At 44.8% G+C, this 60,597-nt stretch overlaps 2 protein-coding genes, 1 long non-coding RNA gene and 1 other non-coding gene across 6 annotated transcripts; 2 read left to right on the top strand and 2 right to left on the bottom strand.

The window, feature by feature from the left end:
- Positions 1 to 313: 313 nt before the first annotated feature.
- ENTPD3 (ectonucleoside triphosphate diphosphohydrolase 3) lies at positions 314 to 37,120 on the top strand. 3 transcript variants are annotated; one of them, XM_042840678.2, is made up of 11 exons: positions 317 to 638; positions 1,855 to 1,905; positions 6,346 to 6,473; positions 13,763 to 13,880; positions 19,511 to 19,661; positions 21,920 to 22,079; positions 27,418 to 27,648; positions 28,666 to 28,941; positions 29,046 to 29,156; positions 33,311 to 33,448; positions 36,087 to 37,120. In XM_042840678.2, the coding sequence occupies exons 2-11, from the start codon at positions 1,866 to 1,868 to the stop codon at positions 36,318 to 36,320; spliced, it is 1,587 nt and encodes a 528-aa protein (XP_042696612.2). In that variant the 5' UTR covers positions 317 to 638; positions 1,855 to 1,865; the 3' UTR covers positions 36,321 to 37,120. The 3 variants fall into 3 exon arrangements, with proteins under 3 accessions (XP_042696614.2, XP_042696612.2, XP_005278735.2); XM_005278678.4 differs by having other exon boundaries at positions 480 to 1,004; XM_042840680.2 differs by lacking the exon at positions 6,346 to 6,473 and having other exon boundaries at positions 314 to 638.
- Positions 35,804 to 35,874, bottom strand: TRNAG-GCC (transfer RNA glycine (anticodon GCC)). The gene has a single exon. It is a non-coding gene; the product is annotated as a tRNA-Gly (tRNA).
- Positions 37,121 to 46,344: 9,224 nt separating the features above from the next.
- LOC101952604 (uncharacterized) lies at positions 46,345 to 50,033 on the bottom strand. Its single transcript, XR_006172290.2, has 3 exons — positions 49,894 to 50,033; positions 49,640 to 49,785; positions 46,345 to 49,552 (listed from the first exon to the last, which is right to left on the bottom strand). It is a non-coding gene; the product is annotated as an uncharacterized LOC101952604 (long non-coding RNA).
- A 328-nt stretch (positions 50,034 to 50,361) lies between these two features.
- On the top strand, positions 50,362 to 55,978 carry RPL14 (ribosomal protein L14). The gene is made up of 6 exons (XM_005278680.4): positions 50,362 to 50,494; positions 51,502 to 51,603; positions 53,529 to 53,623; positions 54,486 to 54,585; positions 55,033 to 55,086; positions 55,877 to 55,978. The coding sequence occupies exons 1-6, from the start codon at positions 50,492 to 50,494 to the stop codon at positions 55,937 to 55,939; spliced, it is 417 nt and encodes a 138-aa protein (XP_005278737.1). The 5' UTR covers positions 50,362 to 50,491; the 3' UTR covers positions 55,940 to 55,978.
- The last annotated feature ends 4,619 nt before the right edge of the window (positions 55,979 to 60,597 follow it).

Raw genomic sequence — 60,597 nt, 5'->3', positions numbered from 1 at the left:
GGGTTGTTTTCTTCTCTTGCCTTCCTCAGACACATCCTGGTTGGGCCAGGGCTGCAGGCTGGATACAGGACTTGTGGAGCCACTGATGGGCATGGAATGTTCTTGGTGTTGCTGAACTGGCACAACAGGACCAGCATCGAACCAGTTTTAGTAACTAGTAATAACATCCAGGGGTGTGGGAAGCACCCGCTCATTCACCCTGTGGTTGGGCTTTGGAGGGGGCGGGTCAGGGGAGGAGGTTTGGGGATGACAGCTGGCTGCTCATGACAGCTGGCTGAAGTAGGTTCCTTGTTCCTAGGGAATTGGGAACCGGCGGAATTCGGAGCCACCTCTTGGCTCAGCCCGTGCGTGCAGGGCACAGCCCCACCGCGGTCACAGTCCCGAAATTACAAGGCGGCGGAGTGGGTGGGAGCCCGCAGAGGGCGGGAGAGGGTTCCCCTGCCGGGAGGGTGCCGCATCTCTCGAAGCCTCAATTAACCTCGCTGCAGTGTGTGAGCAAAACAAAAGGGAGAGGGCGCGGCGGGAGAGCTGTGCCGCTCGGCGGCCAGCAACCAGCCCCTGCGGGGCACCCGCCAGGCCGGGGCGTGATGCTGGCTGCGCCGCCCAGCAGCTTCCAGCCTGCAAGGGGCAGGGCTCAGGTGAGCCGATCCGCGGCTGATCGGTGGGAGTAGGACGAGGATCCCCCTCCCGGCTCTGTCTTGCGCAAGGGAGGGCAACGTGCGAGCCACCCCGAGGCTCCCGGCTGTGGCAGCTCCTCAGGGGAGGAGCCAGCCGGCACCCCTGGCTTTATAGCGCCGGCTGCCGCCTCTCCACTGAGCTCCTCTGCGCCGCGCGCGGGCAGTGCGCTCGCCTTTCCCCGTTCCCAGCCGCTGCCCGCGCTCCGAGCGGGCCGGGGTGTTTCCCAGGGTCCAGACCCTGCCGGCAAAGCCACCAGGGAGCCTGAGCTGTGCAACGGGAGCCTGCCTGCCCCGGCCACACTGTCACCCCAGCAGCTGCGGGGAACGGTAAGGGGCGGTGGGAGATGTGGGGTGGCCGTGTTCTCACGGGACAGGTGCGTGTGTGTGAGAGAGCGCGCTCCCGGGGACAGGTGTGTGTGTGTGTGTTGGCTCCCACATTGTAGTTGGGGGGAAGAGACTTTTTGGACCATTAGATAGTGTGTGTTTATAAGGTGCAGAGTGCGTAGGCATGGGAGAACAGAGGTTATGGCAGAGCAAGGGGCCGGCCAAGGAGTGGGAAACCATCTCAGAAAGGTTCTGGTAGGTAGGTTTATTAAAGAAAAGCTCCATTTATGATCTTGGCTAATGATGCTGTGGGTGTCATTACAAACATAGGTGCATCGTTATGAGAGCTGCTTATTGTGTTCAGTGATCACAGCTGGAGATAAGCTGGCAGAATCAAAAGTGTGTGTGTGGCGAGAGAGATGCTCATATGCTTGGAATATTTTTTTTTTTTTAGCTTCCTCATTTTTGGTTGAATGACACTTGCGCACTTTAACTGTTTGTTTGTTTTACATGACTTATACACTTGAACCTTTCCTAATAAGGTTCTAGCCAGTAATGCTGTATTTAGGGATGGGTGAACCTGGAGAAGGTCTAAAGATTCAGCCACAAGTATATGGCCTGTGGATTTTTTCCCCCCTGGGAAACTATTTTCTTTTTACCTGCTGTCCTACCCTAAATGGAATACAGGCCTATAAAACGTTCTGCAAACAAAAGCTAAGGCATTCTAAAATTCTGTATCCTAATGTTATTGGTAGTCCCATCCCTGCATCTTGTGACTAAACTTTCATCTTGAGATCACATGTTCTTATTTTTTTAAATGATAAAAATATGTATATTTCTCCCCATTATGCAGTTTGCAAAAAGATGTTTACAGTACTTTCCCGCCAGCCCTGTCAGCAAACAGGTCAGTACCTAAAATAGGTTGGCAATAGCTGTTTCAAGTCAATTATAGAAATGCATCTCAACCTATAATATATGTTTACATTTATATAGATGTATATTTAACCTTCATATTTCAGTAGCATGAAGAGGTTTAGTCACTGAGCCAACTTTCCTTTGCAGAAAGTGATTATTTTTATCTACAGTAAGCTATAGGAAATGAGAAAGTGTTCTTTCTTTCAAATGTGTTCCTGTGTGGTCCATTATATTTAATTTAGGAGGGACTGAAAGTTGCCAGTATTTATTTTATCACTTGTGCCAGAATGTTATTGTTTTTAGTAATGAACAATGGCACTTTAATATTTCATCAACATCTTTTTAAATGATGTTGTTGGCTCTTTGCCTAAAATCCACTAGAGTGAGCCAAATTCTGCTCTCTCTTACATTTGTGCAGTCCTGTGGAAGTAAACAGGCCAAGTTAATCCCTCTTGCAACTTCAGTAATTGGGATGAATTTTGTTCTCTTGCTGTGTGTGTGTGTGTGTGTGTGTGTGTATAATATCACGGGGGTTTCCTGGCTGTAACAGCGAGCAGAATATGGCCTTGTGCATCTGTTCCACTGACATGAAGTCTTCTAGAATCTTGCACAGTCCAGCTACCATATAATTAAAATGTTTAGCTAACTGCACCGGGGCATGAAATGTAAGGTGCACTTCTAACAAATGTGCCTAGATTTATAAATTATGCTCTAATTAAATTGTCTTATCTGGGAGTGACGCTAGATTAAAAGAGGAATGTCACAAATGATGTTAATTCGCATAATACTCTTCCCATTGAAGAGATTTCTGAAAAATGAAATCCTTTCAGATAGGGTCAAATCTTGGTACCAGGAAAGTCATTGAAATTTTTACTATTGACTTCAATAGGACCAGGATTTGGCCCATAGAAATTTGTGATTCCCTGAAATATATAGGCATTAGAGTGCATTGCTCCCTGCTGAAAAGTCTATAGCAGAACAACAATATTTCAACAGTCATAGTAGGGGCTCTGAAGTAATAAGAATAATAATTAAATATTGATTTGCACTTTTTAATAGGGTTTGACACCTTCAGAGTTCTGTACAAATATTGACTAATTTGTCTTGTCATTATCAAAGAGTAAATGCTCTTAGTCTCTTCCACTTCTACAGGTCAATCCTTTGATCCATGAAGAAAATATATTTATTGAGGAGTAAATAGAAATCTAGGGCCTTGGCTACACTTACCCGCTAGTTTGGCGGCTGGCAATCGAACTTCTGGGTTCGACTTATCGCGTCTAGTCTGGACGCGATAAGTCGAACCCGGAAGTGCTCGCCGTCGACTGCGGTACTCCAGCTCGGCGAGAGGAGTACCGCGGAGTCGACGGGGGAGCCTGCCTGCCGAGTGTGGACCAAGGTAAGTTCGAACTAAGGTACTTCGAACTTCAGCTACGTTATTCACGTAGCTGAAGTTGCGTACCTTAGTTCGAATTAGGGGGGTAGTGTAGACCTGGCCTAACTCTCACCCAACTTTCAATTGCAGGGCTGGCTCCAGGCACCAGCGGAGGAAGCACGTGCCTTCGGCGGCACATGCTAAGGGGCGGCATTCCGTCCATTCTTGGGGCGGCACAGTCCGAGCAGCTTTTATTTATTTTTGCTTGGGGCAGCAAAAATAAATAAACAAATAAATAAATTGTATGCTATTTTGTGATCATGGAAAGCTTACAAATCTGCAAAATACACAAGGAGAAGGATTTGTTACAAAGGCAAATGTCTTATCCCAGCAGCTCTCAGTCCCAGATGGATTGTTAGAACTGGCTTTTTTTAATGGCTCTTAAGCATAGGTTCTAAAGTAACTGACCTTTAGGTAATAACAGATATTTTAGATATAAAAATAGGGTTTTGTCCTGTCACTCCCATGTTTCCCATACAGTACTCTTTCTTGAATTTCAGAATCCCTCAGGACAATAAAGCAATATACAGTACCGTCTGGAAATCCACTATTATTGTAATTGGTGGTAGCTTAATGATTTTCATGCAGAAATCTCATTATGATTAGTACTAGTGAAAATTAACTGGGGTGTTGACGTGAGAGGCTAACCCTTAAAATATAGAGGTTGTAAGAGTGTCATTCTAAAGAAACTTCAGAACTTAGATGAGTGCACAAGACATTGAGCATGTTAGTTTCCATTCACTGACATGCCTCTGAGTGAGTGCTTGGTGTGGGGAATAGGGTCTAAGGAGACTTCTCTATCATTTGCATGTACCGTGCGGGGCTTGTAAGTATGCTATCCCTGCAATCAGGGGGCTTACAGGGACTGCTCCCTGTATGCACCCCTAGAGCGCAGATTGTCCCAAAGGGGGTGTGAGAAGACAGTGCTGTGGTCCTGGCCACGGTCCACACTGTGTTGTGGCAGTGGACCCTGCGTAATAGCAGGAGTAGACTGTATTTCCTGAAGGACTGAAGTGGCAGGTGTGCTCTCCTGGGGATGGTGCTGCTCCCAGCGCCTGGCTGTACCTACATGGCGTGACAGAATCCTAAAGACGTTTCTCTTGATAAGTCACTGGCAGACAGAACACGGACACAGGAAAACATACAAATATCGGAAATTCAAAAGCAGAATCTGCCCTTCTCACATGCCATTTCAATTTGCCATAGCTGCAATATTCCCCTAAATTCTTGTCTTCCTTAGACCCTTTTGACCTCTAAGTATCCTTCAACTCTCCACCCTTTCCCCCCGTCTATCATGTCGCACCAGAAGATTTTAGAGCTCCAGAATTGCTTGTCTGGCCATGCTAACAACACTGCTGTAGCCAAGCCTGTTTCCCTGTGCAGCCCTTGCAGCCAAAATCTTGTTTGTATTACTTGGGTGAGCAGTCCCACTTAAGTCCATGAGCAGGACCCGGCTGTATAATACTTCTAACATTTGCGATATAGTAGTACATAATTGCTAAGATCTTTCCTTTGAGCAGAGCCCCTTCAAACTTGCATGATCTAACATGCACGACGGGCTGCACCTACTGCTTATGTAAAGGTGTTTTCAAGAAAAAAAAATCAAGGGGGAAAAACTAGCACACAAGTTTCCCAGAGTTTTAATTCTCTGTCTTCGGTGTTGAGACAAGTGTTTGTTTATTTTGTAATGAGCGCAACAGGAGTATATGTTCTCAGGAAGGAGGAATATTGGTTGGGGTCAGTGTGAGACGCTTGGGCAGCATGGGAAGCTTGCACTGTTGCTGTGTCTGAGTTGTACCTGTTTTGTGGTTAGAGAACTTTAGTGTCCAGGGCCCTTTCACAGGGTCGAATTGTACCCCTACATGGTGATACTCTTTTTTTTCCACCTCACCCCATGGAGTTTCCTTTGCTTTCTTCCATTAGTAGTTGGGGGTGGGAATTCCTTTCCCCCACCCTGCAGAAGAAAGTGAGGTTCTGGCCATCAAGCTCCATGGATGTCCTGGGATCAATTGGGCACATGGCCATCCACGCGAAGGCCTTCTATCTCTACACCAGCTCAGGGTCTCCTGTGGCTGCCTGCCTCTGGGAGCCACCTCTTTAAGGGAGTTCCCCACCACAGAGTGGGCTCCTAGAAGAAGTGAACCTCCCAGCTTTCCTTCCTGATCTCTTTTGTGCAGGGAGAACGATGCAGCTTCCTTACCACCCCCAGCCCTGTTTGTAGTCTGCCCACTCCCTTCCAGCCTGCCCTTTCCACTCCTTCATCCCATATGGATCCCTGGTTCTGCAAGAGCCTTCCACAGGAGAAGGATGAGGTTGCTGCCTCATGGCACTGAAATGGGTGAGGGTTGCCCAGCGAGGGCCGCCTCTGCACGCAGAGTTAAAGGGTTAGTAGAGATTAAAATGAAAAACCAGAACAAATCCTCCTCCTTGAACTCCTTAGTGAACATTTCCAATGGAGCCTGGAAAGAGCATTGCCTTCAATGCACAAAACAGCTACACTTAACTTTAGGGTTAATTTGCATATATACGCTTAGGTTTGGTTCGTAAACTCTTCAGGGCAGAGACCTTGTCTTTTTACTAGTGTGTAAAGCATCCAGCATAACTTTGGGCACCACACAATGATAATACTTTCTGTATTTACATGCACATACACATACCCTGTGTTTCACTGACACATCAGCACCTAGTTAGAAAATGTCTGTTATACAATGCTTAACTCGTTTCTGGCTTGTTTTAAACAGTGCGACATGTGATACTCACCTACTGCAGTGAGACTTTCTGTTACAGGGATGGATTAATGGTGGCAAAATACATCTTCCAGCCAGGTCCTGAATGGAGTAGACTCGCCTAGTGGCAAATCCTGCAGCTCGTACTTACGCAGAACTCCCATTGTGATTTTACTGGGAGTTTTGCCCGAGTATGGGCTGCAGGGTGTGACCTTTTGACTTAGCGATGATCCATGCACTCCTTTACATGCATTTTCCCTTTTCACTTTAGGTTTCAAGGTGCTCTCCAAAACGTCAACCATTATCACTTTGGTATTTCTGCTTCTAAGCATAGTTGTTGTTATTGCTGTTACACTTGTTCAGATCAACCACAAAGAGGTCCTTTCTCCAGGACTGAAGGTAAGTTTTAACGGGTATAAGGAAACAGAACAATAGACTAAAATGTTCTATCAAATAATAATACTGTGCGTTCTACAGTGCATTTCACCTGATAATCTCAAAATGCTTTACAGGCAAGTGTTAGTTAAAGTCTCCCAATGCCCCTGTAAGCTAAGCATTATGGTCTCTATTTTATAGATGGGGGAACTGAAGCTGAGAGAATAAGTGAATTGCTCAAGGTGATACACCAAGCCAGAGGCAAAGGTGGCATAAGGATTCTTTATGCCTAACCTTGTACTCTAGACAATGCTTCTCTAAGTCTGAATTGCAAGTAAGAAGAAAAAGTTCTCTTTGTCAGTCCAGATTGATGTTTTATAGTAATTATTATAAAATGGCTTTGATTCAAGAAATGATCTGCATTTGAATCACATTCCTAGGGGCTGAATTCTGCCCTCAGATATGATCCCTGTGAGGTGCACACGTGTATCTAAAGGCAGAATTTTGGCCCTAAGTGTGTAATTACATATCCATCACACTGGTTAGAACTTGTTAGCTCCATTATCCTTCCTTCTATTAATACCTACATAGATTCATAGATTCCTAGATTCATAGATTCTAGGACTGGAAGGGACCTCGAGAGGTCATCGAGTCCAGTCCCCTGCCCGCATGGCAGGACCAAATACTGTCTAGACCATCCCTGATAGACATTTATCTAACCTACTCTTAAATATCTCCAGAGATGGAGATTCCACAACCTCCCTAGGCAATTTATTCCAGTGTTTAACCACCCTGACAGTTAGGAACTTTTTCCTAATGTCCAACCTAGACCTCCCTTGCTGCAGTTTAAACCCATTGCTTCTGGTTCTATCCTTAGAGGCTAAGGTGAACAAGTTTTCTCCCTCCTCCTTATGACACCCTTTTAAATACCTGAAAACTGCTATCATGTCCCCTCTCAGTCTTCTCTTTTCCAAACTAAACAAACCCAATTCTTTCAGCCTTCCTTCATAGGTCATGTTCTCAAGACCTTTAATCATTCTTGTTGCTCTTCCCTACATGAAAGAGTAGGGAAAATCTGAAAAGGTGAACTGAAATGCTTTGGGAAATAAGTTGAAAGTCTGTTTTCTGATTCCAGATCATTAAAAGAATGTATGTGCAGACTTCAAAATGCTAGATTCATACATCTTTAAAACAAAATGGAAAATCACCTCCCTGAGAAGTTCTCAGTTCAGGTCCCCTGAGTTCTGTTTCCTCTACTAAAGCTACTAATGGGTTTAAGGAAAACAGCCCCTGTGGTGCTTTAGAGTCCTCACCAGCTGCTCCCTTTGATAGTGGGTACAGGGTGGTAGTTGCAACCCACAGATTCCCTGTCCCGCTCTACTCTCTTTGCGCCACTTCCGAATTCAGCTATGACCCTCATAAGTTGTTTTTGAAATGATGGATTTGCTTCCCGAGTTTTAACAGTCTCAGAGAACCAGCTGTGTGTGTCAGTGGAGTAGCAGTGGCTGTTTCTGTGACAACTGCTATGGGCTTGGATTTCCTTGAGGACCCTAAAGGGTAAGGGTTCAGGGGTTCCCAACCATTAGTCTACACGTCATTAATAGGGTTGCCAGGTGTCCGGTTTTCGACTGGAACGCCCAGTCGAAAAGGGACGCTGGCAGCTCCGGTCAGCATCATTAAAAGTCCGGTCAGTGGCGCAGCAGGGCTAAGTCAGGCTCCCTGCCTGCCTGGCTCTGCATGGCTCCTGGAAGGGGCAGCCAGGGAGGCTCCGTGCACTGCCCCCGCCCCGAGTGCCAGCTCTGCAGTTCCCATTGGCCGCATGTTCAGCTTTCTGCAATCCGAAAGTTGGCAACCCTAGATGTTGTGGGATTCGTTTGGTTTGGAGGAGGCTGTGTCTCTCAGGAAAGAGTCTTGCAGAATTGGGCTCTTTGGTAGAGAAGAGGGACCGTAAACAGTCACAGAAGCCTGCAGTACTTATGTTGATGTGCCAGTGGTTGGAAACCACAGCGTCCTAAAGTTTGGACTTAGGCCGTGGCTACACTTGAAACTCCAAAGTGCTGCCGCGGGAGCGCTCCCGCGGCAGCGCTTTGAAGTGTGAGTGTGGTCGCAGCGCCAGCGCTGGGAGAGAGCTCCCCCAGCGGTGCAGGTACTCCACCTCCCCGAGGGGATTAGCTTACAGCACTGGGAGCACGGCTCCCAGCGCTGGGGCACTGTTTACACTGGCGCTTTACAGCGCTGTAACTTGCTGCGCTCAGGGGGATGTTTTTTCACATCCCTGAGTGAGAAAGTTGCAGCACAGTAAAGCGCCAGTGTAACCAAGGCCTTAGTTATAATAATTAAATATGGAAACAATTGGAGGAAAAATGTTTTCTCCTCAGAAGTGTCTCTTTTCTTTCAAACTACTCTCCATTAAACTAAAACAAGCATTATAATGTGACCCTCTGAAGCCTGTGTGATCGCATAGAGGTATTTCCCCAGTGCATTGACAGCACTCAGCCATCGGCATCATGCTTTTACAATACCTACAGGCAAGTTGTCTTATACAACCTGTGTCCCGTTGTGTTTTTTTGCCCAATTAAGTATTTGTTTCATGCCTGTCAGAAGATCTGAGGCTTTAGTTTTCCGTCCTAGTAGTTCATGAAGGAAGAACTAGTCTATGCACACAGGCTCAGGCACTGAAAAGGCTTGTGACTCATCCAAACATTGTGAAATGACAGTAACGATCAAGGGAGGGACAAATATCCTGCAGTTAAATGACTTGGAAATAAGTTCAGTCATCCGAAGAAGTGGGCTGTAGCCCACGAAAGCTTATGCTCAAATAAATTTGTTAGTCTCTAAGGTGCCACAAGTACTCCTGTTCTTTTTGCGGATACAGACTAACACGGCTGCTACTCTGAAACCTGTAAACAACCCTAGCTTTGACACCTAGCAAGCTCTGGTACTTATAAGAAGCATTTTGCTCAAAGGCTAATGTTTCCTATTCTGTCTCTGGTATCATAATATTTTTTGTTTTCATCTGGCACATGGTTTTCTTTGTGTTCTAAATGTCTTTTGAAAGTGGCAATATAATATAAACAGAGTATTATTATTATTTTTTTTTTATGGGCACAAACTGATTAGTTCCAGAGAGCCTTGTCTATAGTTGCTCTGATTTAACTAATCCATACTGTTAAACTGGAGCAAGCCTCTAATGTGGATGCATTTAAACCTGTTCAACCCTTGCTGTTACCAGTTTAGCTTGCATTGGTAAATTACCAAATTAAGCTAATCCGATTTAAGTAAGGGTTAATTGGTTTAAGTGTGGTCCACTTCAGGGGTTTGCATCTGTTTAACTAGATTGATTTTAAAATTGATTGAGTTAAACCAGTGCAACTTTTTCCAGTTTGACCAGGCCTTTGGCTTTGTCTACACTACCACTTTTGTTGGTAAAACTTTTGTCGGTCAGGGATGTGAAAAAGCACGTCCCTGACTGACATAAGTTTCACTAGCAAAAGTGCTGGTGTGGACAGTGCTATGTTGGCAGAAGTGGCTCTCCTGATAACATAGCTAATGCTACTCGTTGGGGGTGGTTTAATTATGCGGGCAGGAGAGCGGCTACACAGGAGACCTTACAATGGCAGAGCTGGAGTGGTACAGCTGTGCTGCTGTAAGGGCCATAGTGTAGACATAGCATAAGTAAACAGATCAGTCAGCTGTGTTAGGGAGACAGGACCTGGTTCACCAGTTCCTTGAACTTTTTTGTTTTTGTTTTTTTGTTTTGTTTTTGTACACACACACAGTGGGTGTAAAATGGCATCAGATCCAAATGGTAGAGTTTTACACACACTTTGCACAAGAGTAAGTGATTACCCAAGAGATCAGATAGTGGAGTCAGGTCCATAGAATCTGTTACAAGTGTCAGTAAAGAAAAACAAGAGCAATGAACACGAGGGTGCCCCGCTAATAGTAAAAGCTGCGTGATGGAGAAATTACAAATGTAGCAACAAAGGGACAACTTCAGTTTAACTTCAGTACTCGGAAAGATAATAGAGCAAATAATAAAGCAATCAACTTGCAAACACCTAGAGTATAATAAGGTGATAAGTAACAGTCAGCATGGATTAGTTAAGAACAAATCATGTGAAACCGACCTATTGCTTTCTTTGACAGGGTAATAAACCTTGTGGATGGGGAAAGTGGTAGATGTGGTATATCTTGACTTTAGTAAGGCTTTTGGTACTGTCTTAAATGACCTTCTCATAAACAAACTTGGGAAATACAACCTAGATGGAGCTACTATAAGGTGGGTGCATAACAGGTTGGAAACCGTTCCCAGAGAGTAGTTATCAGTGGTTCACAGTCAAGCTGGAAGGCCATACTGAGCGGGGTCCTGCAGGGATCAGTTCTGGTTCTGTTCAATGTCTTCATCAATGATTTAGATAATGGCACAGAGAGCACACTTATAAACTTTGCAGACGATACCAAGCTGGGAGGGATTGCAAGTGCTTTGGAAGATAGGATTAAAATTCCAAATGAACTGGAGAAATGGTCTGAAGTAAATAGGATGAAATTCAATAAGGACAAATGCAAAGAACTCCACTTAGGAAGGAACAATCAGTTGCACATATAAAAAATGGGAAATGGCTGCCTAGGAAGGAATACTGTGGAAAGGGATCTGATGGTCATAGTGGATCACAAGCTAAATATGAGTCAATGGTGTAACACTGTTGCAAAAAAAAAAAAGCAAACATTCTGTGATGTATCAGCAGGAGTGTTGTAAGCAAGACACGAAAAGTAATTCTTCTGCTCTACTCCATGCTGATTAGGCCTCAGTGAAGTATTGTATCCACTTTTGGGGGGCCACATTTCAGGAAAAATGTGGACAAATTGGAGAAAGTCCTGGAGAGAGAAACAAAAATGATTAAAAGTCTAGAAAATATAACTTTACAAAGAAAGATTGGGGGGGGGAATGGGTTTGTTTCTTCTGGAGAAGAGAAGACTGGGGGATGTGGGAGGGACGGACATGATAACAGTTTTCAAGTACATAATAAGTTGTTACAAGGAAAAGGGCAAAAAATTGTTCTTGTTAACCTCTAAGGCTAGGACAAGAAGCAATGGGCTTAAATTGCAGCCAGGGCAATTTAGGTTGGACATTAGGAAAAACTTCCTAACTGTCAGGGTAGTTAAGCACTGGAACAAATTGCCTAGGGAGGTTGGGGAATCTCTCATTGGAGGTTTTTAATAACGGGTTAAACAAACACCTGTCAGGAATGGTATAGTTATTACATAGTCCTGCCTTGAGTGCAGGGGACTGGACCTCCCTTCCAGTTCTACACTTCTGTGATTTTTTTTTTCTTCTTCACGCCATCTCTCTTTTCATCTTTCTCATTTCCACTAGACAGCAGCAGAGTTCCAGCTCCCTTTCATTTGGTTGATTTTTTTCCCCCTGTCCACCCTCTCTTACTAATCCTACAATATAGTCTACTGAATAGATTTTTGCTGAATATTAAAGAAAGGTCATGATTAGAGTTGATGGAAAATTTATGGGTGAAAATGCCAATAAAAAAGAGAGAGGGGAAAAAAACTGATTTTTTTTTTTTTTTTTGGCTGCTCTGGTCTTTTTTGACCTTTGATTCAAAATATGTTGTTCTAGTGATAGGCAATTTTTCCGTAAGAACGACTATACTGGGTCAGACCAAAGGTCCATCTAGCCCAGTATCCTGTCTTCTGATAGTGGCCTATGCCAGGTGACCCAGAGGGAATGAACAGAACAGGTAATCATCAAGTGATCCATCCCCTGTTGCCCATTCCCAGCTTCTGGCAAACAGAGGCTAGGGACACCATCCTTGGCCATCCTTGCTAATAGCCATTGATGGACATATGGGAATGAAGAATGATCTGGTGGTTAAGGCAGCAGACTAGGACAGGGGAAATCTGCGTTCAGTGCCCAGCTCTGCCACAGATTTCATGTATAACCTTGGGCAAGTCACTTAATTTCTCTGCAGTTCAGTGACGTCCTCTGTGAATGGAGTTAATGATACTTCCTCTCTCCCATCTGTCTTGTATAGTTAGACTATGTAAGATCTTTTAGGCAGGGACTGTCTTACTATGAGTGTACATTGTCTGGCACAGTGGGGCCCTAATTTCAGAGGGGGTCTCTAGATAGGACTGTAATATAAGTAAAATAATAATACCTGGCAAAGAGTAACCCCAAGGGAAGGGAAATCCTATTTGCTTAGATATCACTGTGATGCGAGAGATATTCAAATATACATGTTGTGTAACCATTTAAATATGCAATGACACATTCATCCTTAGTGTGATGCTATTGACGTTAGTGGCTTTGCAGCAGGTATGAGTCTGCATCCAGAAGAAGGAATTAATTGGTGTCCTGTGTACATTTGGATTGTATTCTGAAAGAAACCATAATGATTGTGTTCTGTTCGTGATACTGTCAGGCAGGACTTCTCCAGGTTTCTAGTTGCACTGCACAATTATACATTAGCACTTAAAGTCAGACCATGTTCATGCTGATTGCTAAGGCAGTAACATACAGTTGACAAGATACATGAAGCATCTGAGTCTCCTTAAAGAAATCCACACACCAAAGTATGTTATTATATTACCTCTCATAACGGCTGCATTTTTAGAGTAATTTAGATTGAGCGCAAATAGATATATTTCCCCAATTCTGTAACCTGCTTGTGTGAGCAGAGAGGAAGCACATTCCTCATACAGCCTTCTGGTAAACTGGAGCAGTCACCTAATGCTCTCCATTAAAATAATGGGGTTGTGCTAAACAATGGATCTAAAGAAATGCCAGAGGACCATGCTACATTCAAGTTAAATATTCCATTTGCTGTAAATGTTTCCAGTCTACAAATCAAGCAAGGATGACTTTGTCTGCTAGTTAGTCTCCTGGAAGTTGACAATGTTTGGTAAATCAAAAGAGGCGATTTGCGGCTATGATGGCTGCAGGGGAAAGCAGAAGTTTGCCTGATATGGCACTTCGCTTGTCAGCCTCTGTAACATGCTGCTCCTCCTGGAAATTGTAGTTGCAACCAAAATAGCCAAGTTGTGGCATGTTTGTTTGCTATACTATGCGCCAGTTTTTCATTAGGAATCATTCACAGACTGCGGCCTGACTCAGGCAGATTGTCCAAGTACCTGATGTTTTCAGTTAATATCACTCTAGTACATGTCAAAAGCATTCCTTTGGTGTATAAGTAAATGTGCGGCACAATGACCAGTGCCGAAAACCTTGTGTTAGTTTTTTAAAAAAACAAAAGGCTGACAAATTTTGGATTTTAAATTGTAACCCCTTTTTTTTTCAGTATGGGATAGTGCTTGACGCCGGATCATCTCGGACTACAGTCTACATGTATGAATGGCCAGCAGAAAAAGAAAATGATACAGGAGTAGTAAGCCAAACCTTCAAGTGCAGTGTGAAAGGTGAGGCTCAAATGGAGATTTGGAAATAGCAGTTTGATGCCAAAAAAGTTACTGATCCCTTATTCAGAGCCTGCCGGGTCCTGGCGGTAGTTAGTGTAGCCTGTGGGCTGCTTTTACTTATGACAGAGGAGGATCTGTATAGTGAAGCAATGCTCCTTCAGGTATTTTCCGCTCACGTGCTTCCTCCTTCCCCAGCATGACCCTTTCACCATGGTGGGGTGGGACAGCTGGAGCAGGAACTGCTTCCACTGGGCTTACGTCATCAGAGTTCTTGTGAGAAATGTTCTGGAGACTATTTAGGGCCAGAATATAGCCTCTTTGTACTGCCTGAATGGCACAGAGGGACCAGATCATACCAGTCAATCTGACCCTTTAATATCTAGTGCGGGGGTCGGCAACCTTTCAGAAGAGGTGTGCCGAGTCTTCATTTATTCACTCTGATTTAAGGTTTCGTGTGCCAGTAATACATTTTAATGTTTTTAGAAGGTCTCTTTCTATAAGCCTATAATATATAACTAAACTATTTTGTATATAAAATAAATAAGGTTTTTAAAATGTTTAAGAAGCTTCATTTAAAATTAAATTAAAATGCAGAGCCCCCCAGACTGGTGGCCAGGACCCGGGTAGTGTGAGTACCACTGAAAATCAGCTCGTGTGCTGCCTTCGGCACGCGTGCCATAGGTTGGCTACCCCTTGTCTAGTGCTTCTAGTGTCTTGAGCTGTTCTTTGAAAAAGCTGTTTAATGTAAAAATAATTAAAATAAAAATCCTCTGAAAGGATTAGGGGCTCAACTTCTATTGGAGTTTTGCTGTTGATTTCAGTGGGAGCAACATAGGGCCCCAGCTGTGCTAGCAGGTTGGCGCATTATTTGCTTTTCTTTTCTGGAAATCTGGGTTACTTTTTTTTTTTTTTAATGTTTTCTTTACATGTTTGTTATAAGTGACTTCAGTGCTTGTGAATGAGACTAGACTGAGAATCCTGGAGACTAAAGTCCTCTGTCTAAAGAACAGATAGAAGAGCATGGGAAGCATAGGTGCAAACTTTCTCCCGCTTCTGCCCTCCCCCCTGCCCGGCTCCATCAATCTCTTGATTGAAGAGAGCCTCTAGTGACGAGAGGAGAGTTCAGTGTCTATGCTCATGGATTCCTGGGCCTCACTGCTGAAACTGCCAAGGATGGCACCAGTTGTGATTATGGTTTTGTGACATGGAAGTTAATCCACGAGGAACTGGACTGAAATCATTTCACATAGGTCACTGAACAGCCAGCAGATAACTTTCGAACACTGCTAATCTGGGTCAATTTAACATGTGGTCTTGAAGTGAAAAACTCTGTTCTTCACCAGTCACACAAGTCACACATTCCCTTTACTTTTTTCTAGGTTCAAATTTGGCTAGGTGTCTCACCTAGTGGACATTTCTATATATATCACAGAGCCATCAAGTTAAGCATAAAACCAGCATGATGTGTTCAGGAGAGTCCCAGGAGTGGAATAGCAGGGCTGTTGCAGGTTAGCGCTTTGGTGTGTTTGCAGAGCTGCATGAGGAATATTCCTAGATTCCAAGCCCAGAAGAGACCCTGATGATCCTCTAGTCTGACCCCCTGTATAACACACTTCCCCAAAATAATTCCTCAGCATATCTTTGAAATCCAATTTTAATTTAAAAATTGTCCGTGATGGAGAATCCACCATGACCCAAGCTTGGTAATTTGTTCAATGGTTAATTACTCTCACTCTTAAAAATTTATGGCTTATATGCAGTCAGAAAATGTACACCTTATTTCATCTAGCCAGTGCTGTCAGCCACTCGTTAATTAGCCCGGAAATTCATTCAATCATCTGAGAAAAGAAAAGCTCTCCACACGTTCCAAGGCTCTTTAAAGGCCTGATTTTGCCACGTGCTGGGAACCCTCAGCTCCCATTGAGGATACTCTGTACCTCTCAAGAGCAGACCCCAGAGAAAAAGCACTTTTACACCCACTTAAGCTAGTTTTTAATCTGCTTCCAACTGTGTTTTTGTGTTGTCTGTGCATGTGGAGGAGGGAGGATCTGATTTTTTTTTTTAATCGTTTTGTCAGTCTTTAATCCAAGCACATGTTCTAAAGCCCGTGTGCGTGCCTCGGCTATGGCTTGTGTAAAGTCCGATTTCAGCTGTTGGGTATAAACCCATAAACAATTTCTTCACACGCACAAACTCTTCTAGTGCTCTTGCTGTGGTACAGGCAGGTATCCTTCCCAGTCGTATTGTGCTACAGGGATAATACAGAAATAGGAGCAGGAATAGGAGTCCGTGCAAGTGACACGAAGAAAGGAAAATGAGAGAGCTGGAGGAAGATTAGAAAGAAAAGTGACCAGCATCATTCTTTTATTTTTTCCTGGGCTAGATTGCGATCCCTTGGCTTCTGTTCCTCACGTGGATGAACAGTTACTCACACAGATAGTCCCATTGAAGGCCTATTAGTATTAATTCATTAAGGGCCTAAGCTAAAGATCACTGAAGTCAATGGACGTCTTTCCATTGACTTCTTTGAGCTGGGGATCAGACTCTAATACGCTGACTTGTGTGAGTAACTGCTCATTTATGTGAGCAAGGGGACTGCCACAATCTAGCCCAAGGTTAAGGCATAATCAAATGCAGTGTTTCTCTGCCAAACCATTTCAGAGCTCTAATATTCCCACAAATGTTAGGAAACGTCCATAAAAGTATAAACCTTTGAATTTTTTTCATTCAGTCTTATCTGTAAAATGCTTTGTCTGATTACTCCCACAACATTTCAAGGAAATTATCCCCTGGCTCAGGACAACACATGGGATTTTGGGGGAGTATTGGTTTAATTTTAGCAAAGTTAGGTGTACTGGGGAGAGAGGATATTAAAAATCAGTTTTATAACAATGGACAGAAACTAATCATCTCTCCATCAGACATTTGCTGATCCATGATATCAACACTAACCTCCACAGGTGACTTTTCCTTTCCTTCTTTCTCCAGAACATGGGTCAGTGAGGATTATGCAAAATCCTATATCCTGGCTTTTGTCTGGAAATGGATATTTAGGGTGTAGCTGTCTGTAGTGCCTGGTGGATGAATAGAAAGCACTGGTTTCTAGCACTACCAGTCTTTCTATCTTTAACACTATATACACATGCCCCAACAATTAAAAAAAAAATGTAGAGAAATCTAAGCTTACACGAGGAACAAAACATGGAAGAACTGCACCGGGACCTGCCATGTGCTATGTCCTTACATGTGCAGGAGTGGCATGCTGCCGGCACTGCACAGCAGCCGCACGTTGACATCTCATGTCTTGGCTAATTAAGAATGTTGCCCTTAGGGTTTTTGGTGTGAGAAAGCTGCATCGTGAAGCTGAGCCATTCTGCTGCCCTAAAAACACAAGAGGAAGCACTTTTAAAGTTGGTTTTAATTGTTTGGTTTTTTCCCCCAAGAGAGACAAGAGAATTATAGAAACTAAGGGGCCAGGTGACTCTGTACAGGGGTATTGTGTGAATCCATAGAAAGGTGCCTCAAACTACAGTAGCCAAATGTGTGCTAGTCCCTGTGATACTGTGTGTGAAAGGGAGCCAGACAGCATGTCTGTAGGGTGACAGTGTGGAGAGGGAGAGCGGTAACCAGCAGCATGCTTCTCCCTTCTTCCCAATCCTCCACCAGCTGCGCTGCATGCACACTTCTGGGCCAGGGCTCCTCCAGAGGTGGGGAAATAGGAGGAGATCTGCTCTCCACTGCATTCTTCTCCCATCAGCCCTGTGGCAATTGGGCAGCCCACCCTAGAGCTGACCCAGTCCATATTCCTTTATACAGTGGCTCTACTCTGGCTACAACGCAGTGATCACTGCCTTGTATGAGCACCTTCCAGATATTGATGTGCTGCTCACCCATATGCATTCATGTATCCTCCTGAATAGCATGGGGGGCACAGATTTCATTTGGATAGTTGGGAGGGCAGGAGCGGCAGCGCAGTGAGCCCTCTGCTGCTTCACTCTCATGGCCCCGTTCACTTGCTCCCAGCACAGCAGGGCTGCAGAGGGCTCCCTGCGCTGACACGCCTGCCCTTTCAAATGTTGCAGGTGCAAAGTTGCGGGGGCAGGCTGCCTTCCTAGTAAGGGCAGAGCGGAGACCCCTGGCCAGGACTCTGCTCTGCCCCACCAGAACTGCAGCCTCCCCTGCACTTGGCACCTGCAGGAATCGGTTGTCACTGGCCCTCTGGAGCTCCACAGTCACACCCTACTCACTCTCACCCACAACAGCGGGGTGGCAGAGGTCTCCCTCCACTGCCACGGGAGCTGTACAGCGGCAAGGTGGCCTGCCCCGCAGCTGAGGGTCTCTTCTCTCTTGTCCCCCAGCAATGACAAGGAAGGGATTCGGATAATGTGGAGGTTCAGATAACTAGAATAATTTGGAGAATCAGGTGTACACTGTAATAATAATAATAATAATTAATAATAGATGATCTCTCTTCTTGGTCTCCTGTCCACTTCCCCCCACCTCCCAAACATGGGGTCGAGGTTTATTATTTTCTTTGCTTTATGGGCAGTTTTTGTTTTCCTTTTTATTATTCTGATTAATTATTGCTGCTATTGGAAAGCTATCATGAAGAGGCTTGCATTTCATCCCAGAAGCAGTCCGGTCTGTGGTCTTTCTTTACTCTGGTGGGATGGAGTCGCCCAGCTGGGGGCCAGCCACTTAGAAGGCTAAGTCACTTGCTTCTGCTAGTCTCATATTTGTAACTGATAGTTCCATTGCACCTAAGGACCAGAGCTGTAGGGTTACATCCTTATTCCAGATGGTTCCTGAGCTAGCATGTCTACCTTGGGATCTGGATTTGATCATGAGCCTCTCAGGTAATTGAGTGCCAAAATCTATATGTTGCTCTCTTGCAGGCTTTCTCGGGGGAATCGGTTCTCCTGATAATAAGCATTCCCCAAGTGCACTTCAGTTGTGATGCTCAAAGCACTGAATAAAGTAGAATTATTCTCCATTTTACAGATAGGTAGACTGAGGCAAAGAAAGGAAAATGACTTGTCCAAAGTAATTTAGCAGGTCATTGGTAGATATAGGAATAGACCCCTGGTTGCTTGATTCCCAGTCCAGGTCCCTCTCCACTGGACCATGCTGCCACTAAGTCCAGTCAAAGGTCAAATTGCAGCTCACAATTCATTATTTTGCTTCCAGTAGGATGCTACTTCCTGATCTGGTCTGACATATGCCAGTTTGTTAGGTGTAGTCCACATGATTTAGGACACACGGGGATGGAGTTTTCTATAATTTTGGAGATCCAGGAGGTTTTTTTCCACCCAGTAGGTGGATTTTTCTGCAGTGCCTAACACATGTAATATATTTTTCGCATTAATGTGGCACTGTTGTCAATTTGCGCTTATGTACAGTTGAAAGGATGGCAGTGTTGGGGGGCGAGTCATATGTCAAGAGTGCTGCTCTGTATAAAAGACTCCAAGGCATGTTCATTAATATTCTTTTTAATCGTTAAGATTTTTAAATTAAGTCCTTGTTTAAAGGTTAAACATCTTTTCAAAATGGAATATTAAATGGCCAAAAAAGCTGTTTCTTCTGATGCTAGATGGCAAGACAAATGAAATCAGCCACTTGCTCTTTTTTAGGCCCGGGCATATCCAGCTATGGGAATAACCCTCAAGAGATTGTCAAACCCATTGACAACTGCATGAGTAAAGTAAAGGAGAAAATTCCATCTCACTTGCATAAAAATACCCCAACATATCTGGGAGCTACAGCTGGAATGCGACTACTGAGGTATGGCAAAAAAGCCCAGTACATTTAATATATCTAAATAAAACAGCAGCATGTGAAACTGATATGGAAAAATGTGTTAGACAACTCTGTATTCACCAGGAATTCTGATCTGTCTCAAAAGGAAATCCAACTCAGCTAGTAAAATTAAAGGTTTGGAACTTTTGGTCTAATTTTTAAACAGATCTGCTTTTCTTTTACCATATCGTTTTACTGTATTGAAAGGAAGTATTTGCTTGCTTTGCACTACAGCAATGTGAGGTCCTAATTTCTGTCCTCAGCATGTGGGGGTCAATTCCCACTGTGTAAATGAGAACTGTGTGGACTAGGGTTACCATATTTCAACAAGCAAAAAAGAGGACGGGAGGAGTCCCGCCCTAGCCCCGCCCCTGCCCCTCCCACTTCCCGCCCCCCCAGAACCCCCAACCCTCCCCCCGTTCCTTGTCCCCTGACTGCCCCCTCCTGGGACCCCTGCCCCTAACTGCCCCCCGGGACTCCACTCCCTATCTAAGCCTCCTTGCCTCTTGTCCCCTGACTGCCCCAACCCTTATCCACACCCCCACCCCCAGACAGACCCCTGGGACTCCCACGCCCCATCCAACCACTCCCCACCCCCTGACAGCCCCCCCAGAACTCCCAACCCATCTAAACCCCTCTGCTCCCTGTCCCCTGACTGCTCCGATCCCTCTCCCCACTCCTGCCCCCTGACAGCTCCCCCCCAGAACTCCCAGCCCCCTACCCCCCGCTCCTTGTCCCCTGACTGCCCCCTCCTGGGACCCCTGCTCCTAACTGCCCTCCAGAACCCCACCCCCTACCTAAGACTCCCTGTTCCTTGTCCCCTAACTGCCCCCTCCTAAGACCCCCCCCAACTGCCCCCCAGGACCCTACCCCCTACCTGTACCCTGACTGCCCAAAACTTTCTCCACTCCCCTCCAAAAGCCCCCCCCCCGTTTCTTGACTGCCCCCTCCAGAACCTCCCTGTCCCTTCTCCTGCCCCCCCTTACCCTGCTGCTCAGAACAGGGTGTTGGGCTCTGTGCCAGCCGGACACATGGCTGAGCTCCCCTGCACAACACAAAACCCGGTCCCTGGCCCTGCACAGGGCTGCCGGAGCGGGCTGCAGGAGGAGGAGCTGCCGGCCGGCTCAGAATGCAGGGAGGGGGGGGTGGGAGGAGGAAGCTGCTCCGGACTCCAGCCCGGGACTTTCCTGCAGCCCTCCCAGCCGCTCGCTCTGCTCTGCCAGGGGAGGGGGAAATCCCGGACATTGTGAGTGCTTTACAAATTCCCCCCGGATGCTATTTTTAGCACACAAAAGGAGGACATGTCCGGGTAAATCCGGACGAATGGTAACCCTAGTGTGGACATATCTGAGGGTAGGAAGCCCAAATTCATAGTTGGTGTAACTCAGCTGGAGACAAGGAGTTACACGAAGTGTGAGCATGATGCTAAGTGGTTGCTCCATATCTATGCATGGGGCTTTTGAGACAGGCACCAGCTGGCTTTTTTGTTCTCAGTTTCAATTATAGCTTGAATGGGCCTGGAGACTCTACCCTGTTACCACTGGAGATGAGCCCTCCAGCACAGGGCTGAGGCACATTAGCAATACAAATTTCCCCACGAGGTTTCCTGTGCTGCACCTGGCTCTGTGGCTAAAGAGAGGGATAAAGTCTCCGTAACAATTAAGCCAGCACCTTTCACATAAGCACTCAGTTCACTAAATACAATCTTATATGAGGAACAAAATACCTAGGTGCCTGCCGTGTAAACATGGCAACTGTTGGACACAGGATACGTCTACCCTGGAACTGGAAAATGTAATTTCCAGCTCAAGTAGACATACCTGCACCATCTCTGATTGAACTAGTGTGCTAAAAATAGAAGTGTAGCCACAGTGCTGGGAAAGGTTAGCCATCCCAGTAGGTACCTTGGGTCTCAGATGGGATTGTATTTGGGGCAGCTAACCCACTACGGTTACGCTTCTATTTTGAGCAGGCTGGGTTGATCAGAGCTACTGCAGAAATGTCAGCTTAAGACATGCCCACAGCTAATGCTCTACAACCTTCAGAGTTGTTTTAGGCTTGCTAAAGCTGGCTGTACATCTAACTCAGAGGTTCCTTATTAAAGGCTGTCCCTCCAGACCAAAACGGACTCAGATTGTCAGTAGGAAATCCTGGGCATTCCTTTAGTCACTAGGTGGATAAAAGAATAAAGGTCAGCTTGTCTTTCCAGATGCTCAGCATTTTGTGTTTTGTGAATTGCTTAGGTTGAAAAACGAAACGGCAGCCAATGAAGTCCTTGGGAGCATTCAAAACTACTTCAGATCCCAGCCCTTTGAATTTAGGGGTGCTCAAATCATAACTGGGCAAGAGGAAGGGGTGTATGGATGGATTACGGCCAACTATTTAATGGGCAATTTCTTGGAGGTGTGTGGAAAAAATGCATGTTTTATTTTATACTGTTGCTTATGAATCACAAGTTTTGGAGGAGATGCATGTTAAAACAGAGTAGCCATTGGCTCCACATTTCCACCAAAAGTAGATCACTGACAAGCTTTTGCTATAGAAAGAGAATAAAATGAATCGAGTTTTTTATCCTAACTAGGAACAATGGAAATATTTAAAAGGCATGTTGATGGTCAAGGTAGAACTCTTAACAAGATACAGAAATAAGATTCCTGTCTAAATGGAAAATCTAATGCTTAGTCTAAACACAAAAATTGTACTTCTTCTTCTTCCCCATATCCGATCAACTGGGTCTGGATCGTTGTACAAGCATTCTCCAGCTTTGTCTGTCCCAGGCAGCCCTAAGGTCCACCTGCTTATCTTCTTTAATCCAATCCATCTGTCGCTTCCTCAGCTTTCCCAAGGGTCTCTTTCCTGCCACCCTCTCTTGCCAGGCCATCTTCACCAGATCCTCTGTGTATATCCAAATTAGCAAAGTCATGCTGCCTGGATTTTGTCAGCCACATCTTGGATTTTATCTTCCATCCTAATGCTTTTATTTGTACCATTCTATCTATATCGGCACAGCTAAAGTAGTACAACCCCCTTAGTGTGGATGCAGTTATACCACTGTATAGATCAGGGATGGGCAAACTATGGCCCGGGGGCCACATCCGGCCCTCCAGACATTTTAATTCAGCCCTCGAGCTCTCGCCAGGGAGCGGGGTCCGGGGCTTGCCCCGTTCTGGCACTCCAGCTGGGGAGGAGGGTCAGGGGTTTGCCCTATTCTGCGTGGCTCCCAGAAGCAGCAGAATGTCCCCCCTCTGGCTCCTATGTGTAGGGGCAGTCAGGGGGCTCTGCATGCTTCCCCTGCCCCAAGCACTGCCCCTGGAGATCCAATTGGCCGGGAACCACGGCCAATGGGAGCTGCAGGGGCAGCACCTGCAGACAGGGCAGCGTGCTAAGCCACCTGGCCGCGCCTCCACATAGGAGCCAGAGGGGGGACATGCTACTACTTTTGGGAGATGCTTGAGGTAAGCACTGCCCAGAGCCTGCACCCTGACCCCCTCCCGCACCCCAACCTCCTTCCCCAGCCCTGATCCCCCTCCCACCCTCCAAACCCCTCGGTCCCAGCCCAGACCACCCTCCTGCACCCCAAACTCCTCATCCCCAGCCCCACCCCAGAGTCTGCACTCCCAGCTGGAGCCCTCATCTCCCCTCTACACCCCAACCCTCTGCCCCAGCCCGGAGCCCTCTCCCCCACCCTGAACTCCTCATTTCTGCCTCTCCTCCCCCCACAGAGCCCGCACCCCAAGCCAGAGCCTGCACCCTAATCTAGGGTTACCATCCGTCCGTATTTCCCCGGACATGTCCGGCTTTTGCGTCTCTAAATAGCCGTCCGGGAGGAATTGGTAACAAGGTTAAAATGTCCGGGGTTTTTTTCTCCCTCGCCTCCCTCCCTCCCTTCCATGCAGAGTGTGGCTGCTGATTGGGCGGCTAGGCCGATTGACCCACTCCCATTGGCCTCCAGCAGCCAGAGCCCTCCTCTGCTCCCCCCTCCCTCTCTCTGTAGTCCTCTGTAACACACAAACTGACCCACGTGGAGCCAGAATGGTAAGAGGAGTGAGGGGGGGCAGTCAGGGAGTGGGGGAGTGTTGGATGGGTCCCCAGCCTCCACCTGCCACCCCCCCTCCATGCATCCCCCCCTCGGTGGGTCCCCCCGTCCCTGTCTGCCTCTCGCTTGTCTGCTGGCTGACAACTGCTGTCTGCTGCCCCCGGGTCCTAGTGCCCCCATCCACTAATGGGAAGACAGGCTGCCCTTACCCTGCCCTTCCACCCTAGCCCTGAGCCTCTCCAACACCCCAAACCCCCAAGCCTTCATCCCCACACACCCTAATCCTCTGCTCCATCCCTGAGCCCCCTCCTGCATCATGAACCCCTCATCCCCAGACCCACAGCCCTCACCCCTGCATCCCCTCCTATCCCCAAACTCCCTCCCAATCCCCCTCCCTCTTCCCACACACCCCCTCCTGCCCTCAAACTTCCTCCCAAAGCCTGCACCCCCTCCCTTTGCACCGCCTCTCACCCCCAAACTCCATCCCAGAGCCTGCACCCCTCACCCCCTCCTGCACACCCACCCCCTGCCCCAGCCCGGAGCCTGCACCCAGCACCCAAACTCTATCCCAGAACCTGCACCCCTCCTGCACCCTAATCCCCAGCCCAGGACCTGCACCCCAGACCTCCTCCCCCCACCCAACCCCCCTCCCAGAGCCTTAGGCAGGTGGGGTGGGGGATTCTGGGCACCACCAAAATTTCTACAACCCTGCCACCCATGCGAGTGGATAAGGGTCAGGGCAGTCAGGGGACAGGTAGGGTCCTGGGGGGGGGGGCAGTTAGGGTAGGGGTTCTCAGCAGGGGACAGTCAGGGGACAAGAAGCAGGGGGGGTTGGGGTTCTGAGGGGAGCAGTCAGGGGGTGGGAAGTGGGAGGGAGTGGATGGGGTGGGGCGGGGCTAGGGCGGGGCTTCCCCCCCCCCCCCGCCCAGTGTCCTCTTTTTTGTTTGTGGAAATATGGTAACCCTACCCTAATCCCCAATTTCGTGAGCATTCATGGCCCACCATAAAATTTCCATACCCAGATGTGGCCGTCGGGCCAAAAAGTTTGCCCACCTCTGGTATAGATGATTATAGCAGTATAGCTATTCCTGTGTAGGAAAGGGGATAATCTAGACTGATATGTGGCAACTTTATACTAGTATAGCTGCATTCATACTAGGGGTTGTATCAGTTAACTATCTTTGTAAAAATCCCACACTTAACTGACATATTTCAGAGTAGCAGCCGTGTTAGTCTGTATCTGCAAAAAGAATAGGAGTACTTGTGGCACCTTAGAGACTAACACATTTATTTGAGCATAAGCTTTTGTGGGCTACAGCCTACTTCATCGGATGCATGTAGTGGAAAATACAGTAGGAAGATATATTATACAGAGAACATGAAACAATGGATGTTACTATACACACTATAAGGAGAGTGATCAGTTAAGTTGAACTTTTATCAGCAGGAGAGAAAAAAAAACTGTTTGTAGTGGTAATGAAAATGGCCCATTTCCAGCAATTGACAAGGAGATATGAGGAACTGTCTGGGGGGGAGTGGGGGGGGCGGGAATAAGCATGGTGAAATAGTTTTACTTTGTGTAATGGCCCGTCCACTCCCAGTCTTTGTTCAAGCCCACGAAAGCTTATGCTCAAATAAATTTGTTAGTCTCTAAGGTGCCACAAGTACTCCTGTTCTTTTAACTGACATAGTTATACTGGTACAAAATTATGTATAGACAAAGCCTACCTCTAGCTCAATTGTGTATGTGGAATTAGACATACAGCAGTGATCTTCAGTGCTCAGTTGTATTAATTAGAGGTGTTGATTTCCCCAAAATATTTGAGAATTATCCTAGTTAATCTTGCTAGAATAAAGTCAATCAATTTCCTGAATGTTATTACTGTTCCCTATTGAACAGTTACTATTGGATCATGACAATTTGCAAAGTGGATTTTGATTATCTTAATCCAAAATAATATTTTGCTCCAAACACATTTGCAGGAATCAGTCACATAATTCATAGCATATGAACACTGTGAAAACACAAACATCATGATATCAAAATTGCACATCCTGGGACAAATTTTTCCCTTCCTTACATCCGTGCAACAACATTGATTTCATTGAAGGCAGTTTCTTACTACTATGCAGGCCTTTAATGATCAAAACTGTGACTTCCGCTTGGCAATTCATAGATTTTTTTTTTTTTTTTTTTTTTTAAGGCCACAAGGGACCACAGATGCTGGGAAGCCAGTTGAATACACGGAGTTCAGATGAGTCGAGCTTCGTGAAGAATTTGACACATAGTGTGAAACTGAAAATTTGGCACAGTCTTGTGACACTGGAAAAAGTCTAGGTGTGAAATCCTAGCCCATTGAAGTCAATGGAGCCAGGATTTTACTCTAGGCATTTGCCTGGAGGTGTTTGCTGGAGCATGCAGTCTGTTCTCACTTCTCCCTTCCCATCCCAACACAGACTAGTGCAGAATGAAAACTGCTTCAATAAATAATGGCAAAATTAAAATAAATCTGTGGATGGTGCATACTTTTCCTTTTGATGACCTGCAGATCCAACAGACGTTTTCCTGTGTTTGTGTGAAAACTGCCAAATAGGTGGCTAGAAAAATCCAAATAACTTCTCAAAAACTGAGAAACGGGTCTTGCTTATAGGCCTACGGTGATGGAATTATTTTTAAAATATAAAAACCTTCATAGAAGCTCTCGGGCAGATCCTCAGCTGGTGTAAATTGCCATAGCTCTGTTGACTTCAACAGAGCATTCAGCTGAGGAGCTGGCTTTCCAGCTACTGGGCAGAAACCCAATTTTCTGTTTCACAGCGAATTCCAGTTTCAAAAAAATTTCCATTCAGAAATTGAACAAACAAAATTCAAATTAAAAAAATTGCGATGAAATTAAAAGAAAATGTTTTGGGTTGATCAAAAACCTTTGATAAAATGTAAACATTTGGTCCCAGTTTCTACCCTTTTAAACTTTTAATGTTTTTCATGTAAAAAACAACAAATTTCATTTTGAAAAGTTGTTTCAAAATAAAAAGGCAAAACTCTCCCTTCTGAAAAGTCGAAACTGGACATATTTTGACAGTATTGAAACACTCATTTTCTAAACTAAATTTTGTGAAAATGTTGTGGTTTTTTTTCCCAAAAAATGTTTCAATTTTGATGAAAATGGCATTTTTCATTTTAAAAAAGTGTATTGATTAAAAATTTCCTGCTGCCAGCTCTACCAACTCTGTTCTTCATTCACTTCTGACCTGTCTCTTTATTCTTTGCACTGTAGCCATCTCAGACCTTTTAATATTTCATTTCTTTTTTATTAATACTTTACTTACTGTTTGTAAAGTGTTACCTTCAGACTACCTCTGTCAGAAAGAGGTGAATATTAAGTGATTTGCCCAAGTTCATATACAGAGGCAGTTTCAGAACCGGGATTAGCGGCTGCCTGGCCTGTGCTCTGAACACTAAGCCATCTCTCTGAGTTTTAGTTGTGCTGGACCTTTCCTTCATTCTTCAGCTTCATTTCCCTTTGTGAAAAAATATCACCCTAAACTACAAAACTTCATGAGACAATGCTTTACACACAAGTGAGCTTTTCCTGAGTGCTGTTTTACACTATTACAGATATATTCTAGATTTAAAAGTAATTTAATGAGTGAAAGAGCTTGAAGAAGCAGATGACATTTCAAACCTACCTGTTTAATTTTTAGAAAACCCTTTGGAGGAGATGGGTCCATCCTCATGGAGCAGAGACTACGGGTGCGCTTGATCTAGGAGGAGCCTCCACTCAACTATCATTTGTCCCAGAGGAGTGTGTGCAGAACTCCAATAGCACGTTACAGGTGCAGCTGTATGGCTATGAGTACAGTGTGTATACTCACAGCTTCCAGTGTTATGGAAGAGATGAAGCAGAGAAAAGGCTCTTAGCCTCACTAGTGCAGGTACATGCAGGAACTATGTTGTTCGGTTTGTATTCAGTAACTCTCTGAACATGTTCTCTCTTCTGCCGTAAGTTCTTATTGCAGTATGGCTTAGAGGCCTCAGTTAGGGCCCCATTATGTTAATTGCTGTACAAAACCTATTGGGTTCATTTTATACATTTAGCCAAACTGAGTATCGCTTATTTTTCTTTTCTTTTAATGTCTCTTTTTGAGGATCGTTTTGTAATTGTGTTTAATTATTTTTCAGTTAATGCCTTGGCCCCTTAGGACAGTGGCGCTCAACCTTTCCAGATTCCTGTACCCCTTTCAGGAGTCTGATTTGTCTTGTGTATCCCCAAGGTTCACCTCACTTAAGAACTACTTGCTTACAAAATCAGAAATAAAAATACAAAAGTGTCACCGCACACTATTACTGAAAAATTGCTTACTTTCTCATTTTTTACCATATAATTATAAAATAAATCAATTGAAATATACATATTGTACTTACATTTCAGTGTATAGTGTGTGTGTGTGTATATATAAGCAGTATAAACAAGTCGTATGAAATTTCAATTTGTACTGGCTTCGCTAGTGCATTTTATGTAGCCTGTTGTAAAACTAGGCAAATATCTAGATGAGTTGATGTACCCCCTGGAAGACCTCTGCGTATCCCCAGGGGTATGTGTACCCCTGGTTGAGAACCACTGCCCTAGGAGTCAGGCCATTCAGCTGTTTTGTATAATGAGAATGGATCCATTGTTAAAACTTAACCTGTACGTCTACTTTGTTCCCTCTGCCAAGAAATAGTCTGCTAAGCAATTAAACTAGACATGTGAATCTTTGTTTTATTTCACAAGTGCATTCTGTGAGATTGGATTTGCTTTGTATGATAATGATCATTAGACCATACTATATTCAATACTCTTGTTACGGCAGAGAGGAGAAGAGGGAGAATATAAACATATATGGTTAAAATACTATTAATTGAAATTAAAAGCTTTCCTGTTAAAACAAAAAAAAAATTGTTTCCCTCAGAATTCAAGAAACAAGACCAAGGTTGATAATCCATGCTATCCCCAGAACTATGAAACTGTTTTAACAATGAAAAGTTTGTATGGAAGCCTTTGCACGGTATCTCTAAGGCCAACAAATTACAACCCAGGCCAACTCATAAATTTCAGGGGAACTGGAGACCCAGCTCTGTGCCAAGAGAAGGTGTCCTTATTGTTTAACTTCACTGCTTGCAATGACAAGGGGGAAGACTGTTCATTCAATGGAGTCTATCAGCCAAAGCTTAAAGGGAAGTTTGTGGTAAGTCTGCAAGCACAGTGTTCCTTTTTGCAGCATTTCTTCCCTACCTCTGATTTATATAGGATCTTGAGAATAAAGTGCCTTTCATCTGGTTTTATTTATAGGCCTTTTCAGGATTCTACTATACAGCCAATGCTTTGAATTTAACTGGACGCTTTCCCCTAGCTGCTTTTAATTCAAGTATGTGGTTTTTCTGCTCACAGAACTGGAGTCAGGTCAGTATGAATTTTCTGCATTTGGAAAGGGAAAAGATCAAGGAGCATGTCACATAGAACTATGGGAAACTGAACCACCTCTGTTCACAGGGATTCATGTGAATATATTTTTAAAAGATTCATATGAATTCTTGCCTTCCTTTCCCATGAGTTTCAAGTTCACTCCAAACTATAAAATAATCCTAGGGTACTTAAACCATGGTCCAGGTTCATGAAACTTTTCCATGATCCTGGGTTGAGTTTCCTACCTGTAGTGAAACAAGGAACTAGGCATAATGCAAACGTTTTCTATTTCATTTTGTGAGTCTTGTGCACCTGTCATGTCACATCACAGCAAATGGAGCATATTTTTGCCAGAAAGAAACAAAGGGCTTGACTCTCATCTATACTCAGGATCCTTTATACTGTTCTGGCAACATAGAGAGGCCTTAAAGTGGGTAAGTGGTGTAAAAGAGCCTTACTGTAAATAAGAATCAGGCCCAGTTCTCCAGGAAAAACTCTTGTACTGAACAATCTAGATCTTTACAGTCATTAGTCTACAAATGAAGACATTTTCAGGAAGACCCTTTTTTGCTGAACTTGTATATTGAATGTCAGCTCAGTGGTTACGGAATCGGTGATCACACACGACCAATTTACAACTTCAAGGTGAAAGTTTGAATGCTACATCTACACGTGCAGCTGGTCATGTGATTCCCAGCTCGAGTAGACATACTCACACTAGCTCTCATCGAGCTAGCAGGCTAAAAGTTGTAGTGTAGCCGCAGTAGCGTGGGCCGCGGTGAGCAGCGGCACGGGCTAGCTGCCCTGTGTTCAAACCCACTTGGATCCCATGGATATATACTCGGGACAGCCAGTCCATGTACTCCAGGTGGCCAGTCCATGCTGCCACTTGCCACTGCCCATGCTACCAGTGTTGCAGCTACTCTCTTTTTAGCGAATCACACCCCCAGCTCTAAGTATAGATGTAGCCTAATTGAAGCCTCTCCCTGGCACAAAACTACAATATTAGTTCTATACGGGGATTGGTCCTGCTTTGAGCAGGGGGTTGGACTAGATGATCTCCTGAGGTCCCTTCCAACCCTGATATTCTATGAAATAAGTACTACATAGAATGTGTTTCAGTATTTGCTTTTTAATTTGGTTGTGACAATCATGGTCCAGACACCCCAGGGAACAACAGAAGATTTAAACCACAAAAAATAAGCAGTTAAATCAACTGATTGTTGCCAGTGTTGTTGTATTACACAAATATATTGAGTAAGGTCTTTTATGAAAGCTTGTAGTGTTCTGAACTCAATGGTCATTCTGAGCTTTGTATTCTGTGTGTGCGTGTGCAATTATCATTGTAACTGTGGTGTAACTCCAGCCTCACCTCCGAACAGGGCAGGGAAGCAATCCGGCGAGAAGGGACTACATCCCTAACCAGAGGAGACCAGTTTTAAGAACCCATCTATTGGTCCAGCTCAGGAAAAAACTATGGTGGACCATTAGAGTTAATGGAAAGACATTTAGACAATTGGGGATTTCCCCCACTTTTTGAATATCTATAGCGACTGAAGGAAAAAAAACCTGAAAGTCTTCTAAAATGGAAGGGGGTTGAAGTGAAAGGTGTCCAGAAACTGAGGGACAGTCACTTGGTGCAGGTGCTGTCTGTGAAATCCTGGATCTTTCCTCTGGCTAGGGGACATGCTGGAAAACTGTTCACAGGCAAAATAACTTTTATTAGAAAAGTGATTTTCTCTACTGTGAAAGTATAAAGCCTGAGGTTCTGTCTTTGTTTTTTTTACTATGTAACTTATATATGTTTGCTCTCCCATGCTATTTCATCTTTGAATCTGTGGCTTTTCTGTTAAACAAATCTTTCATTTATTTTTACCACAAGCAAACTGTATGCAAACTGGTATACAAGCTGTATGTGTGCAGGGGGAGGGGGAGGGAAAGAGAGAGAGTGAGAGTGTGTGTCATAGTAAGCTGGTGTCTGGGGGGCTGGTTTCACACTTTTGGGATGTTGAACCAAAGGGGAAAAGTCTGAGTGCCTGGTGGTTAAGAACTTGGGGAGGATGAATTTGGGGAAACCTGGGACTGGAAGGGCTGCTGGTGTCACCCTGCAAGGAGTAACCAGACTGGTGAAAGCCAGGGTGAGACCTTGTGCGTGTGGGCTACTGGTGTCAGGGGTCTGAACCAAAGCTGCATAAGGGCACCAAACATTACAGGGAAGGCAGTGACAGAACCACTTGCTGGTCTGGGTTGGTCCCCAAATGTCACATAGGTGTCTGCTCTTTGTTGCTGGTAGTTGTAGGGAAGGAAAACTGACGCTTATTAGCGTACCTACCTATTGCAATGGAATCATTAGAAATTACTTATGTCCTTATGTTTGTAATATCCAAGAAGAGCCCTTGAGACAGGGAGAGCCTCAGTATTACAAGGGGTTTTTTTTGCTTGTATGTTTTGAGAAGAGGAGAGAGAGTTTGCTTACTAAGAGCCATTATCTTGATGTAAGGATTCAATGCGATAAATCCAGAAACAACTAGACTTCTTTGTACTAAGTGTACTTTGTACACTTTGTACTTCATCCTACTCGAGATTAAGTCAATGGCAACGTTTCCATTAACTCAGATGGGAGCAAGATTGGGTCTGGAGGCAGATTTATTGTTCATCGAGGTCACCAGGAGAATGAGCATAATTTAGAGTGGTTCTTAAATTTGAAACCTGCAGTAAAGCTATGCTAGGCCCCAAAGTGGCACTCTGCCATCTGTCATATTGCTATTTCAGACTGCAGTGCTCTGTGCTTTGTATTGCTTGGTATTTTTCCTCTGGTTTTAAAGTGGTTTTTTTTGGTGGTGGTGGTGGGTTTTTTTTGTTTTTTGTTTTGTTTTTTAATGGGTTGCTGTGCTTGTACCCTTCAGGTCACCTCACCGTCCTCATAGCCCCTCTGGCCCTCACCAGCACCCTTGTCACTGTTAAATGAAGTGGGGGATCATAACTCTTCATGCATAACTTTGTACTCAAATTTACCACACTGGATACCTTGAGAGAGCATCCCACTCCAAAATGATCACCAAAAACACCCCACTGATATGCACAGTATTTGACTTACAGGACTTTTTGTGTCAAGCAGCCATACTTTCTCCGAACCTAGGGTGACCAGATGTCCCGATTTTATAGGGACAGTCCCAATTTTGGGGTCTTTTTCTTATATAGGCGTCTATTACCCCCCACCCTCATCCCGATTTTTCACATTTGCTGTCTGGTCACCCTATCCGAACCTCTTGTCAAATCCGTACTTCTGTACTGCATCAGCATATCCTGCAGACGATATTCTGATTTTAGCTACATCAGTGGCAATCCAGAGTAACTTGAGTGACCTCAATGGTGTTATTTCAGATTTACAGTGAGGTAGCTGAGTCCACAAACTGACCCTGTGTTCTCTGCTAGCGTGCCAAACTATAATTTTATGTCCTTATGATCTGATCACTTGTTGTCACACTTAGGATGACTGTGCAATCTTCTTGAAGACCTTGCCCCTGAAATTTATTACCACAATTTTAGATATGCTACAAGATCAGATAGAAAATGTAGACCGGGGTAGGCAACCTTTCAGAAGAGGTGTGCCGAGTCTTCATTTATTAACTCTAATTTAAGGTTTCGCATGCCCGTAATACATTTTAACGCTTTTAGAAGGTCTCTTTCTATAAGTCTATAATATAGAACTAAACTATTGTTGTATGTAAAGTAAATACGATTTTTAAAATGTTTAAGAAGCTTCATTTAAAATTAAATTAAAATGCAGAGCCCCCCGGACCAGTGGCCAGGACCCAGGCAGTGTGAGTGCCACTGAAAATCAGCTCGCGTGCCACCTTCGGCATGCGTGCCATAGGTTGCCTACCCCTGATGTAGACTAACAATTTCAGTCTTTCATGCAATTTTTATTTTTAATTATTGTTTACAGTACAAAATACATCAACAGCACAGTCCCTTCCAATTAAATCACCATGTCTATTTGCCTACAATAATATTTTTCTTAGGATGCTTCTGAAAACAGCTAGTAAGTGCTAATTAGATTGGGAAGTGTACTTTATGCGAGTCCTTAGTTAAAAGAATTTTTTGGCATTTTAATTTACGTGTTGATCCTATTTATTTTTATTTGTCAGCTTCCATTTATGCTGCCTAAGTTTGAAGAAGCATATGCTAGATCCTACTGCTTTTCAGCAAACTACCTCTATTACCTGCTTGTACATGGATATAAATTTAACACGGAGACTTGGCCCCAGATACATTTCCAAAAAGAAGTGAGTATTAATTAATTAATTTATATTATTATTTATTATTATTAGAACATGAAGAAGAATGTGGAAAATGGTGACAGAAGGACATTTTACCTTGCAAATACATACTGATTGTGGGCAGCTTCTGTAGAAGATTTTTAGATATTTAAAGCTAAGTAAGGGCTGTGTCTTTAGCTCCAATGCCAACTCCTAATGATTCTGGTGGTGACAATATGATTCAGTGATCCTAGATTCTTTAGACTATTAAAGAGTGAGATGAAAAAATTCTGCTCTCTATTATGCCTGTGCAAATCCACTGAAGTCACTTGGGCTGCACAGTGGTGTGTAATAAGATGGCAATATTTGCCTGAAACACCTTGCCACAACCAAGTGAGTTCTGTTGACTCACTGTGTGGGAGATAATTTGTTACCACCTGGATAGGGGAAGTGGGACTGGCCTTCTGGGGAGAGAAGATGTAAGGCATGATCTGAGCAGTCCTGAAGGAGGGACCGTATGAGTAGCTAAGCCTAGTGGGGAGATGATTTCAGATAATCTTTATCTTATTACTCTTCTTCATTAACAGCCAAACTCCAGGGTGGTGGGTGCGAGTTTCGACTTTATGTACTCTGTCTGTAGAGCAGTTTGAGAAAGTTGTCCGCTCACGGGATGTAACAGAGCAGAGTTTGGCCCAATGTGTAATGATCTACCCAGATGGAATCCCACTGAAATCAACAGGACTCTCTACAGGTACCAGGATCTGCCCATAAAAATCAAATGGCAGGACTGGGGCCTAAATGAGGGCACTGAAAAGCAGGCATCTACATTGTCTTGTTTCTTAGGGTTGCTGGGGTGATTGACTCGTAGGTTTTATTACTTTTAATGAAGTGTAGAGGACAGGACTGTAAACAAACTTTCTGCACCCACCGCCATTTAGATTCAGTGACAGTTACAGCAGTGTTTCCTCTGAGTAATTAGACTCAGCTATGCTGTGATCCCTTCCTTCCCACTACAAGTCTTATTTCTGCAACTTGTTTCAATAAGATTCGTAATCTCTTCATAGAGCTTTCAAATGGGTTAGCACTGGCCCATTACAATATGAGGTAACACAAAATGAAGAGGAGTGCAGATACTGTACAATAAGAGTAATCCTCTCACTGCACTTGAGAACAAGACATCAAGAAATTCTGAGCAAGATTTTTCTAAATAGCAGAGCTCCATCATTTGAGCAAATCCATCAGTATAGAGAAGGAAATAATTACACTGCCTTCCTTGCTTTACCATGTAGGGGCCAGCTACCAGAAGATCTCAAAGTGTTTGCAGTAGGTAAATTAACTCCTATGCAAAAGGCCAGCACGAGGGTTATTTTGAGGTCTTTAACCAGAACGTCTCTGTTGCATAAGCCTGGTATTGGTTCTCAGCATAAGGGTGAATTTCACTTATGATTGTTCCCCCCAGGCCAGCAGCACAGAAAGTACTGATCCAAGTGAAACACAAAGTACTTATTTAAATGGACATGTTTCTAAATGACAAAGAACAGTTATTTCTAGGAGTGCTGCCAGGGCCCAAACCTGACAGGCAAAGGGATGACAAACAGCCCACTCCTACAGTCTCCAACCAATCCGCCTAATTTCACCAGTTGCCTGCAAACAATCCCCCTTTCTCCTGTGTTGGGCAAAAAGAAGGGGGTCAATGACTTTATAAATACCAAGGAGCTACAGCAATCAACAATATTGCACTAGAATGAGAGTTAATATTAATAATAAGAGTGACTGATTTGGGGCTTTCTCTTGGCCTTTTTTTGTGGGTGCCATTTTATAAGAGGCTGTCTTTTGAAAATTCAGAGTTAAAGAGGGGTGTGTGTGTGTGTGTGTGTGTGTGTAATTCAGGTATAAGTAGCCAAACACTAGGATGGTGAAAGTAGAGTCCAGTTCTATGATTGTTATGTTTGCTGATACCTTAAATTGTTCTTCACACTAAGATACTTATAGTAATTGGTCACACACACATACATTTTAAATACGATAGACTAAGATAAAATAGATGAGATAGAACCATACTCTACTCATTCTCAGTGTGGGAATCAATCTGATGTCTTTTTATCTCAGTTGTTTAAGCCAAATGATATAGAAACGGAGATAGCAAAAAATCATGTGTAACTTTATTAATATTTATATATTAATGGAGATATCCCATCTCCTAGAACTGGAAGAGACCTTGAAAGGTCATTGAGTCCAGCCCCCTGCCTTCACTAGCAGGACCAATTTTGATTTTTGCCCCAGATTCCTAAGTGGCCCCCTCAGTGATTGAACTCACAACCCTGGGTTTAGTAAGCCAATGCTTAAACCACTGAGCTATCCCTCCCCCGAAGGCTCAAGCTGTGCATTGGCCAGGAATCGAAACCGGGGCTCCCGCATGGCAGGCGAGAATTCTACCACTGAACCACCAATGCTACTGCTTTACAGGATTCCTCTTTCGTCCCTCTATGTAATGTTGAAAGATTTAGGAAAGTATCTGTTCTCTTAAAAATCCTTGCAAGCCTTTGCTAAGGCCTTGCCTCCAGTATTTTTAGAACAGTTGCCAGTGTCAGCTGTGCTGCAGCTTTTGGGTTCTCTGGCGTTTAGCAAAAAAGTTGATATGAATTTTTTCTTTTTCGCATTTCAGGTTGGTAACAGCAGTATAGCATGGTCTCTTGGTTACATGCTGAACCTCACCAACATGATCCCAGCAGAAAGCCAGCTGATCCAGCTACCTGTGAACCCTTTTTTGTTTGCTGGTCTCCTCTTTTTCTTCACAGCCGTGGCATTGCTGTGTCTCATCTTTGTTGTTTACTTGTGTGTTGTATCACGCATGCGAAAGAATATCAATCATATGGACCACGTACTTGCTACAGAATGAACAGACTCTCAGTGACAGCAGAAGACAAAAACTTGAAATGTTCTTTGAAGAACTGCATTTTAGAAAACCAAGGGAGAAATAAATAAATATATTTATTAAAAAAAAAAAGGGAAAAAGGCCAGAAACATAAGTAGAGTGGAGAACAGAAATCAAGGAACTGGTATTTATAATGCATTGGATCTCTCAAGAGAGGTCTCAGCACTCGTTGCTATAGACTCATGGTGTTATAGTGTAACAGGCAACTTGTCAGTAAACTGTTTTGTTTGTTAAGCATTTGGGGGGAGAGGGGGGAAAGAACCACCATTCACTACAGGTTATTGTGGCATAAAAGTCTCCTTTAGACTTACCTGGTCAGTAGTTCCAAGATACAAGCAAAAGGACAAAACCATAAGCTAAAGGAAGATAGTGGCAATACTCATCTGTCGAACTGAAGCTAAAAGAAAAACTCATTTCTGAAACGGGTAAGGTCATTGGCCACTATCTATGGGTTGTAACTGCGAGGTGCACTCAGAAGGAAAACAAAAAAACAATGATTTTCATTACCATATAGAACATGACAGAAGATTTAGGCTACCATGTAAAGTTGATCACTAAATTTTTGAACAACTCCCTTCTCATTTAGTTATTAATAAAAACCCAAGCCCATGATTGCATATTGCTATACATTTTGACATTCAGCAACTCTGTAATAAAGGTTGCTTCAAGATTTGTCCTGAAAGCAAGCCTGAACTTCCTCTGTTTTGTACTTTAATAATTAAACGGAGTCTCCAAGTGTGCCATACTGACTGTCCAGAGAGCAATTGAATTTTGTCATTTTTTACTAACTTTTACAAAAGAAACATTTAAAAGGGCTCCCTTACCAAAATGTTGACTGGTTGCCCATACACTTGTTTGGGTCCTAAACAACCGCAGACTGTCCAGACTTCATATTCAGATAATATCTAAGCCATAGGCCCCTTCTGAAACATTAACACACAGAGTTATTCCTCTCATTCAGTGTTAACAGGATAGGGGGCTAGACTGTGGGAGAGACATGGCAATGGGGCATGGGCAGAGATGTGGGGTGTCTGGCAGGGTAAGCAAGTCTTTGGGGAAATGGGGTGGTGGATTTGCAGGGATGCATAGGCCTGGAAGAGAAGAGGCTTGTGTACAGAGGAATCAGGAATGTATGGATGGGGGCTGGAGTGGATCCCACTGTCTGAGGCAGCAGTGCCGTGGGCAGTCCTTCAAGTGCCAGTGCCTCAACACAGACACTCAGCTCCTTCAACACTTCTATTCAGCTATCTGGGGTGCCAAGGAGCAACCAGATGTCTGCACTGAGATATCATCTCATCAAGAGCTTCCCAATGTGCAGGTGCTTTGGTGCTCCAGGGAGCTGACCTCTGAAAACCCAGCACCGGTTCCCTCTGACCCAGGCCTCCAACCAAAACACTTTCTGCACACCCAAAATGATCCACCTGACCTCTCCTCATCCCTGCTCATTCTAGCCCCCTACCTACTCCTTTACCTTCCCATCCCCTCAATGTTGCCCACCACCCTAGACGCAGTGAGGGGAGGCAGGAGTGAAGATGTCAGAAAGGGCAGGGGGGCTATAGGACAGGTGAGAGGGCACAGGTAGCAAGTCTTTGCCCTGGTATTGAGGTAACAGTGTATTAACTGCTGTCTTAGTGCTGCAGCTATGCACTGGAGAGCTGAGGCAGCTGTGCTGTAGGACCCTGCAAGCCCAATGCCTCAACACCAAGCCACTTGGCTCCTCTACCCCAGGCTTCATATACAACTCCACCCCTCCAAGACAGGCCTCCCACCTAAAAACTGGCAAAACCTCCCCATGCATCCTCAGGTGCCCTCAGCTCACCCCACATTCCCATTAACTCCCCTTCTGGTTCCATGTGCTCATCATACAACAGCACCATGTGGAGCCATGGAGGGAGGATGAGTGGGGGGGGGGGGACTGAGCAGCCAGAGCATGAAAGAGAAATCATGTTTGCACTGCATGGGGCCTAGAGTGGGAGCTGTAGAAGAGAAAGGTGCAGCTCCTCCCACATATCTACCAGTCACTGTAGTCCCATGCCTTGGCTGGATCCTGCTCCCCTAAAGACACCAGCTGGAACACATCCTCACTGCAATGTATTGCCCCCATACTCCCAGCAGTGACGAGTTCTTCAGCAAGCGCTACGCGAGGGGGTCGGTGGGTAACTTTCTCACTCCTTGCTCATATTTTCAATTTTCTCCTTTATTTCTAAGGTTTTATTTAGACACTACAAATTAAATCCTGTTAAAAACCTGCCTGATGCGTTTAAAGGGATTTTAGCAACTTTTTATTGAAATAAAAGGGTCCAAATATTTTCTTGATTAAAAAGAGACAAACTAGGAGCACATTTTCTCTGGTTCCTTGACCAATGCCTATTTCTTGGTCATGGCAGATAACATTAGCAGGATAGAAACATCAAGATGTTTGAAATTATCTTCCAAAGAGATGGAAAATTGGCAAGTTGAAGTGATCTTGTGAAATATTGGGAATTGAGGCTCAGTACCCCAAAAGCTTGGTTTCTCAGTGCCAGGTCTTCAGGAGATATCCCTCGAGTGGTTAAAAACTGAGTAGCAGAGATAAGCCCAGTGATTTTCAAAGGCACAAATGATTATTAAGCCCTTAACTCCTATTGACTTTCTGTGCAAGTTAGGTGCCTGCCATTTGTATTTTTGAAAATCATCCCCCATATCACATAATTCAGCATTAGAGACCCACTTTGAATTCACAAATTTTGTGAGGGGTCAGAGCTGTGGTTTTGATACAACTTTCATTTTTTAAGAATGGTTATGTTTTGAATCAGATTCCAAGCCCCCTTAAAGTTCAGGCACATTTACACCTAAGGCTTTGTTTCAGGTTCACCTCTTGACTCCAAATGTACATGCCAAAGAAGAAAAAATGAAACAAATACATTTCCAACCTACAAGAATGCTGACCAGAGAAAGGGAGAGTAGAAAAAGAGCTGCCTGAGACAAAAAGACTTTCACAGAAAGCAACACCTGTCAGGGAGAAGTACTTAAAAACTAGCTGCATAGGAGAAACACGTGAGAAATGAAATGGAGATGTCAATGCAAGTGATTTCAACTCACTGCGAATTCATTCTTGAAGTTGAAAAGGTGCCTAGAACTAGACAGGACAAAGCCCTAGCATGCAATACAGAGAATAACCCTACACTGATAGGTGTGACGGGGTATATATACCCTGTACTAGCATGGAAGGGGCTAAGGAGCTGCTGTGGGTTGGAATGGCCCCACTCCTGTGTGCCTGCAAATCATGCCAGGATTGGAGGAGGTGTTAAAAGGAAGGGAACCCAGACTTGGGCAGACTGTTGATCTGTTCCAGCCCTGAAGAGAGGGCTGACAGCCTGCAGAGGAGGATGCAGTACCCCTGAGCAGAAGGGGAAAGAGGCCTGATACTTTACACTGGAACTCAAGTGGATAGAGATACTAGTCCAAGGGCCCCTCTGAAATAAGAGAGGTCCATACCCTGGAGGGAGCTACAGACAGCTTTTTCTTTTCTTCTCTTTGACCCCATTCACTGACTGCAGACTGTATTGTTGTTTTGCCTGGGACCCCAAGAGGGGCTGAGACTTCAGAGGCCTTGGCCGGAGGGTTGAGCACTGGACCATAAGAAAGATGCCCTGCAACACCCGCTAAGATGGGGGATAATTGAATCTGCGTGTGTTCCCCATGTAGCGTCTAGAAGGGGTGCCCTACCACAGACAGACAGTAGGGGAATGAACCATGATTCTTCTATCTCTAATTTTTAAAGAATTAGGGGAAGAGTGTAAAATCAGCAACAAAATTGAACCTGAAAGTCATGCTGAAAATTCCCCGGTTGGGAAATGGCCTATGATGACATCTAGTAAGATGGTCCCACGCTAATGGGTGGCGCCCATGCTTACTTCATCAGTACTTTTGAATATTTTTTTCTTTTGGGAAGTAACAGGAAGGAAAGTTAACACACACAACCACCTTCTCAGCTAAATTTACAAAGGACTGAGGTAAGGCTAATTTTTTAAAAAAATCTGAATAACGGGGAATAATTAACCCTTTCTGTGCTTTACATCCACACATCCAATGGCATCCCATTATTTGTAATGGCACAATAATAGTATGTATAGTATAGTCAAAGGCCCCTGCTGATACTGCTTCAATGGCTATAAATTGCACCCCTATAACATGGGTCACCTAAATGGCTATTCATATCTTGTGTCTTTGATACAGAGTTAAATCCCATTTCAAATACTGAATTTTAACAGGCCATAACCCAAGTTTGGTATTCTTCTGAGTGTTAGCAATTCATGAACTCAATAGTAAGCACTATATTCCTCTGTCAAGGAAGGTGTAAATACAGATGTGTGGAACTTACATTTATGCAAATTAGGTGCAGCCCTCAATTTCCTACCAAGTTGTGAAGACACCCACTGGTGCTGTCAAGTTTGAGCAACTCCAATCTAAAGGTGAAAGTGATTAAAAGACCAAGCCTTTCTTAGGAAAACTCCTACATTCTCCTTATCTCAGGGGTGGGCAAACTTTTTGGCCTGAGGGCCACATCTGGGTATGGAAATTGTATGGTGGGCCATGAATGTGCACAAAATTTGGAGCTGGGGTGAGGGTTCCAGCTGGAGGTGCGGGCTCAGGTGGGGCCAGAAATGAGGAGTTCAGGGTGCGGGAGCGCTCCGGGCTGGGGTGTGTGTGGGGGAGTGAGGGCTCTGGCTGGGGGTGAGGGCTCTGGGGTGGGGCTAGGGATGAGGAGTTGGGGGTGCAGGAGGGTGCTTTGGACTGGGACTGCGGGGTTCAGAGGGCGGGAGGGGGATCAGGGCTGGGGTAGGGGGCTGGGGTGCAGCAGGAGGTCCGGAGTGCAGGCTCCAGACGGCACTTACCTCAAGCAGCTCCCAGAAGCAGTGGCTTGTCCCCTATCTGGCTCCTACGCGGAGGGGCAGCCAGGCGGCTTTGTGCGCTGCCCCGGCTGCAGGCGCCGCACCCCTGGAGCTCCCATTGGTTCCCGGTTCCCGGCCAATGGGAGCTGCAGGGGCGGTGCTAGCATGCGGAGCCCCTTGGCTGCTTCTACGCATAGGAGCCAGAGGGGGGACATGCCACTGCTTCTGGGAGCCGCGCAGAGTGGGACAAGCCCCAGACTCCACTCCCCAGCGGGAGCTCAAGCGCCAGATTAAAATGTCTGGAGGTCCGGATATGCCCCAGGCCATAGTTTGCCCACCTCTGCCTTATCTTCTGATTTGTCAAGTATGTAATGAGCAACAGATGAAAAAAGCTGATCATTATTATCAGTCCATTACAGAATGGATGAAATCCAGAATTGCTGATGTGACCTTACACCTGTTTACAAAAACAATACTATGAATTTTGGGTAGGGTTTTCAAAAGAACCCGAGGGAGTTAAATGCTCACCGACCCTTTGTGAACTGTTCCTTGGGTGCTAGCTTACAACACTCACACTGAATAATAAAGCACTCATTTAATTTTTAAAACATCTTCTAAATCAAAACCATATAAAACACCACAAAAACTAAATTTCAGATACATTTGAACTATTTCATTACACCACTTACAGGGACAGAAAATCAAGGGTTTCACAAGGCCCTTGTTCTCTGTGTCATACTCAGAATACTCCTCTCATTAGCAAAACCATTTTGCTAATGTTTAGATGAGTAAAAATCTTCTAAAATCTGAATCACATCACTATCAGTATCTTGATATATATACAATAAAGCCAGTCCTGTGAGTTGACTTTCACATAAAGAGCTTTTTAGCCATGTCTTGACTGTCTGCAATACCCTTATATGTTTTCCAAAGCAATAATGATTGGCATGATGGCCAAACAGAGAGAGAGCAATGTTGAGATCAGAATAGGATGCTGGGGTCAGCTCTTGAAGAGTACTGAGAATGCTGTTTGGCTGTTCAACCCTTGGAATGTCTATCCATTTTTCATGCCATCTTTGTAGTTCTGCTTTAAAATTGTCAAGGTTAGAAAGGTCCACTTTGTATGCATCATACAGAGCCGTCACCATATCTTTAGTCTCTAATATATGCAGTTTATCTGGCACAAGGAACTGAGCAAGAAAACATGAAGAGCAGTCTATCACTTGCTTCTGAAGCTCTGAAATTACATGATCCCGGAACGGAATGAATACATTCTTCCTGTCATATTCTCTAAGGTCTGTGGCACCAATGTTATCATAATGCATTTTTCTGCCATGTGTGGGTGGAAGTGACACTTCAACAGAAACAGCATCAGCCAAACACTTCACTTCAGCATACAGGGAAGCAAATTTTGGGTTGTCATCCTCTCTCAATCTCCTGAGTTTATTAAGAATAATATTTGCTTCATCCAATACATAAATTACATCTACAGTACAATGCTGTATATATACATGCAGAGATTTTGTACACAAAAGTATGTTTTCAACGCACACCATAATAACCAGAAAGTCAAATTTAGTGATGGAATATAACAATCTCTCAGCATCACCATCATTATCAACTATTTTCTCTAAGTAACCAACAACCACAACAGACTCTGTTTTGAAGCTACTCAGTGTATCTATCTGACTCATCCATTGTGTGTTGCAATCCAAAGGCACGCCCTCCATAATTTGAGCCTCTTCTTCCTCCCAGGGTTTATTCAACAAGACTGTGAGCTCCTGCAGCTCTGTAGGTTGACTGCTAGCAGGGCCGGCTCCAGGCACCAGCCGACCAAGCACGTGCTTGGGGCGGCATCTTGTAAGGGGTGGCCAATCTTGGGGTGGCGGGGCGGCGCTCGGGTTTTTTTGTTTGTTTTGTTTCGGCGGGGAGGTGCTTGGGGTTTTGTTTTGTTTTTTTGGTTTGGCGAGGTGGTACTCGCCAAACCAAAAAAATCGGGGGTTTTTGTTTGTTTTTGGTTCGGCGGGTCAGCGCTCGGGAGGGTTGTTTTTGTTTGGGCGGAGCGGCACTCGGGGGGGGTTCTTTTTGTTTGGGCGGGGCGGCGCTCGGGGGGGTTGTTTTTGTTTGGGCGGAGCGGCGCTCGGGGGGGTTGTTTTTGTTTCGGTGGGGCGGTGCTTGGGGGGGTTGTTTTTGTTTCGGTGGGGCGGCACTCGGGGGGGTTGTTTTTGTTTCGGTGGGGCGGCGCTCTTTTTTTCTTGTTGCTTGGGACGGCAAAAAAGTTAGAGCCGGCCCTGAATGATAGGATATTTTACAACAGCTTTCAGCATGGTTATGATTTTTGAGAAAGTGTCAAAACAGTTAATCACTTGTTGCACTGCACAAGACTGAACAATTGCTGTTCTTGAAGGCTGAGTACATGGCTGCTGGAAGGATTTCACAAATTCTTGCCTTCTGACCACTTATATTGCTCACCATGTTATAGTTGTAGCCCCTCAAGCAGTTCCTTCTGTAACCCTCAAGAGGCTCCGTAAGGCTTTGTGTTGTATCAAAGACTTCTATAAAATCAATGAAGTCTTCATGGAGTTCTACTTGCCCATCATTCATTTCAAATTGCCCCAAATTTCATGGTGCCCTAGACATCTGCATGCTGCATACGCGGCAGCCCCAGCCCCAGCTACCAGCCCTATCCCTCGGCCAGCCCCCCCTGCAAGGGGCAGGGCTGTCCCTAAGGGTAGCATGGGGCCATGGACAATTCCCTCTGCCCTGCCTCCTACCCTTCCCCCCTGCTCCGCCCCCAGACCACCCCCATTCCACCTCTTCCCCCAGTGACCCCACACTCACCGGCAGCAGCAGGAAGTGGCGCAACCAGCTCCCAGCCGTGGCACTCTGCTTCCGGCCACCGGTGAGTGCAGGGAAAGGATCACCCCCCGCACTCACCGGTGGCGGGAAGCAGAGAGACGTGGCCCCAGCCATGTCACTTGGTTTGGGGAAAGGACTGCCCCCGGCTCTCACCGGCAGCGGAAAGCGGAGCGCTGTGGCTGGGAGTTGGCAGAGTAGAGCAGTCTGGGGCCGGGCTACTCCGCTACCTGCCGCTGCTGCTGCGTGGTGGGGGAGATCCCTTCCCCCAAGCCCTCTCCCCCGCGCAACACGGCTGGGGCTGGGGCGAGGAAAACGGAATGGGCTGCTCCCAGCCCCCCGCTAATCCCTCGGGCCACTGTGGGCCTGTGGAGCCCCCAAAAGTGGCCCCCCACAGCTCCTGCCTCCCAGACCCTGGAGTGGGGGGAGGCCTGGGGCCCCACACATCCCCCCCATGGAGAGGCTGCGTAGGGCACCCAAATGGCTAGGGACGGCCCTGAGTGGATGTAACATACACCAGTGAAATGTTTTCTTTTGCTGGACAAGCACTAGCTGCATCAGCGATTAAACTGAAAAATGGTCCTGCTTTTAACTCTCTCAATAATCTTTCTCCGTATATGGACTCCTACCAATTTTATGAGCTCATTTTGCATTTGTTCTGATATGTGCACTGTACTATATGGTCTATAACTAAGGCCTGGTCTACACTACGAGTTTAGGTAGAATTTAGCAGCGTTAAATCGAATTAAGCCTGGATACGTCCACATGACAAAGGCCTTTTTTTCGACTTAAAGGTCCCTTTAAACCGGTTTCTTTACTCCACCTCTGATGAGGGGATTAGCGCTAAAATCGGCCTTTGCGGGTCGGATTTGGGGTAGTGTGGACGGAATTCGACATTACTGGCTCCAGCATGGACAGAACAGGAGGTACGGGATCTGCTCGCCATATGGGGAGACGAATTAGTGCTAGCTGAACTCCGTAGCAGTAAATGAAATAGCAAAATATTAGAAAAAGTCTCAAAGGCCATGAAGGACAGAGGCCATAACAGGGACGCACAGCAGTGCCGCATGAAAATTAAGGAGCTAAGGCAAGCCTACCAGAAAGCCAGAGAGGCAAACGGAAGATCCGGAGCAGAGCCGCAAACATGCCGCTTCTACGCGGAGCTGCATGCCATTCTAGGGGGTGCAGCCACCACTACCCCAACCGTGTGCTTTGACTCCATAAATGGAGAATCTCGCAACAGGGAAGTGGGTTCGGGGTACGAGGAAGATGATGATGAAGACAATGAAGACGGCACACAGCAAGGAAGCGGAGAAACCGGTTTCCCCAACAGCCAGGATATGTTTATCACCCTGGACCTGGAACCACTAACCCCCGAACTCACCCAAGGTGTGCTCCCAGACCCTGAGGGCACACAAGGGACCTCTGGTGAGTGTACCTTTGTAAATATTACACATGGTTTAAAAGCAAACGTGTTTAATGATTAATGATTAATTTGCCCTAGCAATCGCGGCCAGTACAGCTACTGGAAAAGTCTGTTAACGTGTATGGGGATGGAGCGGAAATCCTCCAGGGACATCTCCAGATGGCTCTCCTTCATGTACTCCCAAAGCCTTTGCAAAAGGTTTCTGGGGAGGGCTGCCTTATCCCGTCCGCCATGGTAGGACACTTTACCACGCCAGGCCAGTAGCACGTAGTCTGGAATCATTGCACAACAAAGCATTGTAGCGTATGGTCCCGATGTTTGCTGGCATGCAGACAACATCCATTCCTTATCGCTCTTTGTTATCCTCAGGAGAATGATATCATTCACGGTCACCTGGTTGAAATGGGATGATTTTATTAGGGGGACATTCAGAGGTGCCCGTTCCTGCTCTGCTGAACAGAAATGTTCCCCGCTGTTAGCCATGCGGTGGGGGGAGGGATGAAGTGATCATCCCAGAGAATTGGGTGTGGGGGGGGAGGGGGTTAGTTGGGTTTGTGCTGCATGTTAACCTGGAAACCGCAGCCCCTCCTTTTACATTGCAAAGCCATTTTAAATGGCCAACCCAACGGGTGCTTGGTATGGGAAATGAGGGCACTACTGTTTGAAACCATTCCCACATGTTAAGAAGGTTAAAAAAGCCAAAAGACTGTGGCTTACCATGGCTGCCTGCAAGCCAAAATCTGTTGCCTGGCACTGCGTGAGTGATCTCTCACACCAAACCAGCAGGCCCTCAATATAAGAGGAAAAATGCGACCTTGTAACGAAAGTGTGCTGTGAAGTAACAATGACTTTATTGCCTCTGCAAGCAGTGCTCGAAGGGGGGTGGGGAGGGTAGTTAGTTTACAGGGAAGTAGAGTGAACCGGGGGGAGGGGGGACGGAGGGTTCATCAAGGAGAAACAAACAGAAGTTTCACACCGTAGCCTGGCCAGTCACAAAACTGGTTTTCAAAGCTTCTCTGATGCGCACTGTGCCCTGCTGTACTCTTCTAACCGCCCTAGTGTCTGGCTGCGCGTAATCAGTGGCCAGGCGATTTGCCTCAACCTCCCACCCCGCCATAAATGTCTCCCCCGTACTCTCACAGATATTGTGGAGCGCACAGCAAGCAGCAATAACAATTGGAATATTGGCTTCACTGAGGTCTATCCGAGTCCGTAAACTGCGCCAGCGCGCTTTTAAATGTCCAAATGCACATTCGGCACTTGCTCAGCCTATAGTTGAACAGGTCCTGACTACTGTCCAGGCTGCTTGTGTACGGCTTCATGAGCCATGGCATTAAGGGGTAGACTGGGTCTCCAAGGATAACGATAGGCATTTCAACATCCCCAACTGTTATTTTCTGGTCTGGGAAGAAAGTCCCTTCCTCCAGCTTTTGAAACAGACCAGAGTTCCTGAAGACGCGAGCATCCTGTACCTTTCCCGGCCATCCCACGTTGATGTTAGTGAAACGTCCCTTGTGATCCACCAGGGCTTGCAGCAGCATTGAAAAGTACCCCTTGCAATTTATGTACTTGGTGGCTTGGTGCTCTGGTGACAAGACAGGGATATGCGTTCTGTCTATCGCCTCACCACAGTTTGGGAATCCCATTGCAGCAAAGCCATCCACTATGACCTGCATGTTTCCCAGAGTCACTACCCTTGATATCAGCAGGTCTTTGATTGAGTTGGCTACTTGGATCACAGCAGCCCCCACAGTAGATTTGCCCACCCCCAATTGATTCCTGACTGACCGGTAACTGTCTGGCGTTGCAAGCTTCCACAGGGCTATCGCCACTCGCTTCTCAACTGTGAGGGCTGCTCTCATCCTGGTATTCTGGCACTTCAGGGCAGGGGAAAGCAAGTCACAAAGTTCCATGAAAGTGCCCTTACGCATGCAAAAGTTTTGCAGCCACTAGGAATCGTCCCACACCTGCAACACAATGCGGTCCCACCAGTCTGTGCTTGTTTCCTGGGCCCGGAATCGGCGTTCCATGCCATGAACCTGCCCCAGTAACACCATGATTTGCACATTGCTGGGGCCTGTACTTTGTGAGAGGTCTATGTCCATGTCAATTTCCTCATCACTCTCGTCGCCGCGCTGCAATCGCCGCCTCACCTGGTTTTGCTTTGGCATGTTCTGGCTCTGCATATACTCCAGGACAATGCGCGTGGTGTTTATAGTGCTCATAATTGCCACGGTGATCTGAGCGGGCTCCATGATCCCAGTGCTATGGCGTCTGGGCTGAAAAAAGGCGCGAAACTATTGTTGGAGGGAGGGAGGGGCGAGTGACGACATGGCTTACAGGGAATTAAAATCAACAAAGGTGGCTGTGCATCAGGGAGAAACACAAACAACTGTCACACAGAATGGCCCCCCCAAAGATTGAACTCAAAACCCTGGGTTTAGCAGGCCTTTGATTTCACGGAGGGAGGGAGAAGCAAATGAATACAGAATAAATCTGGTCCATCTATTTTTTACATCTTAAGCTGGCAGCAGATGGTGCAGCATGACTGATAGCCATCGGCATCTTCTGAGTGCTTAGCAGAAAATGCTGAATTACGACTGCTAGCCATCATCATCAAGACGGTTCAATAGGACTGCCAGCAGGACTGAGTCTCCAGGAGACAAAACATGTCTGCCCAGGTGCCTCCAATCAAACTCACTGAGGAATACGACGACAATGGATACCAGTCGTAATACACCATCCACTGCCAAAAGGCAAGGAGCTGCTGCTGTATAGCAATGCAGCCCCATGTCTGCCAGCACCCAGATAGCCGATGAAGGCTACCAGTCATACTGCACCGTCTACTGCCAAAAGGCAATTAGCTGCTGCTGTGTAGCAATGCAGTACCACGTCTGCTGGCACCCAGATGACATATGGTGACGGTGAACTGAGCTGACTTGAGCGGGCTCCATGCTTGCCGTGGTATGTTGTCTGCACAAATAACCCAGGTAAAAAGGCTCGAATCGATTGTCTGCCGTTGCTCTGACGGAGGGGAAGGGGCCTGACGACATGTACCCAGAATCCCCCGTGACACTGTTTTTGCATCATCAGGCATTGGGATCTCAACCCAGAATTCCAATGGGCGGCGGAGACTGCGGGAACCGCGGGATAGCTACTCACAGTGCAACGCTCCGGAAGTCGACACTAGCCTTGGTACTGTGGACGCGGTCCGCCGACTTAATGCACTTAGAGCATTTTGTGTGGGGACACACACAATCGACTGTATAAAACCGATTTCTATAAAACCGGCTTCTATAAATTCGACCTAATTTCGTAGTGTAGACATACCCTAAGCTGCTCTTTCAAATTAGGGTCCAGTCCTGTGATATTACATGAAAGCGCATGTACAATCTTAGTGTTTAGTACCTGTCCCCTCATTAAAAGGTTCTGCCTTCCATAAAAGATGGTAATTTTAACTATTTGTTTCAGAGTATGCTGATTGCAGTATGTAAACTTTTTCTTGTGCTCAAATGCAACAAATTCATCTGACTTTGCTATAGCAAGAACATGTTCTTTGGATTTGCTATGCCTCCCAAGTATTTTCTTGCCATCTGACCAGTCTTTCAAGGGAATGGAAATCAAGACTGCTTCCTTGCTGTTTAAAGAACACTCACAGAACACTCCATCCAGATGTTTGGAGTAATGTGCAAATTTATACTCTTGTAAGAGCTGCACACTGCAACAACGATATTTCTGACTAGCCCCTGAGCCCATTAGTGTTTTAGGAAACTGAAATTTGAAGGTGGCAACTTCCGAGTTGCTAGGACGGCCTTCTTCTGATTCTCAGCCAAGTTTGCACGATTTAGATGGCCAATGTCATTATCCCTCTGGAAGCCCTGTAGAATGTCCTCACCTTTTTCAGTCTTTGGCTTGAGGTATGGCTGCTCTATAAAAACTTTGTTTTACAGTAGAAAGATTCAGTACTTCTCCATTGTGGCTTTCCTCAGCCTTCCTTCCACACGTAACTTCACAAATAGTACCTTGGTCCAGAGACCCTCCTGGAATTACAGAAAGGAAGGCAAACATCACTACTGATGCATTGTGAGTTACAGTGTTGGGAGTACCCTGGTCATCGTTATTCTTACCATTCACAGAGCTGAGCAAGTGTACAAACTTACTGGACTAGAAAGGAGGTTGTGATTTTGGGTAACTTCTGTTTCTACTCTGGATCTGGCTTGGAATCTTTTCTCTTTTAAGCACCAGACAGTTTCTCGGCAGGGCTGACTCCATGCTGAGATAAGTGGTGAATGAAAGCAAAGACACTAATAAGATCAATTATCCTCTCGCATTGCAAAGGGAAAACCCCACAGAAGCCAACGGCATTTAAAACGCGCATTACCCGTGTGCAGCAAATGCATGGGCTGGTACAGGCTGTGCCGTACAGCATCACTACAGGGCATGCGCTGCACCAGCTCTGTGCGCACCCCGCTCTGCGAACTCCAGCGCAGGCCCGGCCGGACCCGCGCGCCCTCCGTTCCGCTCGGCGGCAGGGCGCGCGCACACAGCTTCTAGGCCGACGGCCTCTCACGCATGCGCATTACAGTAGGGGAGCGAGGGAGACACTCCCGAGACTACGCATGAGCATTGGTGAGGCCACAGTCTCACCCCTTCCCTGCCCGGCATGCTTGTCACGCATGCGTCCAAAGGATGAGGTAAAAATCTTGACCCGCCCACCGTGATCGTTTGGCACGCATGCCTATTGGGAGGAGGGGCAGAAACGATTCCCTTCGATACCCACCGGAACTGCCTGGCGCGCATGCGCACTTAGTAAGGCAACTCTCCCCCCTCCTTTCTTCCCCCCTCGCAGGAGCATGCGCATCTGGAACGCGAGCTTGCGCCCACCTTCTCCAGCGTGGGGGCATGCGCAGTAGGGGATCGGAAGCGGCGTCCGGGCGCAGCGGAAGCTGCTCGCTCCTTTCTGCTCGCGGGCGGCCATCATGGTGAGTGCGTGCGGCCGCGGCCTCCGCCACCAGCCCGGGAATCCCCCCCCGCCAGCCCGGCGCGGCGGGAGCGAGCCCCGGCAGGGCGCTGAGCCGCCTCCTCCCGATGACCGGAGCGGGGCCGGGGCGCGGGGACCCCGGGCGGGAGCCCCCGGGGCAGGGCGGGGGCCACCTCGCTCCGGGAACGTGTTCTACGGCGCGGGGCTCGCCCACGTCTCCACTGGTGCCTGCTGCCCCCTCCTCACCACCGAGGGGAGCCCAAAGCTCCGGTCCATTGGCGGGGCCCATCGCTTGGCTGGCGGGGCCGGTGGGCGGGTGAACCGCAGGGCCGGGCTGCCGTTGCCAGAGTTTGCACAAACCTCCCCCCCCCGAAGCTGAAATGGGTCCGTCCTCTTCCCCCCCCCCCCCGTAATATGGGGAGCGAGCGTGCGTCTCCCACGGCACCCCGTAGCGGCACCGTCAGCACTGAGCTTATAGCCAGATACCTCCCTCCCCCCCGCACATCCAGCCGTGAGCTCTGAGGGGCATATTCCACCCCCGACCCTTCGTGTGGTGCCTGCCGCCGAGCTGGTCCTACCCCCGCCCAGACCAGTGCTTGCCTCCCATCCCTAGGGATAATATAGATTCCCTTCCTAGCCGGGCAGGGGAATGGGGCATGCAGTTTTCTTGGAGTACCATTGACCCCTGACCGAAATGCAAGTGAAATTGTGGGTGACGTTTGGCTGTCCCTGGTTTCCCTTCTCCTGTAGGGACCCCTCTCTCTTACCTGAGCCTACCTCTGACAAGAAGGATTTTCAAATGGGATGTACAATAGAAACACAAGACAAGAAGGAATAGCTGCAGATTCTGAAATCTAAACTGAAACTGGTCTGAAAGTACTCGATCTCCTATCCCAGGCCATGGGGCAAAACAGCCCCTGCAATTGAAGGTTTTGTAGATAGCAATTCCTGGTTTTGGTCATACTACTTTTATTCAGACTCTTAATTTCAGTAAAACATTTCTTCCAGGTGTTCAAACGTTATGTTGAGATTGGCCGAGTTGCCTATATCTCCTTTGGGCCACATGCTGGCAAGCTGGTGGCAATTGTGGATGTTATTGACCAGAACAGGGTAAGCTCAGAGATCTGTAGTCTTTTCCTTTCCCCAATTCTTTCATCCTCTATTTTAAAGGTATTTTTTTGTACAATATTAAAATACTTCAGTTTTCCATATATCAATTTTTCTAAGGGGCTTACAATGTTAAGGAAAATGGAATACAAATACTCATGTGCACTGCAGGCTTTACAATTAATCTTTATATGAAAAATCTTGTTTCCCCTCGCAGGATCAATAGTAAGGATAAGAAGGAAGGTCCTCTAATGCAGGGGTAGGCAACCTATGGCAAGCTGATTTTCAGTGGCACTCACACTGCCTGGGTCCTGGCAACCGGTCGGGGGGGCTCTGCATTTTAATTTAAATTTAAATGAAGCTTCTTAAACATTTTAAAAACCTTATTTACTTTACATACAACAATTGTTTAGTTATATATATTAGACTTCTAGAACGAGACCTTCTAAAAACGTTAAAATGTATTACTGGCACGCGAAACCTTAAATCAAAATAAACGAAGACTCGGCACACCAGTTCTGAAAGGTTGCTGACCCCTGCTCTAGTGGATCAGTAACTGGTTAAAAAACAGGAAACAAAGGCTAGGAATAAATGGATAGTTTTCAGCATGGAGAGAGGTAAATAGTGGTGTCTCCCAGGGATCTGTAGTGGGATAGTTAAGTGCAAAGCAGACTGTGAGGAGTTACAAAGGGGTCTCAAAACTGGGCTACAAAATAACAGATGAAATTGAATGATAAATACAAAGCAATGCATATTGGAAAACATAATCCTAACTATACATACAAAATGATGGGGTCTAAATTAGCTCTTACCACTCAGGAAAGAGACCTTGGAATCATTGTGGATAGTTCTCTCAAAACATCCACTCAGTGTGCAGTGGCAGTCAAAAAAGCTAACAATGTTAGGAACCACAAGGAAAGGGATAGATAATAAGACAGTAAATATCATGTCGCTATATAAATCCATGATACACCCACACCTTGAATACGATGAAGTTCTGGTTGCCCCATCTCAAAAATGATATATTAGAATTGGAAAAAGTAATCAAAAGGCAACAAAAATGATTAGGGGTATGGATCATAAGAACATGCTTCTTCACACAATGTACAGTCAACCTGTGGAACTCGTTGCCAGGGGTTGTTGTGAAGGTCAAAAGTATAACTGGGTTAAAAAAAGCTCTAGATATTTTCCATGGAAAGTATCAATGGCTATTTGCCAAGACGGTCAGGGATGCAACCCCATGCTCTGGGTGTCCCTAGTTTCTGTCAGCTTCTGACGGATGGGATGGATCACTCGATAAATTGCCCTGTTCTGTTCATTCCCTCTGAAGTACCTGGCATTGGTCACTGTCTGAAGACAGGATACTGGGCTAGATGGACCATTGGTCTGGGCCTGTATGGCCATTCTTGCTTTCATATCTTTCTAAAAGGAGCTGAATACCTGTATTGGATTCTTGTTATTGGCAGAGGGACACTACCTCCAGACTCATCTCATCACAGTTTCTGTTCTTTTTTTTTTTTTAATTTTTCCTGTCTCTTATTTGTACTCATTTTTGTTAACGTTTTGCTTTCTGAGTTTCCCTGCTCACCTGACTGAGCCTGTCGTCCTATATATATGAGCTGTTCCTACTTGCATTAGGGAAGGGGAAGTTGCACAGAAGTTTTCTGCACCTTTAGTTGCACCTGTGTGAGAACATGCGTCTCCCTGGGCCTTCTGTGTTGGGGAAACAATGCTTTAAATAAATACCAGTTGATCTTGCCATAGAGTTTGGGTAGTGTACTCCACTCTTGTTATGTTCTCCAGTGTTCCAAATGCATAGTGCTCTCCTCCAGTTTGTAACACTTTCTTCATTTGAAAGTAACCTTCTGTAGTCTGTCATAGTATATTGGAAAAATGTTAGTGAATCCATTCAATCACTCTTGTTCTAGGCGCTAGTTGACGGCCCCTGCAGTGGTGTAAGAAGGCAGGCTATGCCCTTCAAGTGCATGCAGCTAACCGATTTTGTACTCAAATTCCCACACAGGTGAGTTGTCTTTCCTTTTGGCTGTTTAAACTTGTGAAGCTAATTTACATTGTCTGTTTCTAAATTTTAGAAAAGATCATATGGATGTATAGGTGTTTTCTTAAGTTATCCTCAAAGTCTAAATTTCAGAACTAATCATCTTTCATAATGTACTAAGTGATTTAATGATGTGTGTGCTGTTAAGACGTAGCAGACCATATGATCATGGTTAAATGTATTGGATTCATTGCTATGAGTATTGACAGTGTGACAAGTAGCAGATTTGACTGAGGCAGATACTAGCCCATATTACTTACAAGGAAAAGTTATAAATGAATTACAGTAATGTATAATTTCATGTGTTGTCTCCTAAACAATAGGCTATGGCTACATATTCGAAGTGGAAGTATTCAATATGTTCTTTATTTGAAGAACTATGTACCCTATTTGTAGGTGGATTGAATTCCAAGTCTTTTCTCTCCAGCTTCTGTGATCTATAAAATCACTAAGCCACAATCACTACTGAGTAGTACTATGAGACCTACTATGCTGATAAAGCTTCCATAACTTTGAACTCATAACTTCTGTTTTTTACTAACCATTTTAGATGAATGCCAAGAGAATGGTATCCCATTGTATCTAGATTGCCCCTCCCTTCAATCCTAACTGCCAACACAAGAAGGAAGTTTTAGTTTACTTTTACAGGACTTTGATTAAATTTGCTCTGTGTTTAACACCTTTGACATGTACTAAAGATGTAACTTGTCTACTTGGTATTTGATTTCACTTATTTAAAATTGCAAGCTGGAGCAGCACTGAAGGAGCTGATTTGTGTATGATGATAATGCAAATAATGTTGATATATGACATTGTTTAAATGCAGTGCTCGTCAGAAGCATGTGCGAGTTGCCTGGGAGAAAGAAAATATTAATGAAAAATGGACAGGTACAAGGTGGGCAAAGAAGATTGAAGCCAGAGAAAAGGTATGTTTGATCTGCAGTGTGATACAACATACTCTGCACTTAGCATGTTACTAAAGTTGTCAGATATAATCTAGTAGAAAAATTGAGATTAATGTTGCAGAGTAAGACTAAAGGCAGAGAAAACATGGTTGTAATGTAAATTGTGTTATTGAAAACCAGATGGTTTTACCACTAAATTTAATCATCTATTTTTCTGCTTTGCTATCTCTACAAAATGTTTTTTGTCTATTCTCTGCATCATCAGACAGTTCCCAGCTATGGAGATAAATGGCATGTACGCTGAGTTGTAAATTCATTTTAGTGGTGGTTTGCAAAGTTCTTTTGCGTTGTCTGGCTGAAAAGCACAAAATATATTTATTTTTGCAATGTTACATTTAACTGTTTTAAGGAATTAAACACTGAAGATTTTAGTTAACTTTTAACTGAAGTGCAAATTTTCTTCAACAGAAAGCCAAGATGACAGACTTTGATCGCTACAAGGTCATGAAGGCAAAGAAAATGGTAAGTGGTTAAATGTATAGCTGTCTTTGGATTGTTGATTTGTGGTGTTTTAAAGGCAAATCTAGCTCTTTATTCTGAATCAGATTCAAATACATAATTCCTGTGGAGGAAAAAGTTTGCTAGGGCCTAAACTTTAGTAATCACAACATTCCTTATACTAATTTTTCTGTTCATTTTGGACTCAGGCTTGCAGAAAACTAGAGAAGCAATATAAATTTGCCCTTTGAGTTAGCTGATGCTTGTTCATCGCTATTTTTATTTTTAAACACTTAATTCAAGTTCAGTCTATATTTCTCTCCCTTAACTCCATGCTGGTCTTCAAGGCTATGTACCAGACATCTCTGCAGTTGAGAACTGAAGTTGTCTCCAAAGTTCATTGATCCTTTGTGAGGGATTGCTGTTGACAATATGAAACACTACTTTCCCTCTTTTTCTGAGAGCCACACATTGCTTTAATAGCAATGCTGCCAAACTGTGAAAAAATAAACTGAGTAGGAGTTTCACTCAGACTTGTAGCAGGGCACTACAACTAGGCTACCAGTCTGACAGCAGTCCTTTGCCATTTGGGCCATCGAAGTGTCTGAAATATGTCACACCACTATATATAGTGCATGTGATATCTTTCTGCGATTTCAGTAAAACCTACATCTGCCAAACAAAGAGTGATTATGCTAAAAAGGAGAGAATTTGAAAACCCAGAAAGTCATGAGTAGCACAGATGTCTATAGATTGTGTTCATTTGCTGCTCTTATTAGACTTAATATTACAAAATTATTTCTTTAATTTACAGAGGAACAGGATCATCAAGCATGAAGTAAAGAAGCTCCAGAAGCAATCTTCAAAAAAAGCATAAACTGTCAGTAATCAAATAAAGTTCCAGTTTAATATACAATTAGTGTCTGTCTTTGTGTTGTAATATTTACAAATATTAAGGTAATGTGTGTGTATATATATCACTTAGGGTCTTACACAACAATAAGTAACTTTGCCTGAGCAATTTACATTGCTATGAGTTGGCAGTGCTCAACACATCACGAGAGCAGGCCCTAAACCAGCAATGAGAAATGAGTTACTGCTGCTCGCTTTTCATGTGCTTCTGGATTACAGTACCTATTATGTTGCATACCCAAGTTAATAGTAAATAGCTGTTAAAATCCTCAAATATATTTTATAGCAATTTGCTATGGAAAAAATGTAGCATTGATGAAGCTACTTTACAAAAAAATCATACTTGAGACACAGGATTATTGGAGTAGAGAACTATCTTTTTGTACAAATCCAGGGTGTTGGTTAAAGTGTGAATAGTTGTCTCTATGAAGCAAGAGAAAACCCCTGCCCTGCAGAATGTAAAACCTGTGTAAGTGCTAATGTTTTTGCATTCTTTTTAAAGGCTCAGACAAATAAGAAATATTCATGGTTAAATTCTATTCTAAAATACGTCATACTTCAAAATTTACTTCCACTACTCTCCTAAAAGGTGTAGCTCTGGCCTCAAATACTTCAGAATTCTAGGAATGTCTAGTGACCAGATAAACACTTGTCCGGTGTGGGAAGAATTTTATACTGAATAAAATCATGTTATTAGGTAAACAACTTCTGGAAACTATTTAAAGAGACACTAACTTAAAATCTAGTTGCTTCAAGTTAAATGTATTTTCTGTTACTACAATTGTCCACTAGGCTATTTGTTTTACAGGACCATTTTCTTAAAATCTTAATTTTTTCTCTCCGATCGATGTAGAAACATGTACAAACAAGAGAAACTAAGGACTGTGGGGAGGAATGAAATTGCCTATCTATTGAAGAATTGACTTTTCCCTGTTGTAATTTATTAAAAAAAAAAAAAAAATCAGGTAAATGATTTTTGTGTGTTGTCCATTTTAATGGTAATTGAAATGCATACTGAAGGCATCTATTTGGTCTACTGCAACAGTAGCAGTTTATCAGAGCTTACTAAGTCATCAGTGGGAAAGATTGACAGCTGCAGAGGCACAATTAAAAGAACTATCTCCCAGGTTCATACTGAAAGGTGAACTGTCAGGCTGGAAGGAGGTTACTAGTGGAGTTCCTCAGGGATCGGTTTTGGGACCAATCTTATTTAATCTTTTTATTGCTGACCTTGGCATAAAAAGTGGAAACGTGCTAATAAAGTTTGCGGATGACACAAAGCTGGGAGGTATTGCTAACACAGAGAAGGACCGGGATATCATACAGGAAGATCTGGATGACCTTGTAAACTGGAGTAATAGTAATAGGATGAAATTTAATAGTGAAAAGTGCAAGGTCATGCATTTAGGGATTAATAACAAGAATTTTGGTTATAAATTGGGGACACATCAGTTGGAAGTAACAGAGGAGGAGAAGGACCTTGGAGTATTGGTTGATCACAGGATGACTATGAGCCGCCAATGTGATATGGCCGTTAAAAAAGCTAATGCGGTTTTAGGATGCATCAGGCGAGGTATTTCCAGTAAAGATAAGGAGGTGTTAGTACTGTTATACAAGGCACTGGTGAGACCTCATCTGGAATACTGTGTGCAGTTCTGGTCTCCCATGTTTAAGAAGAATGAATTCAAACTGGAACAGGTACAGAGAAGGGCTACTAGGATGATCCGAGGAATGGAAAACCTGTCTTAGGGAAGGAGACTGAAAGAGCTTGGCTTGTTTAGCCTAACCAAAAGAAGGCTGAGGGGAGATATGCTCTTTATAAATATATCAGAGGGATAAATATCAGGGTGGGAGAGGAATTATTTAAGCTTAGTACCAATGTGGACACAAGAACAAATGGATATAAACTGAACACTAGGAAGTTTAGACTTGAAATTAGATGAAGGTTTCTAACCATTAGAGGAGTGAAGTTCTGGAACAGCCTTCCAAGGGGAGTAGTGGGGGCAAAAGACATATCTGGCTTCAAGACTAAGCTTGATAAGTTTATGGAGGGGATGGTATGATGGGATAGCCTAATTTTGGCAATTAATTCATCTTTGATTATTAGGTAAATATGCCCAATGGTCTGTGATGGGATGTTTGATGGGGTGGGATCTGAGTTACTACAGAGAATTCTTTCCTGGGTGCTGGCTGGTGAGTCTTGCCCACATGCTCAGGGTTTAACTGATCGCCATATTTGGGGTCGGGAAGGAATTTTCCTCCAGGGAAGATTGGCAGAGGCCCTGGAGGTTTTTCGCCTTCCTCTGCAGCATGGGGCACAGGTCACTTGCTGGAGGATTCTCTGCACCTTGAGGTCTTTAAACCACGATTTGAGGACTTCAGTAACTCAGACATAGGTTAGGGGTTTGTTCCAGGAGTGGGTGGGTGAGATTCTGTGGCCTGCATTGTGCGGGAGGTCAGACTAGATGATCATAATGGTCCCTTCTGACCTTAAGTCTATGAGTCTAGGTTATTAGCTATTCTGTAACCATCCAGGACATGTGTAACAATTAGCATATACCCAAATCACAACCCCTAGGATTTGTTCAGTGGTTATACTGGAACATAGGGCTACGTTTTACACAATTCTTCAATTCACAACGTTGCTTTAATTTTTTCCCATTAGCTCTTCACTGGTATTTTAATAGAAACAGCCATCAGTGTTTTCCAAAGACTGAGTCTAATGTGGAAATACCTACTGTTAACTCTACTGTGGCAAAGCTGCTGTGACAGTGGGAGAAAGGGTGGTCCAGTGGGTAGAGTGCTAGCCTGGAACTTGAGACCCAGATTCAATTTCTTGTTCCATCAGACTTCATGGGTGACCTTCACTAAGGCCCACTGTGGCATCACAACTATGGTAGTGTAGTGGCATAGATGCTTCCTATGTCCATGGAAGGGGTTTTTCCATCTATGTAGATTCATCCACCTCTCGGAGAGGCAGTAGCTAGGTGGACAGAATAATTCTTCTGTCAACTAGCTGCCTCTACATTAGGGATTAGGTCAACCTAACTACGTTGCACAGGATGTGAAATTTTTCACAGCCCTGAGTGACCTAGCTAAGTTGAACTAATTTTTAAGTGTAGACCAGCCCTGGGTCTCTGACTCTCAGTTCCATAGCTGTAAAATGGTGATACAGCACTTTCCTACCTTCCAGGAATGTTGAGGATGGATACATTAAAGATTGTGAGGCACTATGGTAATGGGGGCCATAAAGTACCTTAGATAAGGTACTTAGTGTACACCTCAACTTGCAAAACCAAAAAGACCCCCCCCAAAAAACTGCAGCAGCATGTCTGAGCCCTGGTGAACTGATTTGGATTGTGCTGTGGGGTTATAAATAGTAAATGTTTGGGCTCAGGCTGGAGCCCAGGCTCTGAGACCCTCCACACTGGCCGGATTTCAGAGTCCAGGCTCCAGCCTGAGCCCGAACGACTATGCTGCTATTTTTACCCCTATGCTGCAATTCCTAGGAGCCTGAGTCAGTTGCCTGGGCTCTGAGGCTATCCTCCATAGGTCTCTTTTGGCCATGTGAACATACCCTTAGACTCGTAATACCTTTGCTGTTGACGGTGTCTTCAGTGAGTTGACAGCAGGGGAATGAAGAATCCAGCCTTCATTTTCATTCATAGCTAATAGAAAATAAACTGAAGCCCAGGCTCAAACCTTATCCATTTTTGTACAGTGGTTGTACCAGCCTTTGTGCAGTGCTAAGTACTACTAGCATTTGCACTTCAAGCCGTGTTTGTCGCTATTAGAAAAATTAATGTTTTACCACTTTTGACGCTTTCAGTAGCTATTGCTGTTTTTCTAGCAATACCCTGCCTTTCTGTAAAACGCAAATTCTGTCATGCAGGTGTGTTGGCTGCACTACTGAACATTTGGAGGGAATGGAAATAACGTTTTGTAGCTTGTTAAATTTCTACTCTGTTGTTTAAAGCTAAATGACAGGATATAAACTCTTAACTATGTATAAACACTAAAGTGCTTTCAATTTCAAAGCACTGCTCCTGCATGAATATGACAGCGGAAGCTGTTGAGAACGTTTCTTTTAATCTGCCTATTCCTACGGTGATAAATGCAGTTACAAAAATTCAACACATATATGCAGTAATCTGAAAATACAAACAATTTAGTTTCTAGAGCCTGCCACAAGATGGTGCTGTTTAACTAATTAAAAGGTATTGCAGTCTGACAGCATCTAGTCTTTTTCATCAACATCTGATGTAGGCAAATATGCTGGATTCAATTTGCAAAACAGTGAAAAACAATCCTTTGTTTCCATGAAATAAACTAATTTGCAAGCATATTCTCAAATGATGTATATTTCACTTTTGTTGCAAAATAGAAGGTAGTTTGCAAGGCGAATGGGGAAGCAGTTTCTTGTTTAGTAGAGAGAGTTGGGTTGTAAGAAACTGAGAAGCAGGTGGACTTGAAATTATCCGGTAAGGCAGTCAGACTACTGTTAGATATTTTCACAAAACAAGTAAACATGGCCTCTGAAAGAGAAACAACTCTCAGGGCGCATCAGTGTCTGCAAGTATCGGGGGAGCCGTGTTTGTTGTTTTTGTAGATACAGACTATGAG

The sequence above is a fragment of the Chrysemys picta genome, chromosome 2 (assembly GCF_011386835.1).
Source record: "Chrysemys picta bellii isolate R12L10 chromosome 2, ASM1138683v2, whole genome shotgun sequence".
In the NCBI taxonomy this organism is placed as follows: domain Eukaryota; kingdom Metazoa; phylum Chordata; order Testudines; family Emydidae; genus Chrysemys; species Chrysemys picta.
The sequence above is the reverse complement of the archived record's forward strand: the minus strand, read 5'-3'. Positions and strand labels throughout refer to the sequence as shown.

Bases quoted from the DNA above. Each gene is read 5' to 3' on its own strand.
- RPL14 (XM_005278680.4), top strand. The intron at 53,624-54,485 runs GTGAGTTGTCTT...GTTTAAATGCAG, and splicing joins GTACTCAAATTCCCACACAG to TGCTCGTCAGAAGCATGTGC. The intron at 55,087-55,876 runs GTAAGTGGTTAA...TTTAATTTACAG, and splicing joins TCATGAAGGCAAAGAAAATG to AGGAACAGGATCATCAAGCA.
- ENTPD3 (XM_042840678.2), top strand. From the start codon at position 1,866: ATGTTTACAGTACTTTCCCGCCAGCCCTGTCAGCAAACAG. The intron at 6,474-13,762 runs GTAAGTTTTAAC...TTTTTTTTTCAG, and splicing joins TCCTTTCTCCAGGACTGAAG to TATGGGATAGTGCTTGACGC. The intron at 19,662-21,919 runs GTATGGCAAAAA...TGAATTGCTTAG, and splicing joins GCTGGAATGCGACTACTGAG to GTTGAAAAACGAAACGGCAG.